At 43.4% G+C, this 72089-nt stretch overlaps 2 protein-coding genes across 5 annotated transcripts in view; one reads left to right on the top strand and one right to left on the bottom strand.

Annotated features, from left to right (window-relative positions):
* Positions 1-6129: 6129 nt before the first annotated feature.
* Positions 6130-44021, top strand: dnal1 (dynein, axonemal, light chain 1). Its single transcript, XM_060828284.1, has 8 exons — positions 6130-6178; positions 7078-7116; positions 12303-12412; positions 16041-16096; positions 17142-17197; positions 22866-22992; positions 42893-43033; positions 43381-44021. Exons 1-8 carry the CDS (start codon positions 6176-6178, stop codon positions 43422-43424), a joined length of 576 nt encoding a protein of 191 aa, XP_060684267.1. The 5' UTR covers positions 6130-6175; the 3' UTR covers positions 43425-44021.
* Positions 44022-70828: 26807 nt separating this feature from the next.
* mideasb (mitotic deacetylase associated SANT domain protein b) overlaps positions 70829-72089 on the bottom strand; it is an 86383-nt gene continuing 85122 nt past the window's right edge. For all 4 annotated transcript variants that reach the window (XM_060828666.1, XM_060828663.1, XM_060828661.1 and 1 more), the window contains one exon: positions 70829-72089. This exon is cut by the window's right edge and continues 978 nt beyond it. The gene's annotated coding sequence lies outside the window, so the exon portion shown is untranslated.

Genomic DNA, 72089 nt, shown 5'->3' on the forward strand with positions numbered 1-72089 from the left:
TATATTTTGGGGGTAAAGAGTACTTTTGGGGTAAAGGGTGTATTGTGTGGGTGTACAGCATGTATTTTGGGTTAAAGGGTGTATTCTGGATGTGTACATGTATACTTTGGGGGGTAAATGGTGTATTTTGGGGGTAAAAGATGTATTTTGTATGTGTACAGGGCGTATTGGGGGTAAAGGGTGTATATTGGGGATGTACGGGTTGTATTTTGGGGTAAAGTATGTATTTTGAGGGTGTACAGGGTATATTTTGGGGGTAAATGGTTTATTTTGGGAGTGTACAGGTTGTATTTTGGGTGTAAAGAATGTGTTTTGGGGATAAATTGTATATTTTATGTGTGCAGAGTGTATGCGTTGGGGTAAAGGGTGAATTTGGGAGGTAAAAGGTGTATTTTGGAGATGTACAGGGTATATTTTGCGGGGTAAGGTGTGTATTTTGATGGTAAAGGGTGTATTTTGCGAATGTACGGCATATATTTTCGGTGTGTACAGGGTGTGGTTTTGGGGTAAAGGGTTTATTTTGGGGATATGCAGGGTAGATTTTGGGGTTAAAGGTGCATTTTGGGGTGTAAAGAGTGTTTTTTGGGGAAGTGCAGGGTGTATTTTGGGGTTAAAGTGTGTATTCTGGGGGTGTACAGGGTATATTATGGGTAAATGGTATATTTTCGGATTGTACACGGTGTATTTTGTGGGTAAAGGGTGTATTTTGGGGTAAAATGTGTAATTTGGGCATGTACAGGGTGTATTTTGGAGATACAGGGTGTATTTTGGGGTGTGCATAGTGTATTTTGAGAGTGTACTGGGTGTATTATGGGGATTAAGAGTGTATTTGGAGGGTGTACAAGGTGTATTTTGGGAGGTACTGGGTAAATTGTGGAGGGTAAAGGGTGTGTTTCAGTGGGTAAAGGGTGTATTTTGAGGTGACAGGGTGTATTTTAGGGGGAAAAGAGTTTATTTTAGGGTGTCAGGGTTATTTTGGGGGTAAATGGTGTTTTGGGGGTAAAGGGTGTATTTTCGGGGGTAAATGGTGTATTTTGGGGAATAAATGGTATATTTTGGTGGTATAGTATGTATTTTGTGGTAAATGGTGTATTTTGTGTAGTAAAGATATATTTTGGGGTGTAAAGGGTGTATTGGGGGTAAATGATATATTTTGGGGAAAGTTGTATTTTGGGGAGTGAAATGTATATATTGGGGGTACAGGGTATATTTTTGGAGGTAAAGAGTGTATGTTGGGGTGTACAGGGTGTATTTTGTGGGGTACAGGGTGTATGTCGGGGGTAAAGAGTGTATTTTGGGGTGTATAGGGTGTGGATGTACTTTGGAGTGTACAGGGTGTATTTTGGGGGGTAAAGGGAATTTTTTGTGGTGTACAGGGTATATTTTGGGGTGGGGTGAAGGAAATATTTTGTGGTGTACAGGGTATATGTTGAGGGGTAAAGGAAATATTTTGTGGTGTACAGGGTATATTTTGGGGTGGGGTGAAGGAAATATTTTGTGGTGTACAGGGTATATGTTGAGGGGTAAAGGAAATATTTTGTGATGTACAGGGTGTATGTTGGGGGGTAAAGGAAATATTTTGTGGTGTACAGGGTATATTTTGGGGTGGGGTGAAGGAAATATTTTGTGGTGTACAGGGTATATGTTGAGGGGTAAAGGAAATATTTTGTGATGTACAGGGTGTATGTTGGGGGGTAAAGGGAATATTTTGTGGTGTACAGGGTATATTTTGGGGGGGTATAGGATCTACTTTGTGGTGTACAGGGTGTATTTTGGGGGGTTAAAGGGTGTATTTTGGGAGGGTATAGAAAATATTTTGTTGTGTACAGGGTGTATTTTGGGATGTACAAGGTGTATTTGGGGGTGTACAGGGTATATTTTGTGGTGTACAGGGTGTATTTGGGATGTACACTGTATACGTTGTGGTGTACAGGGTGTATATTGGGAGGTAAAGAGAATATTTTGTGGTGTACAGGGTGTATTTTGAGGGGTAAAGGGAATGTTTTGTGGTGTACAGGATGTATTTTTGGGGGTAAAGAGAATATTTTGTGGTGTACAGGATATATTTGGGGGGTAAAAGGTGCATTTTGGGGTGTACAGGGTATATATTGGTGTTTAAAAAGAATATTTTGTGGTGTACAGGGTGTATTTTGGGATGTATAGGGTATATTTTGTGGTGTACAGGGAATATTTTGGGGGGTAAAGGGTATATTTTGTGGTGTACAGTGTATATTTTGTGGTGTACAGGGTGTATTTTAGGATATACAGCGTGTATTTTGGGGTGTCCTGTGTATATTTTGGGGTGTACAGGGTGTATTTTGGGGTGTACAGGGCATTCATCCACAAACTCCATTAACAGACACATGGACCTGGACCCCATATACAAACCACTACAGCTGAAACTGACACCCGGAAGCGGCAAGAACATCCATCAACAGACACATCGACCTGGACCCCACATACAAACTACTACAGCTGAAACTGACACCCGGAAGCAGCAAGAGCAAACCACTATAAATATCGGAAGAAACATCAAAGCAGCGCTTCACAGGAGGCTCCAATAGCACTGATGATGTTCCCTAGCCAGGGAACGAAACGTTTGCAGCAAAAACTTCCAGCTCGGCGAACAGAACCACAACAACGGACACCCGAGCTACAAATCTTCAACCAGACTTTATGTACAGGGTGTATTTTGTGGTGTACAGGGTGTATTTGGGGGGTAAGTAAAGGAAATATTTTATGGTGGACAGGATGTATTTGAGGGGTAAAAGGTGCATTTTGTGACGTACAGGGTATGTTTGTGGCGTACATGGTGTATTTTGTGGTGTACAGGGTGTATTTTGGGAGGGTATAAGTTGTATTTTGTGGTGTACAGGGTATTTTTGTGGTGTAAAGGGTGTATTTTGGGATGTACAGGGTTTATTTTGTGGTGTACAGGGTGTATTTTAGGGGGTAAAAGGTGTATTTTGTGGTGTGCGGGGTGTATTTTGGTGGTAAGTAAAAGGAATATTTTGTGGTGTACAGGATTATTTTGGGCAGTAAAGGGAATATTTTCTGGTGTACAAGTGTATTTTGGGGTGTGCAGGGTATACTTTGGTGGTAAGTAAAGAGTGTATTTTGGGGTGTACGGGGTGTATTTTGGGGTGTACAGGGTGTATTTGTGGTGTAAAGGGTGTATTTTGTGGTGTACAGGGTTTATTTTGTGGTGTTCAGGGTGTATTTTAGGGGGTAAAAGGTGTATTTTGTGGTGTGCGGGGTGTATTTTGGGATGTACAGGGTATATTTTGGGGTGTACAGGGTGTATTTTGGTGGTAAGTAAAAGGAATATTTTGTGGTGTACAGGATTATTTTGGGCAGTAAAGGGAATATTTTCTGGTGTACAAGTGTATTTTGGGGTGTGCAGGGTATACTTTGGTGGTAAGTAAAGAGTGTATTTTGGGGTGTACGGGGTGTATTTTGGGGTGTACAGGGTGTATTTTGTGGTGTACAATGTGTATTTTGGGGGGTAAAGGGAATATTTCGGGGTGTACAGAGTCGACGTTTCCTGCTCCTTGGATGCTGCCTGACCTGCTGCGCTTTTCCAGCGTCACATTTTCAGCTCTGATCTCCAGCACCTGCAGTCCTCATTTTCTCCGAGTATATTTTGGAGGGTACAGGGTGTATTTTGGAATGTACAAGGTATATTTTGGGGTGTACAGGGTGTATTTTGTGGTGTACATGGTATATTTTGTGGTGTACAGGATATATTTTGGGGTGTACACGGTATATTTTGTGGTGTACCGGGTGCATTTTAGGGTGTACAGGGTATATTTTGTGGTGCATGGGGTGTATTTTGAGGTATACATGGTATATTTTGGGGTGTACAGGGTGTAGTTTGGGGTGTACAGGGTATATTTTGGGGTGTACAGGGTGTATTTTGGAATGTACAAGGTATATTTTGGGGTGTACAGGGTGTAATTTTGGGGTATACAGGGTATATTTTGGGGTGTACAGGTTATATTTTGTGGTGTACAAGATGTATTTTGGGGTAAAAGGTGTACTTTGTGGTGTATGGGGTGTAAGTTGGGGGTTAAAGGGTGTATTTTGGGGTGTACAGGGTGTATTTTGGGGTGTACAGGGTATATTTTGTGGTGTATAGGGTGTATTTTGGGATGTACAGGATATATTTTGGGGTGTACACGGTATATTTTGTGGTGTACCGGGTGCATTTCAGGGTGTACAGGGTATATTTTGTGGTGCACGGGGTGTATTTTGGGGTGTACATGGTATATTTTGTGGTGTACAGGATATATTTTGGGGTGTACATGGTATATTTTGTGGTGCACGGGGTGTATTTTGGGGTGTACATGGTATATTTTGTGGTGTACAGGGTGTATTTTGGGGTGTACATGGTATATTTTGGGGTGTACATGGTGTATTTTGGGGGGTAAAGGGTGTATTTTGTGGTGTACATGGTATATTTTGTGGTGTACAGCTTGTATTTTGGAGGGTAAGGGGTGTATTTTGGGGTGTTCAAGATGTATTTTGGGGTGTACAGGATGTATTTTGGGGTGTACAGGATGTATTTTGGAATGTACAAGGTATATTTTGGGGTGTACAGGGTATATTTTGGGGTGTGCAGGGTGTAATTTTGGGGTGTACAGGGTGTATTTTGGGGTGTACAGGGTATATTTTGGGGTGTGCAGGGTGTAATTTTGGGGTGTACAGGGTGTATTTTGGGATGTACAGGGTATATTTTATGGTGTACAAGATGTATTTTGGGGTAAAAGGTGTACTCTGTGGTGTATAGGGTGTATGTTGGGGGTTAAAGGGTGTATTTTGTGGTGTACATTGTATATTTTGTGGTGCGCAGGGTGTATTTTGTGGTGCACAGGGTGTATTTTGTGGTGTACATTGTATATTTTGTGGTGCGCAGGGTGTATTTTGTGGTGCACAGGGTGTATTTTGGGGTGTGCAGTGTATATTTTGGGGTGTACAGGGTATATTTTGTGGTGTACAAGATGTATTTTGGGGGTAAAGGGTAAAGTTTGTGGTGTACAGAGTGTATTTTGGGGGGGTAAAGGGAATATTTCGGGGTGTACAGAGTCGATGTTTCCTGCTCCTTGGATGCTGCCTGACCTGCTGCGCTTTTCCAGCGTCACATTTTCAGCTCTGATCTCCAGCACCTGCAGTCCTCACTTTCTCCGAGTATATTTTGTGGTGTACAGGGTATATTTTGAGGGGTAAAGGGTGTACTTTGGGGGATGCAGAGTATATTTTGGGGTGTACAGAGTGTATTTTGGGATGTACAGGGTGTAATTTTGGGGTGTACAGGTGTATATTGAGGTGTACAGGGTGTATTTTTGGGGTGTACAGGATATATTTTGGGATGTACCAGGTATATTTTGGGGTGTACAGGATATATCTTGGCGTGTACAGGGTGTATTTTGGGGTTTGCATGGTGTATTTTGGGATGTACAGGGTGTATTTTGGGGTGTACAGGGTATATTTTGGGGGTAAAGGGTGTATTTTGGGGTGTACAGGGTGTATTTTGGGGGTAAAGGGTATATTTTGGGGTGTACAGGGTGTATTTTGGGATGTACAGGGTGTATTTTGGGTATATTTTGGGGTGTACAGGGTGTATTTTGGGGGTAAAGGGTATATTTTGGGGTGTACAGGGTGTATTTTGGGGGTAAAGGGTATATTTTGGGGTGTACAGGGTGTATTTTGGGGTGTACAGGGTGTATTTTGGGTATATTTTGGGATGTACAGGGTGTATTTTGGGGGTAAAGGGTATATTTTGGGGTGTACAGGGTGTATTTTGGGGTGTACAGGGTGTATTTTGGGGGTAAAGGGTATATTTTGGGGTGTACAGGGTGTATTTTGGGTATATTTTGGGGTGTACAGGGTGTATTTTGGGGTGTACAGGGTATATTTTGGGGTGTACAGGGTGTATTTTGGGGTGTACAGGGTGTATTTTGGGGGTAAAGGGTATATTTTGGGGTGTACAGGGTGTATTTTGGGTATATTTTGGGGTGTACAGGGTGTATTTTGGGGTGTACAGGGTATATTTTGGGGTGTACAGGGTGTATTTTGCGTCATCACGTTGTCAAGCCCCGCCCCGAACAGCGACGCGCATGCGTGTAGCTCCCTGTTTGCCTAGCAACCGCCGCTCGAGCTGAGACGGACCCGAGAAATGGTCAGTATCCCCCCCCCCCCGGTCAGAGACAGAGTGACCCCCCCCCCCCCGGGGTCAGTGAGAGAGTGACCCCCCCGGGGTCAGTGAGAGAGTGACCCACCCCCGGAGTCAGTGAGAGAGTGACCCCCCCTCCCCGGGGTCAATGAGAGAGTGACCCCCTTCCCCGGGGTCAGTGAGAGAGTGACCCCCCCCGGGGTCAGAGACAGAGTGACCCCCCCCCCGGGGTCAGTGAGAGAGTGACCCCCCCCCCGGGGTCAGTGAGAGAGTGACCCCCCCCGCCACCCGGGTCAATGAGAGAGTGACCCCCCCCCCGGGGTCAGTGAGAGAGTGACCCCCCCCGGGGTCAGTGAGAGAGTGACCCCCCTCCCCTGGGGTCAGTGAGAGAGTGACCCCCCTCCCCTGGGGTCAGTGAGAGAGTGACCCCCCTCCCCGGGGTCAGTGAGAGAGTGACCCCCTTCCCCGGAGTCAGTGAGAGAGTGACCCCCCCCCTGGGGTCAGTGAGAGAGTGACCCCCCCGGGGTCAGTGAGAGAGTGACCCCCTTCCCCGGAGTCAGTGAGAGAGTGACCCCCCCCCTGGGGTCAGTGAGAGAGTGACCCCCCCCGGGGTCAGTGAGAGAGTGACCCCCCCCCCCGGAGTCAGTGAGAGAGTGACCCCCTTCCCTGGGGTCAGTGAGAGAGTGACCCCCCCCCCTGGGGTCAGTGAGAGAGTGACCCCCCCGGGGTCAGTGAGAGAGTGACCCCCTTCCCTGGGGTCAGTGAGAGAGTGACCCCCCCCGGGGTCAGTGAGAGAGTGACCCCCTTCCCCGGGGTCAGTGAGAGAGTGACCATCAACAATGGTGTCTGACCTTCGCAACTCTCACAGTAACCATTGATTTCTCTCTCTCTTTCTCTCTGTTTAGGCCAAAGCGACCACCATCAAAGAGGCTTTAGCCAAATGGGTAAGTCTGTGCTGGAATGGGGTGGGGACGGTGACCCCTTGCACCATCTGGAGGAGAGGAGGAGGTTTGGGGAGGATAGAGGTCAGGCTTGGGGGAAAAGGGGTTGAAGGTGCAGAGGGTGGGGAGAAAAGGACACGGGAGTACTATATAGGGAAAAGGATGGGAAAGTGCAAGGAAGAGGGGATGGTAGCAGTGGGAAGGGATTGGATTGAGGTGGTGGTGGGAGGATGTTTGGGGAATTATTTGGGAGTAGATAGTAGAGATAGTTGGTGGGGGTAAGAAGATGTTGGATGTGGGGGGGAAGGGGTGGCGGTGAGAGGACTTGGGAAGGGGGCAGGCATATGTGAGGCAGGGGAGACAGTTCTGGACAGGTATATCCTGTCCTGAATTACCTTTATTTATTTCAAAAACATGCTTCATTCATAAAGATATCTTTATGTACACAGTCACTAAAGCAGTTCTGTTCTGCACAGTAGCATATGGAGAAACAAACATTGGAGTTTGATTCTATCCAAAAAAACAAACCAAAGGCATTCCTTACTTAGACAAGAGTGTACTTAGAAATATTTGAGACACTAGGGGGTCTGATAGCTGAATGGGCCCCCATTTAACTTAAGCAGAAATTCATTAGATGGTGGTCTCTGCCCACTGTGCCTTGGTGGCAGCAACTCCAAGCTTCAGTGTGTCCCTTAGCAGACTGTCCTGGACCTAGGAATGTGCCAGTCTGCAATACTCCGTCAGGGTCAACTCCTTGGTCTGGAAGGAGACCAAAAGGCTGTTTTCACCAAGCTGATGGTCCTCCAGGCGCAGTCAGTGTTTGTCTCTGGGGAACAGACTGTAGAACACAGAATCACGGAACTGCTTGGGACAAACCTCCACCCAAACCACTACATCTTTTTCCAGACTTCCTTTGCAAAAGCACTGTCCACCATGTGATGTGTGACAGTCACTACCCCGCCACAACCGCTTTGAGGGCGACATGTAGTGTACAGAGTCAGGGCGTACATGAAGGATTTCACTGGTAATGCCCTTCTCGCCACCAGCCAAGTGATATCTTGGTGCATATTGTAAAGTTCTGGCGATGAGGCATTCTGCCAAAAGACTTTGACAGTCTGCTCAGGGAACAACCTGACAGGATCTCCCCTCTCCTTTTCCCGCAGGGTCTCAAGGATTCTATGTGCTGACCACTTCCTGATGAACTTATGATCAAAGGTATTTTTCTTTGCGAATTTCTCCATCAAGGATAAGTGATATGGAACACTCTAATTATTTGGAGTGTTCCACGGGAAGAAGGCCAGTCCCATCCATTGCAACATCAGGGACAAGTAGAACAGTAGGGTCAGTAAATAATGACACTTAATGTTTGTGTACTGATGATGCAGCCACACACAAAGGTGGCCAGCAGGATGAGGGTTACGTTGGGTACCTTCTTGACTCTCTTACGTTGAGTTTTGTAAATATTGTCCCTCTGGTCATGGTCCATCTTAGACCTCCAGATGAAGCAGAACGTGGCTCAGGTCACTGCGATAATGCAGGTTCTGGGAATGGGCCAGACCTGCACCACTTACAGTGACAGAAAGAGTGCCTCACACCTGATGCTGGATTAGTGATGCTGGAAGAGCACAGCAGTTCAGGCAGCATCCAACGAGCAGCGAAATCGACGTTTCGGGCAAAAGCCCTTCATCAGGAATAAAGGCAGTGAGCCGGAAGCATGGAGAGATAAGCTAGAGGAGGGTGGGAGTGGGGAGAGAGTAGCATAGAGTACAGTGGGTGAGTGGGGGAGGAGATGAAGGTGATAGGTCAGGGAGGAGAGGGTGGAGTGGATAGGTGGGAAAGGAGCTAGGCAGGTTGGACACGTCCGGACAGGTCATGGGGACAGTGCTGAGCTGGAAGTTTGAAACTAGGACGAGGTGGGTGAAGGGGAAATGAGGAAGCTGTTGAAGTCTACATTGATGCCCTGGGGTTGAAGTGTTCCGAGGTGGAAGATGAGGCGTCCTTCCTCCAGGCGTCTGGTGGTGAGGGAGCGATGGTGAAGGAGGCCCAGGACCTCCATGTCCTCGGCAGAATGGGAGGGGGAGTTGAAATGTTGGGCCACGGGGCGGTGTGGTTGATTGGTGCGGGTGTCTCGGAGATGTTCCCTAAAGCGCTCTGCTAGGAGGCACCCAGTCTCCCCAATGTAGTGGAGACCACATCGGGAGCAATGAATACAATAAATGATATTAGTGGATGTGCAGGTAAAACTTTGATGGATGTGGAAGGCTCCTTTAGGGCCTTGGATAGAGGTGAGGGAGGAGGTGTGGGCACAGGTCCTAGCTTATCTCTCCATGCTTCCGGCTCACTGCCTTTATTCCTGATGAAGGGTTTTGCCTGAAACGTCGATTTCGCTGCTTGTTGGATGCTGCCTGACCTGCTGTGCTCTTCCAGCACCACTGATCCAGTATCTGGTTTCCAGCATCTGCAGTCATTGTTGTTACCTCACACCTGATGACCAGGTTTTTAACAGGAAGTGGAGAGGGAGCGGTGCTCCCTAGAGCCCTGTTTCTGCCTACCTTTGGCGATATAATCCTCCCAAGTTTCTGTGCAGACCCCAGTCCCTCCGAATCATTTTCCCAGCATTTTTACGTAATCTGTCCTGATGAAGGAGCAGTGCTCCGAAAGCTAGTGCTTCCAATTAAACCTGTTGGACTATAACCTGGTGTTGTGTGATTTTTTAAACTTTGTTCACCCCAGTCCAATATCGGCTTCTCCAAATCATGTCCTGATGATGAAAGGGATAAAGGATTGGTTGGCCCAGTTCCCAAAGAATATGGCCTCACTCTTGCCTCGATTTACCTTCCCTGCTGAGGCTAGCTGAAACTAGTCGGAGATGCTCGTGAGTCTGCATACTGACAGCTGATTTGAGCAGAAAACGGCAACATCATCCATATACAGGGAAGCTTTGGCCTGCAGGATTCTGCTGCCTGTCATGCTTTACAGGCCCGCGTTCTTCCTGATGGATTCAGCAAAAGGCTCTCTGCAACACACAAACAAGGCAGGAGAGAGTGGGCAGCCCTACCTGACTCCTGATCTGACTGGGAAGCATTCTGATTCCCACCTTTCGATTGAAACTGCACTGCTGATGTTGGTGTAGAGCAATCGGATTCGATTGTGAATTCCCTCCCCAAAACCCAGTTTAAAGAGCATGTCCCACATTTCGGTTTGCAATATCCTATCAAAGGCCTTCGCCTGGTCCAGGCTGATGAAGCAGGTCTACCCCCCTGTCCTGCATGTAGGCGATCGTATTCCTGAGGAGTGCGAAGCTCTAAGTGATTGCCCTGCCCGGTACATCACAGGTTTGGTTGGGGTGAATCACCAAGCGCAGATGATTTGAGACTGGATTTATTATCCGCATTCAGGAGTGAAATTGGTCACCAATTTCAAAGTTCCTCCTTCCAACCCTTTCTGCTGGTCGATGAAGGTGACAGTACCTTTCCTTAAGGATTTGCACATTACCTGCCAGAAACATACTGTTGTGGGCGGCACAGTGGCGCCACTGCTGCCTCACAGTGCTAGAGACCCGGGTTCAATTCCCACCTCAGGCAACTGACTGTGTGGAGTTTGCACATTCTCCCCGTGTCTGCGTGGGTTTCCTTCGGGTGCTCCGGTTTCCTCCCACAGTCCAAAAATGTGCAGGTTAGGTGAATTGGTCATGCTAAATTGCCTGTAGTATTAGGTGTAGGCGTAAATGTAGGGGAATGGGCTTCATTGGGTCGGTGTGGACTTGTGGGCCGAAGGGCCTGTTTCCACATTGTAAGTAATCTAATCTAAGTAATCTTTGGCAGATCCTGGCCAAACTAGTTCCACAGAGTTCAATACAACTCAGCCAGTAGTTTTATTCTTTTCTAGGGGTTTGAGGGCCTTGGTCTGCTCATCCAGCGATCGCGGCTGGTCCACCCTGTCATGGTGTGCTGTTGCCTAAGACCTCTTGTGATAGAGAACAGTAATGACTAGAAGGCCACGCTGTCTTTGGGCTTTGTGTCATATAATCAAGCATAAAAGGATGCTCAGGATGTCGGACGGGGATGATGTTACTGAGCTATCATCTTCCTCAGGCTGCTGAGTACAGAGCTCTCCTTGTGCACCTTCTGGAAGAAGAAACAGAAGCATGTCTCAACCTGCTCCATGCTGCAGACCCTGGACCGGAAGATTCTCTTGGAATCCTCCAAGGCAAAGAGTGAAGCTTGCTGACTCTTCACCTCTGTGTCATCGTCTGCTGCTGGAGTAGGATCTGCATGTTTTTACGGATTTGGACAGTTTTGTCTGCCTCTCTCTTGCCTTCTGAACGCCTTTTGAGGGTAAAGAATCTCTTGACATTTCCCACCAGCCTGCTGGAGATTGAAAGAGGGGCTTCATGGTTCTTCAACCTGTGGAATACCTTTTCTGGGGTCAACAGTTTCAAATTCAGCATCCATGTTCCCCTGCCAGCATGCTGGCGGTTCTTTAGGTGACAGTGGGCCAGCAGGAGGCAGTGGTCAGAGAAGAACACTGGCTATACATCAGTGGATCTGGCCAAGAACATGCTGGGCACAAACAGGAAATCCGTTCTTGAGTGGATAGACCTGCCCTGCTGTGACCAGATGTATCTATGTTGTGCTGCATTTGCAAGGGTACTGAAGACGTCGTGCATCTTGGTGACTTTAATTGTTTCCCCCAGGAATCTAGATGTCGCGTCTGGTGTGCTCGCAGCCCCTCTGGATTATCCGTCTGCGTCATTGATACAGTTGAAATCTCTGGCCAGTACCGACCCTTTACCCAGAAGGGTATATTTAAAATCATTGACCTCCAGTCCTGAAGGGGATGAGAGACACCTGGTCTTTTGGTCCACTTGGGTTGGGAAGGAGATACCTGGGCCTCAGGCAGTAGTGAGAAGAGATGAAGAGAGAGTGAAGTTAAAGGAAGAAATGAAAGTTGAAAGGTACAAAAGTTTAGGATGTCAAGGCACAGAAATTGTAGCCTCGTAATAGGCCAGTTAGTGAGGCAGAGTAAGCAAGAGACCAGGAGTTGGGAGAGTGCAGAACTCAGAGGATTGTAGGGTATTGAACATGACAGATTGAAAAGGATGAAGGCACAGAAGTGTTCGAAAGAAGGTAAGAAAGTAGCACAAACCTCAAACTGAAATGACGGATTGGATGATTTATGACTTTCAGGAAGAAAGGTCAGGTGAGAAGGCAGCTGAAGCTGTGGAGGTGAAGTTATATGGCCAGATACCGCCGATTGAAAAGATGGATGCGTCCCTCTCTACGCTGAGTAATTGCGAGTAAGTTTTACAAGGCTGACTCTCGAGTGTTCTCTGGTCCCTTACTTCTACCCAGTGATTTCTTCTATTCTATTTTGATGATAAAAGCCATAAAGTCTCCAGGGTATCCCTCCTTTCTCTTGTAGCTTCTGACTTGTTTGGGTCTGTTTCCACCGTTTTGTGCATCTTAATTAATTAGGCATTCTTTTTCGCTGAATCGAAGAGTACTTCAGCTCAGTTGTGCCTGCCCATCCTTCCCCTTTCTTTCCCCCCCGACCCTTTGTTCCCTTTCTTCATCCTCCACTCCCTCCCCCCACCCCCCAGCCTCACTCCCCAGAAGTACTGAGGCTAATTGTTCACTATTCTGCTTGAGATCAGTAACCAGAATTTTGTGAACGTTCCTGATTTAAAAATATTTGTCAATATACTGTAATGCCTATTGTAAACCTTGAGTGATAATTTGCCCCCAATACTAGCTGTGTATTGATTTTGATTTAACAATTTCCTTTTGATTTAAAAAAAATTACATCTCTCTACTTCTGCTTCAATTCCCCATATTCTTGGGCAGATAACTGTCACGACCCAAACTCTCTTCACCACCTACAAGATGAGGGTGAAATGAAATGTCATCCATTTACCTAGGTGCTTGCGACTGCAAAAACACTGGCATCTCGGAGTAAGCAATCATCCGCCACCTTAGGCACTCATCCCTACCCTTCCCCATTCCCCATCAAAGCCATCACTGATGCACAGTAACCACAGTACTGCGACAACTTGCCAACTTGTCTTTGACAGCACCTTCCAAACCTGCAGCATTGGAAGCAAGTTAAGCCATAGAGATGTACAACATGGAAACAGACCCTTCAGTCCAACCTGTCCATGCCAACCAGATATCCCAACCCCATCTAGTCCCACCTGCCAGCACCCGGCCCATATCCCTCCAAACCCTTCCTATTCATATATCCATCCAGATCCCTTTTAAATGTTGCAATTGTACCAGCCTTCACCACTTCCTTGGGCAGCTCGTTCCATACACGTACTGTGTCTGTGTGAAAAAGTTGCCTTTTAAGTCTCTTTTATATCTTACCCCTCTCACCCTAAACCTATGCCCTCTAGTTCTGGACTCCCCGACCCCAGGGAAAAGACTTTGTCTATTTATCCTAACCATGCCCCTTATGATTTTATAAACCTCTATAAGATCACCCCTCAGCCTCCGACGCTCCAGGGAAAGCAGCCCTAGCCTATTCAACCTCTCCTTATAGCTCAAATCCTCCAACATCCTTATAAATCTTTTCTGGACCCTTTCAAGTTTCACAACATCTTTCCGATAGGAAGGAGATCAGAATTGCACGCAATATTCTACCAGTGGCCTAACCAATGTCCTGTACAGCCATAACATGACCTCCCAACTCCTGTACCCAATACTTTGACCAATAAAGGAAAGCATACCAAACGCCGCCTTCTCTATCCTATCTGCCTACGACTTCACTTTCACGGAGCTATTAACCTGCATTCCAAGGTCTCTTTGTTCAGCTACACTCCCTAGGACCTTACCATTAAGTGAATAAGTCCTGCTAAGATTTGCTTTCCCAAAATGCAGCACCTCGCAAATCAAACTCCATCTGCCACTTCTCAGCCCATTGGCCCAAACGATCAAGATCCTGTTGTAATCTGAGCTAACCTTCTTCACTGTCCACTACATCTCCAATTTTGGCATCATCTGCAAACTTACTAACTATACCTCTTATGCTCGCATCCAAATCATTTATGTAAATCATGAAAAGCTGTAGATCCAGCACCGATCCTTGTGGCATTCCACTGGTCACAGGCCTCCAGTCTGATAAACAACCCTCCACCACGACCCTCTGTCTTCTACCTTTGAGCCAGTTCTGTATCCAAATGGCTAGTTCTCCCATGAGATCTAACCTTGCTAACCAGTCTTCCATGGGGAACCTTGTTGAACGCCTTACTGAAGTCCATATAGGTCACATCTCCTGCTCTGCCCTCATCAATCTTCTTTGTTACTTCTTCAAAAAACTCAATCAAGTTTGTGAGACATGATTTCCAATGCACAAAGCCATGTTGACTATCCCTAATCAGTCCTTGCTTTTCCAAATACATGTCCAAATCCTGTCCCTCAGGATTCCCTCCAACAACTTGCCCACCACCGACATCAGGCTCACTGGTCCATAGTTCCCTGACTTGTCCTTACCGCCTTTCTTAAACAGTGGCACCACGTTAGCCAATCTCCAGTCTTCCAGCACCTCATCTGTGATTATCAATGATACAAATATCTCAGTAAGAGGCCCAGCAATCGTTTCTCAAGCTTCCCATAGAGTTCTGGAATACACCTGATCAGGTCCTGGGAATTTATCGACTTTTATGCATTTCAAGACATCCAGAGCTTCCTCCTCTGTAATGTGGACAATTTTCAAGATGTCACCATCTATTTCCCTACATTCTATATCTTCCATGTCCTTTTTCACGTAAACACTGGTGCAAAATACTCATTTAGTATCCCCTCCATCTCCTGTGGTTCCATCCAAAGGCCACCTTGCTATCTTTGAGGGGCCCTACTCTCTCCCTAGTTACCCTTTTGTCCTTAATGTATTTATAAAAACCCTTTGGATTCTCCTTAACTCTATTTGCCAAAGCTATCTCATGTCCCCTTTTTGCCCCCCTGATTTCCCTCTCAAGTATACTCCTACTACCTTTATACTCTTCTAAGGATTCACTCGATCTATCCTGTCTATACCTAACATATGCTTCCTACTTTTGCTTAACCAAACCCTCAATTTCTTTAGTCAATCCAGCATTCCATACACCTACCAGCCTTTCCTTTCACCCTAACTGGAATATACTGTCTCTGGATCTCGTTGTCTCATTCTGAAGGCTTCCCATTTTCCAGCCGTCCCTTTACCTGCGAACATCTGCCCCCAATCAGCTTTTGAAAGTTCTTGCCTAATACTGTCAAAATTGGCCTTTCTCCAATTTAGAACTTCAACTTTTAGATCTGGTTTATCCTTCTCCATTACTATTTTAAAACTAATAGAATAATAGTCGCTGGCCCCAAAGTGCTCCCATTCTGACGCCTGCTCTGCCTTATTTCCCAAGAGTAGGTCAAGGTTTACACCTTCTCTCGTAGGTAAATCCACATACTGAATCAGAAATTTTCTTGTACATACTTAACAAATTCCTTTCCATCTAAACCCTCAACTCTAGGCAGTCCTAGTCTATGTTTGGAAAGTTAAAATCCCTACCATAACCACTCTATTATTCTTACAAATAACTGAGATCTCCTTACAATTTTTTTCAATTTCCCTCTGACTATTTGAGGGTCAATAATACAATCCCAATAAGGTGATCATTCATTTCTTATCTTTCAGTTCCACCCAAATAACTTCCCTGGATATATTTCTGGGAATATCCTCGCTCAGTACAGCTGTAATGTTATCCCTTATCAAAAACACCGCCCACCCTCCTCTCTTGCTTCCCTTTCTATCCTCCTCCTGTATTTTTAACTGTCTTAGTTTATCCACAGTTTGTCTGCTATTTAGCTGCTTTGAATAAATGGAAAATCCGTTAAAGCTGAAAATGAGAAATGTCCAGGATGTCTCAAAAGTAAAGCACTCCGTTCAACCTTTTTCAGGAAATTGTCTCTTTCGACAAACTGCATCGAAAAGATAGCAAACTTGAATGGACTAAGTAAGTATGTGTCTCTCTTAATAAAAGGCGATTTTAAAAAAATTTCAGTTTTCTGATTGCTTTGAGTTTTCTGATTTTCATTAATCGCTCTCCCGACCTAGTTATGTGGAGATTGACAAGAAGCAAAAATGTAATACTAACTCCTTTTATGTCAATAAACCTCGCTGGCTAATGCTGCGAGCGGAATCACAGACACATGTTTTTTGGCTTTCTGTTATACTATCTACTGCCTTAAACATTCAGCTGACGTGTACTGTTCAGCACCATGTGCACTACTCAGAATTGGGTATGGTAGGGCAGAGGTTCTTTAACCTGGCTAGCAATCCAGTGAACTGGAACTACAATCTCACCACAGCGAATTCAGAATTGCAATTCGGTTTTTAAAAAGTCTGAAAACTGAAAAGTTTACATCAGTAGTCATAATCATGAAACTATTGAAGTTTTTAAAATCCAAACTGGTTCATTAGTGTCCTTTAGGGAAGCGGGCATATTGATCTTTCTCAGTTTACTGATCTGTAATTCAAGTCCACACTGATATGGCTAATTCTTCAATGCTATGTGAAGTGGCCTAGCAAACTACTAACTGGTAGGGGAGAGGTGTGTGTCACGTGAGGCAATTGATTGCCAAGTAAGTGAAGTTCCAGTATCTGTAGGAGATTACTTGGGCCAGAAGTCCTGCAGGCTGTGTTCAAAGTATCGCTGGGCTGAACTTAATTTTGTACCCTTATCTGGTCTTTAGCCCAATAACCATTTTTAACCCTAAATTCGAAAGTGATAACTCTCTTCAGAATTGTCTGGTTGTATTGAAATCTCACTTCAAGCACTTGAGGGGATGGAATTTTCTGCAGTAATTTGCCCTTACTGGCCCAGGAATTCCCTGATTTTAGACTCTTGCAAGGGATTACCTTGCCGCAAGATGGGGCAAGGGAAATTTAGTTAGAAAATGTCGAGGCTAGCTGATCTATCTTTTACGTAAATTTTCTGCATGTCAATCTCAGGTGTTACTTCAAAACTGAAATGTTGTTCATTTACTTGTGTTTTCCAGAGAAATTAACAATTCTGTCACTGGGAAGGAACAATATAAAGAATTTAAATGGCCTGGTATGTTAATATAGTTTCACCATCTAGCTCTAAACCTTGCTGCTGAAAACTGTAGTGAATGATTTGGAGATATTCTCCATACAGAAAAGCAAGTTGAGAGGAGATTCAATAGTGGTATTCAAATCATAGGTGTCTAGACAGGGTAGCTAGGGAGAAACTGTTCCCATTGATGCAAGGAGCAAAACCAGAAGGAACCAATTTTAAGTTGATTGAAGAAAAAGATGCAGTGACTTGACGAAGAACTTCTTTTAAACAACAGGTAGTCAGGAATTCAAATGTCGAGAGTGTGATGCTGGAAAAACACAGCGGGTCAGGCAGCATCCAAGAAGCAAGAAAATAGGTATTTCTTGCAAAAGCCCTTCACCAGGAAGTCCTGATGAAGGGCTTTGGCCCGAAACGTCGATTCTCCTGCTTCTCGGATGCTACCTGGCCCGCTATGCTTTTCCAACACCACATTCTTGACAATAATCTCCAGCATCTGCAGGCCTCGTTTTCGCCTAGGAATTCAAATGTGTTTAATAGACCAGTATTTATATGTTGTTTTAGGCACCTAAAGGCTTTCAAGATTCACAAGGATTTGTAAAAGTACAGTAAATCTGTAATTTAGCACAAACACCAGTTTCCATATTTCCCTATCCCAAAGTCAACTTCACTCTACAGAACTAACCACCTTTTTAAATTTAATTCACCAGTAAATCACCTGCATCATTATTTATGAAAAAAATTAACACCCTGTCCACCAAGGCAGTGCAACAATAACATGGGGAAGGAAACTGAGGAGAACTAAATCAAAATGTTGGAGAGGAGAGGCGGGAGTGCACCCCAGCCCTTGCCATGCCCACCAATCTCTCACGGCTTCAAGGATACTGGAAAGAACCATTTTTAAGCAATCTGTTCAAATACGTTATGACACACACCTCTGGGACAGGAAGGACTTCTGACCATAGGTTGAAGAGTCCAGCTCTTTATTATCAAAAACCCATGTTAAAATCACCTAAATAATCAACGAAACAAGCAAATTGTAAGAACTGCCCAGCAGGGCAGTGCGACAGCAGCAAAAAAACAACAAGGTGGGAAACACAAGGGAAGGAGCTAAGCCAACATGCTGTACAGCAGGGGAGATACTGAAGAAGATCCAAGCTGTTGTATTTATTTTAGTCGACCTGTTCAGATATATTGTCACTTATGTCTAGGACAGTAGAACTTGAACCCAAGCCTCCTGGAAAATTCATTGAGCATCACCTGCTCTCGATCACCCCTAGAGCTGTTCTAATTTATCCTTGAGGGCTGTTATGGTGCAGTGGTGGTATCCCTACCTCTGGGCCAGGAGGCCTGGGTTCAAGTCTCAGCTGTTTCTAAAGTGTGTAATAACATTTCTGAACAGGTTGATTAGAAGATATTTTTAAGGAGACCTGCATTTATAATAATGACAGAACACAGTTCCTAAAATTATAGTGGAGGCAGATTCATAATAATATTAGATTCATAGAGATGTAGAGCATGGAAACAGACCCTTCTGTCCAACCCCTCCATACTGACCAGATAACCTAAGTTAATCTAGTCCCATTTTCCAGCATTTGGCCCACATCCCTCTAACCCTTTCCTATACATATAACTATCCAGATGCCTTTTAAGTGTTGTAATTGTACCAGCCTCCACCACTTCCTCTGACAGCTCAGTCCATACACACATCAACCTCTGCATGGAAAGGTTGCCCCTTAGGTCACTTCTAAATCTTTCTGCTCTCATCTAAACCTAAGCCCTCTGGTTCTGGTTCTGGACTCCCCCATACCAGGGAAAAGACCTTGTCTATTTACACCATGATTTTGTAAACCTCTATCAGGTCACTCCTCAGCCTCCCACATTCCAGGGAAAACAACCTCAGCCAATTCAGCCTCTCCGTATAGCTCAAACCCTCCAACCCTAGCAACGTCCTTGGAAGTAGACTATTTAGCCATTCGAGTCTGCTCTGCCATTCAACAAAATCTTGCCTGACCTGGCTGGGATTTCCGTTCCACTTCCCTGTCTGTCTAACTCAGCATTGAATAATTTCAGTGAATCAGCTGTCACTGTTTTCCTGGAAAAAGAATTTCACATACAAACAGCCATTGGACAGAAAACCCCTTTTCTCATTCTTAAAAGGGGAATGTCTTTTACATCCTGTAGTCTCCCTGAAGAGGAAGCAGCCACTTGACATTCATCTTGTCCAGTTTTCTTTAGGTGTTTGTATTTTTCAATTAGGTCATCTCTTGTTCTTCTAAACTCCATTGGGTATATGCCCAATGTGTTCAGACTTTCTTTATAAAATAAGCCCTTCGTCCCAGGAATTAGTCTGCTTCTAACACAATGATCTGTTTTCAAATACAGAAATCAAAACCCCCGTACACAGTATTTCAGATGTAATCTCACCAAGGCTTTTTACAGGTGGAGTGAACCTTCCCACTTTTACGTTCTATTCCCCTGACTATAAATGCCAACATTCCCTTTGCCTACTTAATTACTTGCTGTGCCTGCATACTAACTTTCTGCTATTAATTTCTGCTACTTTGGGCAGCACGGTGGCTCAGTGGTTAGCACTGCTGCCTCACAGCACCAGGGTCCCAGGTTCGATTCCAGCCTCGGGTGACTGTCTGTGTGGAGTTTGCACATTCTCCCTGTGTCTGTGTGGGTTTCCTCCGGGTGCTCCGGTTTCCTCCCATAGTCCAAAGATGTGCAGGTGAGGTGATTTGGCCATGGTAAATTGCCCACAGTGCTAGGTGCGTTAGTCAGAGGGAAATGGGTCTGGGTGGGTTACTCTTCGGAGGGTTGGTGTGGACTTTTAGGGTCTAAGGGCCTGTTTCCACACTGTAGGGAATCTAATGTAGGGAGTCTAATATTCCTGGACTAGATCCCTCTGCACCTCAGAGCTCTGTAATCTCTCACCATTAAAACAGCAAAGTACTTTTCTATTCTTTCAGTCAAAATTGACAAGTTTACACTTTCCTACATTATGTTCCAAATAGCAATCTTTTTGACTACTTAATCAGTCTTTATCTCTCGGGACTATCTCTTGATAACCTGACAATTCATTTGGATAAATGGGAACTAAATAGTTATCTGAAAAGAAAAAACATCTCAGCATTGGGGAAAAAGTGGGGAATTGGAATCAATTAAGTTGCTCTTTAAGAGAGCCAGCATGATGTGACTGATTGGGCTCTCTCTGTGCTGCAGCCATTTAATAAATTACACGTGGGCTCTGAGTTTAGCTAATGAAAGGCTAAGCCATACAGATTGACAAAAGGTTCTGAGTTCAGCTATGTGGGGCAACAAAGGGCCTGGTGAATTTACAGCAAAGTAGGTAAGGTTAGACTGTTCATGTACGTTACTCTGGGAGAAGCCGTCACTCAATTGACTTACAACTTCTCTTATAAAAACCCACCATCCAAACTTTGGTCATATGTTCATCAAAGGATAATTCCAAAGTTTTCTGTACATGCATCAATAGTAAAAGAGAATCGACACACTGAGGCATGGCTGAGGTACTGAATACATACTTTACTCTGTCTTTACCAAGGAGGTAGATGATAAAAGACTGTCACTAGTGGGGTCAGAGGGGTGTCATTAGAAAAGTTTGACCAGGAGTAAGTGTTGGTTACTTAAAGTTGACAAGACACCAGGAATGGATGAGATGCATGCATGATTATTGAAGGAAGTGAGAGTGGAAATTGCAGGGCCACAGGCAGTAATCCTTAAGTTCCCTGGAGTCGGGAAATGCCAGAGAACTGTCAAATTACAGGTACTATGCCTTTGTGTAATGTGTTTTTAAGGCTGAACCTAGCAATTCCAGACCATTAGTTTAACTTATGTAGTGGGGAAGCTTCGAGAGTCAATTTTTTTATGATAGAATTAATAGAAAGATGGATAAAGTTGGGTTGTTTAGAAATTGCCAGCAATGATTTTTAAAGGGCAGTTCTGTTTAACTTGCTGGAGATTTTCGGAGCGGTAACAGAAATGGTTGATGAGGGTAAAGCTGTTGAGGTGTACGTGGACTTTCGAAAGGCATTTGATGCAGTGCTGCACAACAGATTTGAGAATAGTGGTATAAGAGGGACAGTAGCAGTGTTGTTGTGCATTAGCTAAGTGTTAACTGGGTGGCACGGTGGCACAGTGGTTAGCACTGCTGCCTCACAGCGCCAGGGACCTGGGTTCAATTCCTGCCTCAGGCGACTGACTGTGTGGAGTTTGCACGTTCTCCCCGTGTCTGCGTGGGTTTCCTCCGGGTGCTCCGGTTTCCTCCCACAGTCCAAAGATGTGCGGGTCAGGTGAATTGGCCATGCTAAATTGCCCATAGTGTTAGGTAAGGGGTATATGTAGGGGTATGGGTGGGTTGCGCTTCGGCGGGTCGGTGTGGACTTGTTGGGCCGAAGGGCCTGTTTCCACACTGTAAGTAATCTAATCTAAGAATAGTGGTCAGTAGATATGTTTCGGGCTGGAGGAAGGTTTGTAGTGCAATTCCCCAGGGTCAGTGTTGAGGCTATTGCATTTCCTGATACATATTACTTACACAGATCTTGATGTGCACAGGGTAATTTCAAAGTTTACAAATGATACAAAACTAAAATCTTTATTGATTGTTGTTAAAAACCCATCTGGTTCACCAGTGTCCTTTAGGGAAGGAAATCTGCTGTCCTTTACCTAGACTGACCGACATGTCACTCCATGCTCATAGAAGTTTGGCACAGTGGCTCTGTGATTAGCACTGCTGCCTCATAGCGCCAGGAACCCAGATTCGATTCCATTCTCGGGCGACTGTCTATGTCGAGTTTGCACCTTCTGCCCATGTCTGCGTGCGTTTCCTCCAGGTGGTCTGGTTTCCTTGTTTCAAAGATGCGCAGATTAGGTGGATTGGAAATGCTAAGCTGCCCATAGTGTCAGGGATGCGTAGGTTAGTTGAGTTAGACATGGGAAAGGAGAAAGTGAGGACTGCAGATGCTGGCGATCAGGATAGATGCCTGAAGAAGGGCTCATGCCCGAAACATCGATTCTCCTGCTCTTTGGATGCTGCCTGACCTACTGCGCTTTTCCAGCAACACATTTTCAGCTTAGACATGGGAAATGCAAGGTTATAGGGATAGGGAAGGGGGAGGTGGGTCTGCATGAGATGCGCTTTGTAGGGATGGTGTAGACTTGGGCCAAGTAGCCTGCTGCCACACTATGACTCTTTTTAACTGCCCTGTGAAATGGTGTGGAAAGTCTTGACCAACAAATTCTGGCCTTGTCAGCAAGGTTCACATCCTTTGAAAATATAAAATAAAATCTTCACTGCCTCCCCTTCAGTGCTTTTCCTGAGGTCTAATGCCCAAAACTGAACACTCTTACTACAGATGCAGTCTGACCACAGCTCTGTTCAGCTGTACCATCAGTTCAATCAATTTTCTAGTCATCTTGAAGTGGACTAACGTTCCAAAAGTATATTGAATTATGGTTTATACCTGTTTAACTTTTTAAAAATATTTTGGCTTGCTAATTGTCTCCAACAAGGCAACGTTTATTGCTGAATTTGACTTTATCAAATCCTTTTGTGTTTGATACAGCACAGGATTTGTGAGTTAAATTACAAGGAAGCAGACAAAATGCCTGAAACTCTGAAAACCTGGTGTGTTAATCTGTTTTACTTTACTTTCTACAGGAAGCAGTGGGGGAAACACTGGAAGAGTTGTGGATTTCATATAACTTGATTGAGAAGCTCAAAGGAATTCATGCAATGAGGAAGCTGCAAGTTCTGTACATGTCGAACAATCTGGTAAAGGATTGGGGTATGCTTCATTTTGTTTCACAATGGATGTCTTGCACTTGGAGAGTGTTTCATGATCTCACAATGTTTTTTAAACAAATGAAGCATTGTTCTATTATAGTCTAACAACTGAGGCTGAAGAAGTGCACCATCACACTGCTCCAGGGGTCACAACATAAAAAACATTTTTCAGTGACAAAGATGACCAATTAAATATCGCATTAACATCTGGTTTTTAACAACAAGATCTATCCGCATTGTTTATTAATCAACGTAATTATTCATTTATATCAAATCAAATCAAATCTTATTCAATAACAATTGGTTAAAATATAGTCTGAAATATAGAAGTACAAATGCCATCTTTCTAAATATCCCCAAAAAATACATACACGCTCTCTTCAAGAATAGAGAAGGGAGATAAAAACCTGATTTTTGTAGCAATTGGCTTTCAGAAAAAAAAAACACTTTAGCCAATGCTTTCCAAACTTTTTCCCTTTGTGGTCCCTTTTCAAAGCTTGGAAATTGTCATCACCATCTCTGTGAGAACTGTTAGAATGAGAGAACCAGCTGTTATAAGTTGATCAGCAGTCCACAGAAACATTGTTGCCTCAGAGCTTGCAAACTCAAAATTTCAGTTCATGTCTCCACTTGGGTTCCTGGCCCCCACTTTTGGAATTCTTAATTTGGTTGATGGCTTATCCATAAAGGCAAAAGAATTAAGTGTGGAACGTTCTGGAGTCTGTTGCTCTGATGTTCTGGCATGTGTGGTCTCAGTTACTAATCATGCACTTCTTTCAAATACATCTTAATAGAACGTTACAGCACAGTACAGGCCTTTCGGCCCTCGATATTGCGCCGATCTGCTAATTTAATCTGATGCCCATCTAACCTACACTGTTCCATTATTATCCATATGTATGTCCAATGCCCATTTGATGTCCTTTCAATCACTTTAACCTGAACACAACCATTTTCAGAGATGGGAAGAGATGAGCTGGGCAGCTTGTCCTTAATATACTTGCCTCCAACTGAAACAGATAAGAACCGAGCCAATCACTGTTCAAAACAATTCCAGCATAGGGTTCTGAAAAAGGGTCACTGGACCTCTGATTTCTGTCCACAGATGCTGTCAGACCTGTTGAGATTTTCCAGCAATTTCTGCTTCATATTTTCAGCATCTGCAGTTCTTTCAGCTTTTTGTCCAATGTAGGTGTACTATAAGCAAGCATTTGTTTTAGTGAAAACATCATTAAAAATAGTCTCCAATGCCCACTGTACCATTCAACAGTCTCTTTTCTAAAAAAAACCTCCAGAACTTGATGTAAGCCCATGTTTCCACTATCCTTCAAATCCGATATCCTCCAAGTAATATTTAATATGAAACATCTTTGTAAGCCCAGGCACTGTTGTGATGACTGAGAGCTTGTATACAACAAGCTCTCAAAGCGACAGTGGCCAGATAATCAATTTTTAGGCGTGGTTTAGGGATAAATATTTTGTGCGACACTTGTGAAAACTGCCCCCTCCTCTTCAAACTAATGTGGTGAGGATCTTTATGCCCATATGAGAGGCTGCCATCTAAAGCATCAGTTATAAGGTAGCACCTCAGCAGTGCAGCACTCCCTCAGTACTGCAGTGAAATGCCAGTCTCGAGGGTGGATTCAAGTCTCTGAGCTGGGATTTGAATCCACAATGCTCTGACACCATGGCAAAACCAAAATCATCAAATGTCTGTCAACGTCTTTGTGATTATTTGAAATGAATATAAATGACTGAAGTCATCAGTATGCCTCTTCTGGTGTTGTGTTGAGTGCTGGAATGTTCAATATACTGGAAATCTCCACTCAGTGAGTTCATAATCTTAAAGCAAGGTAGCAGATGGATGTCAGTCTGCTTGCTCATAGGCTGTATTTATAACCTTCTGTGGTCCCCTCAACTTCAGAACAGTTTCTTCAGCTTGAAAATTGCTAAATTAATAGCTATTTAAGGAAGGTGAAAGCAGAAATTGTGAATTACAGACTACTTAATCGAACATTTGTCAGAGCGAAAATGCCAGAGTCTATAATTAAAGATCAAGGATTGAACAGCTTGAAAGATGTTTTCAGTTTGGGGAGAACCAGCATGGATTTACAAAGAGTAGGTCATCGCAAAAAAGCCTGGTTGAATTTTCGACAGAGATTGCAAAACTATTGAGCAAGGGAATGTTAATGGTTATTGATAATATAAACTTGGAATGTATGTGCTGCACAAGGGAGAAGCAATAAGTGTGGAAGTGCAGTAGTCATAGGGGAATCAATTGTAAGAGCATTAGCTGGATGTTTCTGTGACTACAAATGCAATTCAGAATAATATGTTGCTTCCCTAGTGCTGGATCAAGGATGTCTCAGAGCAGCTACAGGACATCCTGGAGGGGGAAAGTGCACCGTCAGTACTTGTGGTACATATGGTACCAATGACAAAGGTAGAAGAAGGGATGAAGTCCTAAAAGCAGAATCTAGAGAGTTAGGAAGCAAGCTGAAAAGTGGGACTTCAAAGGTAGTGATCTCAGGACTGCTACTAGTGCCATGTGCTCGTCAGAGTAGAAACAGGGTAGATCAGATGAGCATACGGCTAAAGAGAGAATGTGAGTAGGAGGAATTCAGATTCCTGGGGCATTGGGACCAGTTCTGGGGGTGAAGTGGGACGAGTCCAAACTGGATAGGTTATACCTGGGCAGGACCACGACTGATGTTCGAGGTGGACTATTTACTAGAGTGATCGGGGAGGGTTTCAACTAAATTAGCAGGGGTTTGAGAACCTATACAAGGACGGCATTGGTTTAAAGTGAAAGAGAAAGACTTAAAAGGGACCTGAGGGGCAACTTTTTCCCCAAAGAGGGTGGCGAGTATGAGGCAGGTATAATCTGTACATGGATAGGAAAGGTTTGGAAGGATATGGGCCAAATGCAGGCAAATGGGACTAGTTCAGTTTAAGAAACCTGGTCAGTGTGGATGAGGTGGGCCAAAAATGTCTGCTTCTGTGTTGTATAATTCTGTAACTCAGCAGGTTTGGCAACATCTGTGCAAAGAAAGCAGAGATAATGTTCCAGGTCCGATAATCCTTAGAACTAAATTGATAGTTTTTCTGTCTTCACAAATGATGACACAAAAATGTGTCAGAAATGATGGGGAACACAGGTTAGTGAGAGAGAGGAACTGAAGCATATCTGTAATAGTAGATAAATGATATTGCAGAAATTGACGACATTGAATGCTGATATATCACCAGGGTCTGAATCTACATTCCAAATACTAAAGGAAATGGCCCTACAAATAGTGGATGCATTGGTGGTCATCTTCCAAGATTCTTTAGACTCTGGAACAGGCACATTCCCTGGTGCTATGAGACACCTCAGTGGCTAGTATTGCTGCCTTACAGTGCCAGGAACCCAGGTTCAATTTCAGCCTCGGGCGACAGTCATTGTGGAGTTTACTTGTTCTCTCTCTGTCTGTGTGGTTTCCTCCCACATTGAAGGATGTGCAGATGAGAACGATTAACTATTGTAATTGGAGTGTTACAGGGAAAACATTGGGATCTGCATGGGATGCTCTTCAGAGGGTTGATGAGGACTCCATGGGTCAAATGGCCTCTTTCTGTCTGCACTGTAGGGAGTCTATGAATGTTCATTGAGATCTGGTGCCCTGTACACCATGACTGAAAGTAAGTGGCAGTAAAGAAGGCAAATAGTATGTTGGCCTTCATAGCGAAAGGATTCAAGTATATAACTATAAAGATGTTTTGCTGCAAATTAACATGACATTGGTGAGGCCACACTGGAATATTGTGTGTAGTTTTGGTCATCTTAGAGAGTGCAGTGAAGATTTCCCAAATTGATTCCTGGGACGGCAGGACTGATGTAAGAGGAGAAATTGAGTCAGCTAGGATTGTATTCAGTGGAGTTTAGAAAAATACAGGGAATCTCATAGAAACCTATCAAATTCTAACAGGACCAGGCCAGTTAGATACAGGAAAAATGTCCCCGATGGTGGGGGAGCCTAGAATCAGGGGTCATAGGAGGTAAAACCTTTAGGATGGAGATGAGGAGAAATGTTTTCACCCAGAGAGTGGTGAGCCTGTGGAATATCACAGAAAGTGGTTCAGGCCGAAACATTGTATTTTCAAGAAGACAATAGATATGGCTCTTGTGGCTAAAGGTGTCAGGAGTATGGGGCGAGTACTGGATAAGGGTTTTGAGCCAATAAAGAGCCGTGATCATCATGAATACTGGAGCAGGTTTGCGGGTTCAAATGATTTATTCCTGCTCCTGTCTTCTGTGTTTCTAGGACAGAGTCCCCAGTAGAGGCTGTTGGAACACAATACAAGAAATAGGAACGGAACTAGGCCATACTACTGCTTGAGCCTCCTCTGCCATGCAATAAGATTATGGCTCAGCTGGTTATGGCCTTAACTCCACTTTTCTGACTGCCTTCTGTAACACTTGTCGAAAAAAACTCACGCAAATACATATTCAATGATTCTGATTCCACTGCTTTCTGGAGAAGAGAATTCCAAAGATTAATGTCCCTCAGAGAATTTCCTCCTTCATTCTATCTTAAATCTTTTAATCTGAAACTGTGATCCCTATTTCTGGACTCTCATATGAGAGGAAACATCCTCTCAGCATCTACCTGGTCAGACCTTTCAGAATTTTTGTCTTGATAAAACCACTCCTTCTTCAAAGCTCTGAAGAATAAAGGTCCAGCTGTACTGAACCTTTTCTCCTTTGTCAGTCCTTTCATCGCAGGAATCAGCCTCGTGGGTGCAGTCTCACTAATGTCTTGAAAAGCTGTACCAAAACTTTCCTACTTTTATGTTGCATCTCCCTTGCAACAGGGCCAGTGTTCAATATGCCTTCCCAATTTTTTCTTCCATACTGACTTTTTATGACTTGTACAGTAGGATGGAGAAAGTGAGGACTGCAGATGCTGGAGATCAGAGCTGGAAAAGTGCAGCAGGTCAGGCAGCATCCAAAGAGCAGGAGAATCGACGTTTCGGGCATGAGCCCTTCTTCAGGAAGGGCTTGTACAGTAGGATACCCAGTGTACTGTAATCTCTAACCATTTCAGTAATACTGTGTTTTCTATTATTCACACTAAGTGGACAGTCTTGCATTTGTTCATTTTGTAGTCCTTGTGACATTTTTTCCCCCACTCATTTACCCTATCTTTATGTTTCTTTGCAGGCACTTTGTGACCTCCTCACACCTTGATTTCCTACCACTCTTTGTATTGTTAACAAATTTTGGCTACAATACAGTTAATCCTTTCATCTAAGTCATTAACATAAGTTTTAAATCCTTGAGGCCTCAACAGGTTGTGTCTTAAAAGGAAGTTTTCCCATTGGTGGAGGGATCAATACCCGGGGGCATAGATTTAAGGGAAGGGGCAGGAGATTGAGGGGATGAAGAAAAGTTTTTTTTTCCCCACTCAGGATGGTAACAATCTAAAACTCAGTCTGTAAGGATAGTAGAGGCAGAAACCCTCATCACATTTGAAATATGTAGATGTACACTTGTAAATGCCAAGACATACAAAGCTATGGGTCAAGTGCTAGAAAAGTGGGATTAGAATAGTTCGGTGGTTGGCTTTTGACCAGTGTCGGCTCGATGAGTCAAAGGGCCTTTTCCTACACTGGAGACCTCAAAGACTACATGACTGAATAGCTAGAAACAGTGGCAGTCCAAAGCAACTATGGGGTTCAATACAGAACCACTAAAACGTTACAAACTGACATATACATAATCAAAATGCTTGCTGTAATGCCAGCTTTGTGTCTAGAGGATTGGATTACAAAGTCACACTTCAGCTGTCTAAAACCCTAGTTAGATAACACCTGGAGCACTGGGCACCACATCTCCGGAGCATTAAGTTAGCTTTGCAGGGAGTGCAATGTTAATTTACCAGAATGACAGCTGGACTCCCACGGGTTAAATTACAAAAAAAAATTGCACAGTCTAGCATGGTACTTCCTGCCAGTTGGTGGTTGGAGAGTTGATTGAAATTTTCAAAATATTGAGATGAGCAAATCGGGTAAGATGGTGAGGAACTATGTCTTCTGATTGCAGACTGTCAGTCTGTGGGATACAATCTGAAACTTCAAGGCAAACCTTTCAGGAGTGGAGTGAGGACTCAGTTTAAAACTCTGTTCTGCAAAGGACGCATGATGCCAGATCAATTGTTAATTTTAAATCTGAGATCAGTGAATGGAAATCTCCGAATGGACTGAAAGGATGTAAGGCTAGTTTAAGTAAAGTAGATGCGGATCACTGTGAACTTACTAAATGCCAGAACAGAATGCATTCTATTCCTGTATCTTTGAAATGACACCGCTACCTGATGAAGGACCTGCGCTCTGAAAGCTAGTGCTTCCAAATAAGCCTGCTGGACTATAACCTGGTGTTGTGTGATTTTTAACTTTGTCCACCCCAGTCCAACACCAGTCCACATCATTAAAGCTAAAAATCACAACACCAGGTTATAGTCCAATAGGTTTATTTGGAAGTACTAGCTTTCAGATCACTGCTCCTTCATCAGGTAGGTGTGCACCCCAGTCCAACACCGGCACATCCAAGTTGTGGCTTTGAAATGACTGCAAGCAGTCTGAGCTGCTCTCCTGCCATCTAGTGACCATTTGCTGAACAGCATTAGGATTATGACTTTCAATCCTGCCTGCAATGGGTATGTGAGAGGAGTGGGATTAATTGACTGTTTGTTCAAAGGGTTATCACAGGTTCATTGAGTCAAAATGGCAACCCTGTGTGCTTTAGGTGTTTGAGACTTTTAGAAGTGTGAAGCATTGACTCAGTGAGAATTTACAATCTTGCTTCTTGTCTAAGAAGCACCAAGGTAGAATGAACACTGGGAAATCTTACAAGAAAGGGAGGACCTTCATTTGCACAACACCCTTCTCAACTGTTGTAAATGAGGTGATCTTGAATATAGTCAACCATAGAAATATACAAAATATGGCAGACAACTTGAGCTAACAGCAATCTATTAATACTAGGTAATCTGTTTTTGTGATGTTGGTTGAGGATTAAATATTGGCTGAGGCACCAGAACAATTGCCCTGCAGTTCTTTGAATGCTGCAAAGGGGACTTTTACATGAATTTACAATGGTATCTGGAGCCTTATCTCATTCAAAGGGTAGCAGCTCCAACAGTATCGCGCTCTCTCAACACTTCTGATTAAGGTGAGAATGGGGTCACATGTTGGAGGAACTGAGTAGATCTGTCAGCTATCTGTGGAGAGAGAAACAGAGTTAACTTTCATATCGATTTGGTATGCATTCCTTTACAGGTCAGAGTATTGAGTATCCTCTTGAGTTGGGAGGTCATGTTGCAGTTGTACAGGACATTGGTTAGGCGACTTTTGGAATTTTGTGTGCAATTCTGGTCTCCTTCCTATCGGAAGGATATTGTGAAACTTGAAAAGGTTCAGAAAAGATTTACAAGGATGTTGCCAGGGTTGGAGAATTTGAAGCTATAGGGAGAGGCTGAATAGGCTGGGACTGTTTTCCCTGGAGCGTCGGAGGCTGAGGAGTGACCTTATAGAGGTTTATAAAATCATGAGGTAAATAGATAAGGTCTTTTCCCAGGGGTGAGTCAGTCCAGAACTAGAGGGCATAGGTTTAGGGTGAGGGGGGAAAAATTTAAAAGGACCTGGGGCAACTTTTCATGCTGAGGTTGTGGAATGAGCTGCCAGAGGGAGTGGTGGAGGCTGGTAAATTACAGCATTTAAAAGGCATCTGGATGGGTAAATGAATAGGAAACGTTTAGAGGGCTATGGACTAAGTGCTGGCAAATGGGACTAGATTAGGTTAGGATATCTGGTCAGCGTGGACAGGTTGGACCGAAGGGTCTGTTTCCATGCTGTACATCTGTATGACTCCGTGATGCCCTCTAGTCCTTGATTCCCCAACAGTGGGAAAATGACTGGGTGCATTCACCCTATCCATACCTCTCATGATTGAATATACCTAGATAAGATCCTCCCTCATCTCCTCCGCCATAAATAAAAAAAGTCCTAGTTTGTCCAACCTCTCCCTACACATCAGTCTCTTGAACCCTGACAATATCTTTGTACATTTCTTCTGCACTCTTTCCAGTTTAGTAACATCCATCCCACAACAAAGTGACCTAAACTGAACACAATACTCCAAGTGTGGTCTCATCAACATTCTGTACAACTGCAACATAACTTCTCAACTCCTATACTCAGTGCTCTGACTGATGAAGGCCAGTGTGCCAAAAACCTTCTTCACTGTCCTGTCTACTTGTTTTCTATCTTGATTTGATTTTCCAAAATGAAAGACTTCACACTTATCTATATTAAACTCCATTTGCCATTTCTTGGCGAACTTCCCCAGCTGATCAAGGTCCTGTTCCAATTTCTGATAACGTTCTTCACTGTCCATGATACCTCCTATTTTAGTGTCATCTGCACACTTACTAATCAGGCCTTGTACATTGTCATCCAAATCATTGATATAGGTAACAAACAATAATGGGCTCAGCACCAACCCCTGAGACACTCCTGTAGTCACAGGCCTCCAGTCTGACAAGCATCCTTCCACTATTACTCTCTGTTTCCTATCATCAAGCCAATTTTGTATCCAATTTGTCAGCTCTCTCTGGATTCCATGCTTTATAACCTTTCAGAGCAGCCTATCACATGGAACCTTATCAAAGGCCTTATTGAAATCCATATAGAGTACGTCAACTACCCTTCCCTTGTCTACCTTCTTGGTCACTTCATCAAAGAACTCCCATGTGCAAAGCCATGCTGATTACTTGTAATCAAATGCATGTATATCTTTCCTCTCAGAGTCTTCTCAAGTAACTTACCCACCACAGATGTTAAACTTACTAGTTTATAGTTCCCAGGTTTTTCTTTGCAGCCCTTTTTGAATGACAGCACAACATTTGCTACCCTACAGCTCTCCAGGATCTCACCCATGGCTAACGATGATGCAAATATATCAGCCAGGGCCCCCATAATTTCTTCTCTAGCCTCTTGCAGTGGTCTTGGATAAATCTGGTCAGGACCAGGAGAGTTCTCCACCGTCATACATTCTAATACATTCAACACTACTTCAACTGTGATACGGTCTGTCTCCGAGATATGACCACTAACTCTCCGAAGTTCCCAAGTCTTCATGTGTTTCTCCGTGGTAAACACAGAGGAGAAATATTTATTGAGGACCTCACCCTTCTCCTGTGGTTCTAAACTTACACGTCCACTTTGGTCCTTGAGGGATCCTATTCTCTCTCTGGTTATTATTTTTCCTTTAACATACTTAAAGAACGTCTTTGGATTCACCCTAATCTTCTCAGCCAAGGCTATCTCGAGCCCCCTTTTCATCATCCTGATTTCCTCCTTCAGTAAATTCTTGAATTTCTGTATACCTTCAGAGATTACTTTGACCCCAGCTGCCGGTACTTGAGCCATACCTCCTTTTTTCTGGTCAAAACCTCAATGTCTCTTATCATCCAGGGTTTCCTTTTGCTGTCAACCTTGCCTTTCACCCTCACAGGAACATATAGACCTTGAACTCTAGCTATCTCAGTTTTAAAGGCCTCCCACTTGCCGGAGGTCTCTTTGCCTGCAAACAAATTACTTCAATCAACTTCGGCCAGCTGCTGTCTTAATTCCATCAAAGTTCACCTTGCCCCAGTTTAGAACATGAACCTGTGGACCAGTTTTGTCCCGCTCCATAACTATTTTAAAATTAATAGAACTATCATCACTGGTGTCAAAGTGCTCCCCCGCTGTTACCTCCTGCCCTATTTCTCAAGAGTAGGTCGAGATTTGCCCCTAGGAGAAAGTGAGGACTGCAGATGCTGGAGATCAGAGCTGAAAATGTGTTGCTGGAAAAGCGCAGCAGGTCAGGCAGCATCCAAGGAGCAGGAAATTCGACGTTTCGGGCATAAGCCCTTCATCAGGAATGAGGAAAGGGTGTCCAGCAGGCTAAGATAAAAGGTAGGGAGGAGGGACTTGGAGAAGGGGCGATGGAGATGTGATAGGTGGAAGGAGGTCAAGGTGATGGTGATAGGCCAGAGTGGGGTGGGGGCAGAGAGGTCAGGAAGAAGATTGCAGGTTAGGAAGGCGGTGCTGAGTTCGAGGGATTCGACTGAGACAAGGTGGGGGGAGGGGAAATGAGGAAACTCGAGAAATCTGAGTTCATCCCTTGTGGTTGGAGGGTTCCCAGGCGGAAGATGAGGCGCTCTTCTCCAACCGTCGTGTTGTTATGGTCTGGCGATGAAGGAGTCCAAGGACCTGTATGTCCTTGGTGGAGTGGGAGGGGGAGTTAAAGTGTTGAGCCACGGGGTGATTGGGTTGGTTGGTCCGGGTGTCCCAGAGGTGTTCCCTGAAGCGTTCCGCAAGTAGGCGGCCCGTCTCCCCAATATAGAGGAGGCCACATCGGGTGCAGCGGATGCAATAGATGATGTGTGTGGAGGTACAGGTGAATTTGTGGCGGATATGGAAGGATCCCTTGGGGCCTTGGAGAGAAGTAAGGGAGGAGGTGTGGGCGCAAGTTTTGCATTTTTTGCGGTTGCAGGGGAAGGTGCCGGGAGTGGAGGTTGGGTTGGTGGGGGGTGTGGACCTGATGAGGGAGTGGTCTTTTCGGAACGCTGATAGGAAAGGGGAGGGAAATATATCCCTGGTGGTGGGGTCCGTTTGGAGGTGGTGGAAATGACGGCGGATGATACGTTGTATATGGAGGTTGATGGGGTGGTAGGTGAGAACCAGTGTGGTTCTGTCCTGGTGGTGGTTGGAGGGGCGGTGCTCAAGGGCGGAGGAGCGGGAAGTGGAGGAGATGCGGTGGAGGGCATCGTTGATGACGTCTGGGGGGAATCTGCGGTCCTTGAAGAAGGAGGCCATCTGGGTTGTTCGGTATTGGAACTGGTCCTCCTGGGAGCAGATGCGGCGGAGATGAAGGAATTGGGAATATGGGATGACGTTTTTACAGGGGGCAGGGTGGGAGGAGGTGTAGAGTAGGTAGCTGTGGGAGTCAGTCGGTTTATAGTAGATGTCCGTGTTGATTTGGTCGCCTGAGATAGATTTGCCCCTACCCGAGTAGGACCCTCTGTATATTGCTTGTGGAAATTTCCTGAATGCACTTAATAAATTCCACCCCATCTCAGCCCTTAACACTCTGGCAGTCCCAGTCTATGTTAGGAAAATTAAAATCCCCTACTATGACAACCCTTTTGCTCCTACAGGTCTCCCCAGTTTCCCTGCGTATCTGTTTCTCTAATTCCTGTTGACTGCTTGGGGGCCTGTGGTACAACCCCAGTAATGTCACCATCTCCTCCTTATTTCTTAGTTCCATAAACAAAGTCTCACTGGATGATTCTTCAGTTATTTCATCTCTGATTACTGCTGTGATACTCGCCTTAATCAAAAATGCAACTCTCCCTTCGTTCTTTCTACCACCTCCCTCCCACCTAAAGCACCTGTACCCTGGTACGTTAAACTGCCAATTCTGTCCCTCCCTTAGTCATGTTTCTGTAATGGCTATGATATCCCTGTCCCACGTGTCTATCCATTTCCTGAGTTCATCGGCTTTACCTGTCAGCTCTTTTGCATTGAAATAGATACAATTTAATCCAACAGGCATTCCTTGCTCCCTATCATGTTCTAGCTTGTCTCTTCATGTTACTATTTCTGATTACTCTGTCTTCTTCCAGCCTTGTAATTGCCTCTCTGTTCTTGAGCTTCTCAGTCCCCCTCCCAATCTAGTTTAAACCCTCCCTTATAGCATTAGCAAATCTAGCCGCCAGATATGGTTGGTGACGATTCGCCACGGCACATTCGCCGCCGATGATTAGCCACTGCCGGTTCTCCACCAGCGTTTCTCCACTGGGGTCATTTGACTTCTGGTGACTATTCACCACCGGGAATATATACATGTACCGATTGTTTTCCCTCCCGCCTGTTCGTTCATACTTCTCAGTCCCCTTTATTTATACAACTACATACTACATATTGATAAAAAAAGAGGTAAAATAAATATCATTGAGTTGCAAACTTTAACCAGAAGAAGGAAATATATTTTGAAAATCTTTATAATGGCAGTAAAATCTCACATTAATATTAAACAATGAAATTTCAGTTCATTTGATAGTTATGTGCTATTTATTTATAAAGATTAAAGCCAAAGTAATTATCATTTTAAAGCATAATCAGGATCGGTGTTGTATTGACGAGTTGCTCCAACTGCAGCAATATGTCTGTACATACTTTGTGCCAAATGAAAGAAACAGCCCCTAATTCTAACTACAGGAAAACATTCTCTCATAGCAATGATAGCTGCCTGCTCAAAGTCACAATGGATATACTGTGGTCTGGGATTAGGTATCAAACATGCACACATACGTTGAACACTGCTTATTTGGTAGAAGTATGTACACTATTGGATGGTCAAGGAAGTAGTCGTATAATCATATTTGGTAGGGAATCTTGGATATATCATTTAGCAGAATCGATGTGGTTTGTGGATGGAACCTTCAACACATCCCCTATTTTATTCTGTCAGGTATATTGTATTTTAGCAAAAAGACTTGATAGGGTTCATCCAATATTGCGGTATTTGCGGTGGCGAATCATCTTCAGTGGCCAATGGCCAGTGGCTAAGCGTCCGCGGTGGTCAAAGGGCAATGGCTAATCGTTGCCGGCAAATCTGCTGTGGCAAATGGTCCCCCTCCAGTTCAGTTATAACCTGTCTCTCTTGAACAGGTCACCTCTGTCCCAGAAAAGGTCTGAATCCCTGCTCCCTGCACCAATTCTTTAGCCACACACTCATCTGCAAAATCCTCCCATTCTTAACCTCAATAGCACTTGGCAGTGGAAGTAATCCAGAGGTTACTACCAACGGAGTCCTGGTTTTTTACTTTTTTCCTAGCTCTCTATACTCACTCCACACAACCTCATCCCTATTTCTACCTATGTCGTTTGTGCCACCATGCATAATGACTTCAGGCTGCTCACCCTCCCCTTGAGAACGTTCTGCAGCCGATCTGAGACATCCTGGACCCTGGCAGCCGGGAGGTTACACATCATTCTGGATTCCCATTTGCAGTCACAGAATCTCCTGTTTGATCCCTTAACTATCGAGTTCCTATCTCCTAAGGTCGTGGTTACCTTCACCCTTTCCTGCTGTGCCTGTCACAGTGCCACCAACCTGACTACTGCTGCTTTCCCCTGAACAGTCAGACTGCCCCCCCCCCCCCCCCCCCCCCCCACAAGAGTATCCAAAATCGTTTACTTGTTTTCGAGTGAAATGCCAGACTATTTTTAATGTTGAAGTTCCCTACAAACTCCAGATCAGATGACGAAACAAAGTAAATTACTTTTGTGGAGAGAAACTGAGTTCATGTTTCAGTCCACAACCACTCCTCAGGATTGAAGAAATGAAAGAATTCTTAATCCATGGAAGGGGACAAGAGGGCAGGGAGACCAGAAATGAAAGCCTGTGATAAGGCAGAGACCAGGAGAGATTAAATAACAAAGGATTTCATAATTTGGCAGTTAAAAAGAGTGGTAATGGAGATAATGAAGAAACAAATCTTTTGTCCAAATGAGGCATGACTTGCTACATAAAAACCATCTAATAACATGTGAAGGAATAAAGAGAAACAACAAAGACCAACCTGCAAAACAGGGAAGAAAAGACGTGCAGAACTAGATGAAGGCAGAAGTTGTGGTCAGAAGCAGTCAAATTCGTTGTTGAGTCCAGAAGGCTGTAGAGTGTCAAATTAAGAAATGAGGTGCTGCTCTTTGAGCTTGTGTTAGGCTTCTTTGGAAAACTAATGGGCTGAGGACAGAGAGGTCAGGCTGGGAGACAGTTGGGGAATCAAACTGGTAAGCAGTGGAAAGTTGAGATCATGCAGTGGCCTGCATCCTGGTCTGTGTTTGATCTTGTCACTGTAGAGAAGAACACATTTTGAGCAATGGGCAGTATACTAGATTGAAAGGTGTAAATTACTGTTTCATTTGGAAGGAGAGTACAGGATCTTGGACAGTAGGCGGGAAGGAGACGAAAGGGCGCAAGTGTTTGCATTTCCTGTGCTTGCACATCAACGTTCCATGGGAAAGGGTGTTACCGAGGTCTGCTGGCCTGAGGTGGGAGTATACGCAGGGGAAGATATTTGGAATTGGGAAAGGATGAAAGCTGAGGTGAGAGAAATAGAACGAACATGTTAGAGGATGGAGGTTAGGGTGACCCTTCAGAAGGTGATGATTCTGGTCTGGATGAAGGGTCGCTGGACCCAAAATGTTAACTCTGTTTTCTCTCCACAGATGCTGCCTGACATGCTGAGTTTTCACAGCAATTTCTGTCTTCGTTTCTGATTTCCAGCATCCAGAGCTCTTTTGTTATATATTTTAAAGTTATGGATATAAGTTGGACGAGACTGTACATGGGAAGAACCGATGAAGTTGAGATAGCAAGAAATATGCTCAGAGAGGCAAGGACGGACTGAAAAGGTGGGGATGACTAGGGCAATCATATTTATCAATCTTGAGGAGATAAAAGTAGACAGCTCTAGTGAGTATAATCTTATGGTCTGGCATGAACCTTGCAAAAACTTTCAAGTGCCTCTGCATTCTTTTCATGACATGGTAGTCGGGACTGTAATCAGTACCTCGATATGTATTCTAACCACGTTTTGCAGAATCTCACTTCAATTCTATTCCCTAGAAATAAACTCTAACCTTGTATTGTTTTAAATGGCCTTATTAACATGTGTTGCTACTTTTAGAGATTTGTATATTTGTTTTCCCAGATTCCTTTTATCTTTTCAGTTTTATTTAAATTATTTTCTCCCCAAAAAAACAGAGAAACTTAACAGAGTGTCTCACAATTACCTATGATGGAATGTATTTGACAATTATGTGTCCTTTTTTTTGTAATTTATTGTAGTCATAGAGTCATACAGACCCTTCAATCCAACCAGTCCAAACATAATCCCAAACTAAACTGATCCCACCTGACTGCTCCTGGCCCATATTCCTCCATCCCTTTCCTATTCATGTACTTATCCAAATGTCTTCTAAACAATGTAATCGTACCCACATTCACCACTTCCTCAGGAAGTTCATTCCATATGTGAACAAATTTGCCCTTCATGCCTTGTTTAAATCTCTCTCCTCTCACTTTAAAAATATGCCCCCTAGTCTTGAAATCCCCATCCCAGGGAAAGGACAACTCCCATTAACTCTGTTTATACCCCTCATTATTTTGTAAACTTCTATAAGCCTGCCTCTCAATCTCCTATACTCCAGTGAGAAAAGTCCCACCCAGCCAGCCTTTCTTTCTAACTCAAACCTTCCAGTAATATTCTAGCAAATCTTTTCTCAACACTCTCCAGCACGGTGGGTAAATGGGTCTGGGTGGGTTACTCTTCGGAGGGTTGGTGTGGACTGGCTGGGCCGAAGGGCCTGTTCCCACACTGCAGGGAATCTAATTTAATCTAATCTTAATAATACCCTTCCTATAATTGGGCAACCACAACTAGACACAGTACTCCAGGAGAGGCCTCACCAATGTCCGGTACAACCTACTAAGGATAGGGTCGATTCCCTTTCGGAAGAAAATGGGCTTATCAGTGATAGGCAACATGGTTTTGTGTAGGAAGGTCATGTCTTACCAATTTAATAGAATTCTTTGAGCAAGTGACAAAGTTGATTGATGGGGTAAGGGCTGTAGGGCTGTAATGCAGAGAAATAAATGTTGATGTTTACATCCTGGACCCCATTTGACTTCATCTTTTCCATCAGCCTCCCATGGAGAACCTTATCAAAAACCTTATTAATGTCACATCCGTGGACATTAGTAAGGTGTTCAATAAGGTTCTCCATGGGAGGCTGATGGAAAAGATGAAGTCAAATGGGGTCCAGGATGTAAACATCAACATTTATTTCTCTGCATTCTCTAGTCTCCTTTTCTTTCTCGACAGTAAAAGCTGGTGCAAGCTACTCATTTAATATCTGACATTGCTGCAAATTTAAACATTATATTTTTGATTTGTGAATCTAAATATTTAAAACAAAACTTTGAAAACTGTTGACCTGAGATCTTCTCTTCTGTACTGCTAGGTGCCCATCTTTCTCGTCCCCTGACTTAACAAGTTCCAGTCATATTTAGGAGAGATAAGGCTGCATTTACTCCCTCCCAATGCGGACACGTGTCTAATCTCCACAGTATCATAGTCTAATGACCTGTTGGAAGGGTTTGTATCGGTACTGAGTAACAGGATTGGATCATAGTACTGTAAAGCTTCCTCTGCACCATCTTTCCAACGACCCAGTCACTTCATGCCCCATTTGAATTGCTATCTAATGCTTTCATTTTATGACTACTTGATTCCCCTCATTTCATTTCCCCAATGTTATTCCAGTCACGACCATCCATTCTGAGAAAGGATCACTCTGGTTTCTCTCCACAGGTGCTGCCTGACGTGCTGAGCTTTTCCAGCAATTTCTGAATTTGTTTTTAATTTCCAGCAACTGCTGTTATTTCATTTTTTATTATTCCAAAAAGTCTCTTTATGCCTTTCATTTATTGACTGTTGATTTCAATAGTCTCTTTTCCCATGCCATTAGAGGAGGGATGTTAAATTTCTGTCTCTTATTCCACTGTCTACTTGAAGTAATATTAGTGAACAGTGTACAGTGCTGTTTAATCTAGCATAATTTTGGATCCTTCTCTGGTCAGGCACTAGTACTCATCTCATAGGTGCGTTCCTATGTTGTAATCTCTATTTTAATTTGCAATCTGATTACCTATGTCTCTGTCTGCACATGTGATGGATTCAATGGTATGTTATCACACTTATGGGATAGAATGGGATGTTGACTACTTTATCTCCGAGTCCTCGTGGAATTTAGATGAGCATTATTTAGGTGGGCATTATTTCCACTGTTTCATTGATGTAAGTTGTCTATCACTTGGAGTTTAAATGGGCCCTCTGTCTCTAGCTATCAGAAGTTTTTAACTTCCAAGAGTAAGTGGGATTAGGAGTGGAGTTTAAATCATTGTAATTTACAACACTTCTGGAAGCCAGCTTCAGTCTGCCTACTTCCACGTGTAACTGCAAGGCAGCGAGAGGTAGGGGAATTCATTTCAGTGCCTTGATATCTTTTTTTTAAAACAGTGCTTTATACCCCAGGTGCACAATCCTTTATCTGAAATGCTCAGGACCAGCTGGTTTTCGGAATTCAGAATTTTCGACTTTCAGAATAAATGACAGTTTGATGGTGAAGTTTTTAAAAATCTTACCGGAGGAGCAGACTCACTCAGTAAAGCAAGCCTTGAGAGAAAATTGGGGCCTACCAGTGCTGGGCCATGCACCCTCCCCCCACCGACCATGTCACATCTGAGTAACACGCGTGGAGTGGATGTCGACTTGGGTTCTCTGCTTGCACGCCAGTCAACCTTGTTAATGAGAAAAAAACTTGACAGGAAAAGCCTTCGGACTTTGGAGCTTTTTGGATTTTGGAATTCTGGATAAAGGATTGCCTGTAATTGCTGTTCCATGGGTTTACTGGATTTGCTGGAACTTGCAAGTGAAAGCAAGACTGATATTACAGCAACAACTGAGGGGGCTGAAGCAGTGACTGTCAAAAATTCCCTCAAGTACTAAAACATTTCAGCCTGTGAGAAAGATCTTTGCTTGATGCTTATTCTTGAGTCACTGACTTTACAGCCGCCTTTGGATGTTTGTACATCTGATCTCCAGCTGTGGTCGATCAGGTTGTTTGTGTGTTGTTTGTGGTGCTTTCACCTGGATGGACAGTATGAGCAGAAACAGCACCAAGCTTCACTTGGATCTGTTGTTCCTCAGGTGGACGAGCAGGAGGTAAATCCCACGACACTAGATGTGCAGGCAGAAGATCAGCTTGCTCGACATTAATCTCTCAAAGGCTCTGGTTATTGTGTTTTTAGGGCAGTGAATGGTGTTCAGTTCCCCACTGATGTTGCCAGCTTGTGATTTTCTACAAGCACAGGGTATCTTTAGCTGGATGCACTAAGCCTTCCAAGCACCCTACCACCATCCCCCTCTTCTCCGGCCTGTTGCCATGGTGAGAAGCACAAATACTTTCAGCAAAACCCTTACTTCCATCATGTGTCCATTCATCTCCATCTTCTCATGACCCATTTGCACTTGCTGTTTGCACTGTTGCACTAATATTTCATCACTCCATCTAATGTGGTACTCACAGTGTGTAACCCATTGGTGAGGGCCTGTGGCTGCCTGGACAGTCGGTTCTGCTATACCACGTGTTTCTTCAACATGAATTGGCTTTAATGTGGTTGAAGAATCTAGACCGTTATTTGTAGATTTGTAGAACATGAACTTTCCTCACCTATATTGGCTATAATGCGATTCTGGTCCCATTAGTTTAAATGGCATTATATTCGAACCGACTGTACTCAATGTACACACTTTATTGCGGTGTTTGATACTTTGTAGTTTGATACTCTGCTCTAGAAATAACCCCCTCATCAGTGAATCCTAGATTCAGTATCTTTGTCCAACTGAGCCAAAGTCCCATTCTCCTGCAACCTCCATGTGGGATCTCCCATTATTGTCCCTGTTGCTACCATTCACTCACTCTTGTTCGCAAGATAACTGAGATGTTAGATGAAAACCCTATCTTTCTTACTGGAATGTATCACTGAAATGAACATCCACTGAAATGTATGTCTGATTTGGTGCATGTAACATTGCACCTTCCAGAGCGTGTAAACTCCTCTAAGAAGTTCCCATCGGTCTCCCACCCCATTTCATGCAATACATTTCTCAGTCTCTGGGGGATTGAAGCCATGGATTAAAGTCGGTATGAATGTTCTACTTGATCATTATGTACATGGTAATATTTCACTGACATTAAGTCTTTCAGTGAGTGTTGTATTCCCTATTGCTCTATGCTATCTCCTTTCTGTGCTCTCCTTTCCCTGCACAGAGGGAAAGAATACTCTACTGAGTGAGAGTAATTGTGTGTATTGAACAGATGGATGAGGGTTGCTATGGGAGATTAAGATAAGGGTGATTGTCAGTGTGGATGTGAGGAAATATGCAGTCAATGGATGTGTGCAGCTGCAAATTATGTTGGTGTGAGCAATGAAGTGTGGAGGAGGGCTTGAGAAGGCACACTGAGGAGATCAGGTAATATAGTCAGATTTATAATTAAATGTACCATTAAACCTGTCTTTTTTTGCACTGATGAGGTCATTAAATCATTCTTTATCACTGGATTGAGTGTCACTTCACACCCTCCAGCCACCCTACCCCAATTTCAGTAAATGTTTCCTCTGATTATTAATAAACTGTATCTATCTGTGGGGTCTTAGTCCCCAAACATTAATGACATTAAAAGGTTTCAGAAGCAGAAAACTCTTTCTATATGTGGCTACGTAATTGAAGGTGAAAGGATAGATTGACTGAGTGTTTGGGATTCTTCAGGAATCCTGAAGAAGGGCTTATGACCGAAACGTTGATTTCGGGAGGTACCACTAAAGTGAGTGACAGAGCTCCAACATTTAACCTTTCTGACAGTCCAGTCTCCAGCTCCAGAATTCATCAACTTCCATCTTTTTGGGTTATCATCATGCCCACTCTGTCTAATTTATGAAGAAATCTGGAAGTCTGATGTAAATGATTGGGTAAAAAGCCCTTGGTAGTAGTGCAGCACTTTACTTCTGGGTTTCCCATGTACAAGACCCTTAAGATCCCAGCATGAAATCAAGCTAAAACTCTCTTCTGACTCTGTCTTCATTTCTGCCCTCCCTACAATCACATATGCTGATCTGCCCCACCTCTCTGTCTGTTGTAAGCGCGCAACTTTGATTATATCCTTCTTTTAACATTTAGCTGAATTTGGAAAATTGGCTGATCTTCCCAATCTGGTCGACCTAGTCTTCGTAGGAAACCCTATTGAAGAGAAGTGCTCAGCTGAGGGCACCTGGGTGGATGAAGCAACAAAGAGGCTCACTAGGCTGAAGAAGCTGGATGGTATGTTTAGTTTATCTGCTAACCCTGTTGTAAAGATAAATAATTCATCCACATGAAAGCACAAGGGAAATGTGTGGTGTATCAATATCATTTAATCTGAATCCTTTCACAAAACAGTATGAGTGACATTATAAGGCTGCTATAAATGAAAGGGTTGAATCAGCAATGTGCATTTGTAAATCACCGTCACTGCACTAAAACATCCCAGGGCCTTTCACAGGAGTATACTCTGGCAAAGTTTGGTCTGTGTACATGTGCTTTCCTTCTTCAGAATAGTCAGCATCACCTCAGGTTGTTGGAAAGCCAACCAGCAATTTTACTGATGATGTAATCTCTTGTAAATTTAGGGGTGCCTGTCATTAAACAAGTGGAAGAAGAGGCTGAAGACTAATGCCCACATCATAATGACTGATGTGGGAAAGACCTCCCAATGTTCTCCATCACCATTGCACTTTCTCCATCCTTCATCGTGGCTGGACAAACACCCAGGCTGCTCACTAGCTGTAGTATTCGCAAACATTCCTAGCATGTTTTTTTGTGTTAAATTATGACTTGTGTTGTTTGTTGAAGCAGTGAATTCACCTGAATCTAGTGACCAGCTCCTAATGATTTGAGTTTCTAATGGCAAAAGAATTACTTCAGCGAGAGGACGTAATTATTTTTAAAAATAGTTTTGCAGTGTGTTAGTTTATTACTACTTTTTGACTATAGGGATGAACATTTGCTTGTATTTGGATTTTGATCTTTAATTTAGCTTTAATTTATTTGTAATTATAAATTAAGTGTAGAATGTTGTTATAATGCAGTTAAGTAGCTTGGAAGTGTAATATTACTCTTGCACTAGGACCTTCCCCTGTTCTTGCTTCTCGTACAAAACCTCTGCATCTCCTGTTAAGACCAGTCCAGCTTTTTAAGTAATTGCCTTGTTTTTGTAAAATGCTTTTTATCTGTTTTATACAGAATTATTTATCAGAACTTGTTGTAAAAATGTGCTATCTTGTGAAAAATGATTTATTCTGGTAACTAATAAAGCTGAATAACTTTCCCATGTCGTCTTTTCCTACTAATGATTGCAAAGCCCTGACACTAAAGTCTCTCATCTCCTTCTCTCTTGAAGACAAAGGATAGATGTGTTACTTGTGCCTGTTTCGGATCTGAATTGGTTGTAATGCTGATGGTTTTAGCCATGAGATGGTTTGTACATTTTGCACTTTGAAAATTTGTCTTGTTTCATAGCAACTGCCTAAAGCAGCTTTCTGGCCCCTTGCCTGTGCTACATCTACATTGCAACTAACTGCAGGTACGTTTTTATTTCAAATTTATATAAATTCATAGAGTCATTCAGATTAAATGGAAACAGCCTCTTCGATCCAACCAGTCCAAGCTGACCATGGTCCCAAACAAACTATTCCCACCTATCTGTGCTTGGCTGGCTTCCCTCCAAACCTTTCCTGTTCATGAACCTGTCCAAATTTCTTGTTGCAGTCCATACACACACGAATTACTCTCTGTAAAAAAAAAGTTGCCCTCATTTCCTTTTTAGATCTTTTACCTGTCACCGTAAAAATATGCCCCTAGTTTTTAAACTCCCCCACTCTAGGGAAAAGACTCTTGTCTTTCACCTTATCTATGCCCCTCATGATTTTAATAAACCTCAATAAGGTCACCCCCAAGCTCCTACACTCCAGTGGAAAAAGTCTCAGCCTTTCCCGTTTATTTTTAATATCTGAAACCCTACATTCCCAGCAATATTCTGGTAGCCTTTTATGAACCTTCCCCAGTTTAAAAATATCCTTCCTGTGACAGGGCGACCGGAACTGCGTACACAGCACCCCAGAATAGGTCTCACCAATGCCCTGTACAACCTCAAGATGACGCCCCAACTGCTAAAATCTAAGGTCTGAGCAATGAAGGCAAGCGTGCTAAACTCCTTCCTAACCACTTGAAACGCAAATTTCAAAGAATTATCTACCTGAACTCCTAGGTGCCTCTGTTTTATAACACAACTCAGGGCCCTTCCATTAATTGTATAAGTCCTGTCCTTGTTTGTATTACCAAGATGCAACACCTCACATTTATCCAAATTAAACTCCATCTGCCACTCCTCGGCTGTGTAGGTAAAGAGCAAAATAGCTCCCCTCGCCCACCAGGAGTGGGAATTTGGTTTGTCAAATTTGGCTGCGTATGTTTCTGGAGCTTTCCTCACGTGGTCTGTTGCCTCAAGCTGTCCTGCTCAAACCATCCCAACATCAGTCTACCCTCTGGGCATTCTGCCTCCCAGAGCTGATGAAAAATAGAATTTGTTACCAAATCTCTCTCACTGTTGGTGAAGTGGCATTCGTGTTCTCATCTCCCAATATTACAGAAAATAATAAATGGAACTATCCAAAACTCCCTAATTTAGTTTGATATTTTCTAGCAATTTTCTCCTGCGGTTATGTTCACATGATTAATCTTCAGTTCTTCAGGACTCCTTGGGAATATTGGCAATCCTCTTGTATTTGGGTACTGGCCACACCAGTGGCACACATGATCTGATAATGGCATTGTGCAAGCTAACTGAACTCCAACAGTATGTCAATAAAGCCTGAGGCCTACATCAAGACTCTAGGTTATGTGTGGGGAGTGGAGTACAATCCCTGTACACCTCTATGTCTGGTTAAGGTTGGGTCACGAACAACCATTGAAGCTCAGAGATTTTGATTACTCTATTTTTACTCTATCCTCCCTTCCTAGGTCAGGTTTACTGAGGGCCAGTGTCACACTGCCACCAGTGAGCTGTCAGGATCAGCCTACTCAGCCCAACGATTAAACAGAGCCTCCCTGGTCTATATAATCAGTGCAGAGTCGAATAGTTGATCAGTACATAGATTACAGTGACACAATTAAAAACATTCCTTTATGTTTTGTGGGCCCTTAGACACTGTTTAGAGCTAAAAACAATGACTGCAGATGCTGGAAACCAGATTCTGGATCAGTGGTGCTGGAAGAGCACAGCAGTTCAGGCAGCATCCAAAGAGCAGCAAAATCGACATATCGGGCAAAAGCCCTTCATCAGGAATAAAGGCAGTGAGCCTGAAGCTTGGAGAGATAAGCTAGAGGCGGGTGGGGGTGGGGAGAGAGTAGCATAGAGTACAATGGGTGAGTGGGGGAGGGGATGAAGGTGATAGGTCAGGGAGGTGAGGGTGGAGTGGATAGGTGGAAAAGGGGATAGGCAGGTTGGACAAGTCCGGACAAGTCATGGTGACAGTGCTGAGCTGGAAGTTTGGAACTAGGGTGAGGTGGGGGAAGGGGAAGTGAGGAAACTGTTGAAGTCCACATTGATGCCCTGGGGTTGAAGTGTTCTGAGGCGGAAGATGAAGCGTTCTTCCTCCAGGCGTCTGGTGGTGAGGGAGCGGCGGTGAAGGAGGCCCAGGACCTCCATGTCCTCGGCAGAGTGGGAGGGGCGCTGGCAATTATTTCTTCTTGTAATGCGATTTCTTATTATAAATTTAACAATGTGAAGGACATCTGTCAAGCATTGGTGCTTGCTTCTTGCATGTGATCTGAACTGGATATTAGATACTTGAGTGTAGAAGATTGAAAGGTAAACTGATTATGGATTTTACAGTGGTTAAAGAATTTGATGAAGTAAATAGAGAGAAACTATTTCCTCCATTTGACGGTTGTAAACAAAGGAGCATCATTGTAAAATTAAAGTTGCGTCATTCAAGGGTGATGTCAGAAAGCCCTTCTTTACACCAAAAGATGTAGAAATCTGGGAGTTCTCTCACCCAAAAAGACTGGGGCACTTGTGGTTTTTTTTGCATTCCATGGGACCATTTGTCCATGTCCAATAACATGGCCCAGGAAGGTGACTTGGGCTATTGCAGATTCGCTTTTAGCCAGGTTTTTCACCAAGCCTGCCTCTGGAAGTCAGTCATCAGGTCATCAATATGAACTATCCAATTGTGTAATCCGGAAATGACCTTATTGGATAGTCTCTGAAATGTGGCTGGTTCATTTTTCATACCAAGCAGCATGACTTTAAATTGATATATCCATTCTGTTTTACGAAAGTTGAAATTGTCTTCGCTCTTTCGGACAAAGGTACCTGCCAGTATCCTCTGAGCAAGTCCAACTTAGAAATATAAGTTAGTTGTTCCACCTTTTCAACAAAGCCTTCTAAATGCAGAATCGAATATGTATCAGTCTTTGTAACTGCATTGACCTTGCAATCGTCCACAGAAAACTATTGGGTACCATCTGGTTTTGGCACCATTTCTATGGGTGAGCTCCAGTCATAACCACTTTGGTTATGTCATCTTGGAGTATGCGTTCAATCTCCTTGTGAACCTGTGCCAACTTCAGAGGGTTATGCCTGGAAGGATGTTGCTTAATAGGAATAGCATCTCCTATATCTACATCATGCACAATTAGGTTAGTACTCCCCAGCTTATTTCCACATATTTCCCCATGTGATTGTAATAACACTTTCAGGTTATTTCAATTTACGTCTGAAAGGTAACTCAATAATTTATTCCAATTTTTGACAATTTCCTCATTGTCCAATTTAACTTGAGGAATGTCTAATTCAGAATGCTCTGAACTTGGTTTTTCACTTGCGTTGTAATCAATAATACAGTCTTCTTTGGCTTACCTTCCCTGTCAAAATACCTTTTGAGCATATTCACATGATACTTCTTTCTATCTGGAGTCCTTATGAAATAGTTCACCTCATTCAATTTCCTTTCACCTTTATAAGGTCCACTAAACCTTGCTTTGAAAGGTTCACCTATCACAGAAAGTAACACTAACACTTTATCCTCGATAGCAAAATTGCAAGTTTTTGATTCCTTGCCTGCTTCCTGTTTCACTGTATGCTGTAATGTTTTTAAATGCTGTCTAACCACTACCTCGCTCTATTTAATCATTCCCAAATATGTGATCTCTGAATTTTAACTTGCCAATTTTTCCTTAATCAATTTTAGTGGACTCCTCACATCATGTCCAAAAACTAATTCAAATGGACTGAATTTGATATATTCATTTGGTGCACCTCTGATTGCAAAAACTACAAACGGAATTCCCTTATCGCAATCATCTGTAAAATCTTGACTATAGGCCCTCAACATGGACTTTAATGTTTGATGCCATCTTGCTAGTGCTCCCTGAAACTCTGGTTGGTACACAGTAGAATTGAATTGTTTTATTTCTAAGCTGTCCATAACATGCTTGAATAATTTTGATGTGGAGTTTGACCCATGATCTGATTGTATCTCTGTGGGTAGTCCGTATCTAGTGAAAGATTTGAATAACTCCTCTATAATCCTTTTAGCAGTGATATTGCATAATGGAATGGCCTCATGTAAATGTGGTGGACACCTCCATTATTGTTAACAAATACTGATTCCCACTTTTTGTTTTAATAGGAGTCGTATGCAATCAATTAAGATTCTTGTTAAAGGTTTCTCAAATGTAGGAATAGGTATTAAAGGTGCAGGTTTTATTCCTGCCTGTGGATTTCCAATTACCTGACATATATGACATTTCTGGCAAAATTCAACTACACCCTTTTGCAGTCCAGACCAGGTTTTGTACTTTAGCTTGGGATTTTCTCACCCTTAACTGACCCTCTATTGATAGTTCATGTGCCCCACACACGCAATACCACTGTTCTATCACCCACTAGCAAAACGACTTGGTAAACTTCTGTCCATTTCTCATCTGCCTGAATATGTGATGGTCTCCACCTCCTCATTAAGACATCATCTTTAAGATAGTAGCATTCAGGAATACATTCAGATTCTTCTTCTGTGTATGCCTTTTGATACAATTGCTTTACATTTTCATCTTTCTGCTATAATTCAGTGAATTTATCTGAGCTGAAGATGTCTGCTTCATCATCTATCTGCTCCTGGTTTGTCTCAATCATTTGATCAACAGGTTCTCTGCTGATTCCAATTCAACTTTCTTATCTGTACCCTTTGATCTCTCCTCTTTCAACTGGTGACTTAATGCTCTAGTTACAACGCAGTCGGGAAAAGTCCTGTAGTAATTCAGTTACCTGAGTTTCCACTGGCCTTTCAACCACAGTGGGCAGCACTCCAACCTGTGAACCAGCTACAACGTTAACAAGGACAAACTGTATTCCTGGAGCTGAGAGTTTGTTCAGTACTTCTCCACTGTTCACTGGATACTCTAACCTCACACTACGTAATTGAGTGCTTCTTGTCTCACCATGAATTCCTGTTACTAGTACCTTTTCTGGCAATAGTCCTTCAGTGGTACATATCTCCTCATCTTTCAACATCAAAGATTCAGAGGATCCTGTATCTCTTAATATTGTAACCTCTTTACTTGCTACTCCTGACCTATGTGCGTAAACTTCATCCTCGCAGATATGTGGTTTAAGAAGATCTGGCACTTCCTCCTTAACCAACCTCCAACCAGGTTGTACATTCTGGAGCAGCTTTGTAGTCTGCACTGGGCTTTCCTTTTCCACTCCAACGAAATTCACTGGCTTTCCTACATTCATCTTACCACTGTTTTTCCGAACTCACCAACACTGTGATTTCATCTGACCTACTTTATTGCAGTGAAAACATCGGAGCTTTTTAACTTCCCTTTCCCCTTCAAGGGCTTCCTTTTTCCCCGTTGGTAAGTTATCCTTATGATCTTCGCCAAGATCTACCTTTCCCTTTCAGTGTGAGGATTTCTCTTTTCCTCAATTTCTATCCCTCACGTATTAAAATTGATTTTTGAAACTTTGAATTTTTGGACCAAATCATAGTCATCAGCCATTTCCGCTGTTAATTTTGCCGTTTTAACTCTCTTGCTCTTCCGCATGAGTTCGCACTACATCAGGAAATGAATTTTTGAACTCCTCCAAAATAATCGTCTCTCCAAGATTTATTTTTAATGCCCTCATCCACCTTATCAAAATTACTTGGTTTGATCCTTTCAAACTCAATGTAGGTTTGACCAGGGTCTCTGCTTAGATTCCTGAACCTGGAGGCTTCTGCTGCAAGCTCATGTGCACTTTAAGATGGCTTTCTTCACCCCCTCATACCCCCCCCTTCTCTGATAGTGATGTGAATACCTCACTAGCTCTATCTACATGTTTTGTTTAGATCAAATGTGGCGGTCACTAGCCACCTGATTTGTTTAGCCATCTTTTCAAATGAGATGAAAAAGGCTTCCACATCTTTCTCATCAAATCTAGGCAATGCTTAAAAATATTATAACAGTTTCTCATCAGGCCTTTGGCTACCATGGAATTACTCATCCTCACTCTCTTTCTCACTAAGCTTACCTTCAGTGTTCATCTCCATCCTTTTAAGCTGACTTTCCTGTTTAAGTGTCAATTTCTGAAGTTCAAACTCTCTCTCTTTCTTCCTTCCCTTTCTCTCCTCTCTTTCTCTCTCTCCTTCGCTCTTTTCTCTCTTCTTGCTGTTCTGCTAAAGCAATTCATTCTTTTTCTCTTTCCACTGCTTTTAATTGTGATTCAAACCATTTCATTTCTGTTGCCATTTCCTTGTCTTTTGCCTCTAACTGAAGCTGCTTAATTTTCAATTGAATTTTAGCCATCTCCAAAGATTCTGATGGTGTTTCCAGCAAATTTAAATGCTGAGCTATTGCTGTAATTTATCTCTCCTTCCAGCTCCAGGTTGCCTGCTAATTAGATTAGATTACTTACAGTGTAGAAACAGGCCCTTCAGCCCAACAAGTTCACACCGACCCGCCGAAGCGCAACCCACCCAGACCCATTCCCCTACATTTACCCATTCACCTAACACTACGGGCAATTTAGCGTGGCCAATTCACCTACCCTGCACATTTTTGGATTGCGGGAGGAAACCGGAGCACCCGGAGGAAACCCACACAGACAAGGGGAGAATGTGCAAACTCCACACAGACAGTCGCCTGAGATGGGAATTGAACCCAGGTCTCTGCTAACCACTGTGCCACCATGCCGCACACTGGAATAATTCCAGAAGCCTGGCCTTATTCACTTTCTGTAAAATCCCCAAAGTTGCTTTTTCCACCCCCAGAAAACTCTTAGTGACTAAAAGAGCCATTGCTATTCCAAGCACTGTTTAAGCACAGCCAGTCAGGGCAGCATCCGAGGAGCTGGGGAATCGATATTTCGAGCGTAAGCCCTTCATCAGGAACAAGGCTTGTGGCCCGAGGGGGCTGAGTGATAAATGGGAGGGGGCTAGAGTTGGGCGGTGGGGGAGGTAGCTTGGAAGGCGATAGGGAGATGAAGATGGGGGTGAAGGTGATAGGTTGGAGAGGAGGATGGAGCAGATAGGTGGGAAGGAAGATGGACAGGTAGAACAGGTCATGAGGGCGGTGCGGAGTTGGAAGGTTGTATCTGGGATGGCGGGGGAAGGGGAAATGAGGAAACTGGTGAAATCCACATTGATCCCGTGTGGTTGGAGGGTCCCAAGGTGGAAGATGAGGCGTTCTTCCTCCAGGTGACTGGTGGTTAGGGTTTGGCGGTGGAGGAGGCCCAGGACTTGCATGTCCTTGGCAGAGTGGGAGGGGGAGTTAAAGTGTTCAGCCACCGGGCAGTGGGGTTGTTAGTGTATGTGTCCTGACCTTCCAACCCGGCACTGCCCTGTTGAATTGTCCTACCTGTCCATCTTCCTTCCCACCCATCCGCTCCACCCTACTCTCATACCTATCACCTTCACCTACCTTTCACATTCCCAGCTACCTTACCCCCAGCCCCCGCCCATTTATCTTTCAACACAGGGTCTTACAGGAGAGATGTCAGAGAGAGGGAGGATCAGCATGGGCTTGCTTCTTTGGGTTCCAGCAACTGACTGCATGCTAAAGCCAAACCAAACCCAAAGGAAAGCTGAGCTAGGAGACCTGGCACACCCCTTTCATTGTGCAAGTTTTTTTAAAACTTGAAAGCCTTTTCAAGTAGAACAATCCCAGACATTTCAGAACCTGTGTCTTTAGACTTGGGGGAAAAACTGAGGACAACATAAGCTTGTTAAAGGAGCAGCAGCATCACACCGAGGGGTAGACATTGGACAGAACATTAGGTATAACTTCCATGTTCCTTTTCAAAATAGTGCCATAATTTCTTTTACATCAACTACCAAAAGGAAGACAAGGCCTCATTTTAAAATGTCACCTGAGAAATAATACCTCCAACAGTGCATCTGTATTGCGTCCAGTATTGCGAGTTTGGTATATGACTATGGTTCGGCAGGGGTTTCCCGTATCGGCTACAATATATATTAAAAGGAGAGGGAAGTTATGGGCTGGATAATAAAGAAGGTAGACTAAAGGGACGTGTCACTGAAAGTTGGAAAGTAACCTAGTTCAGATGGGATACATCCTAGATTGCTGTAAGAAGCAAATACAGAAATCGCAGAGACATTCTGTATCTTAATCTTAAAATCTACTTTGGATTCAGGAGTAGCAAAGAACAAGACAGTTAGAAAGGGGAGGCGGTAAACTAGGAAACTATAGGCTGGTATGTCTACCTTTTGTGGTGAATAAATGATTGGAAACCATATTTCTTTCCCAGGTACTATTCTTAATTATTCAAGTCTTACTGAACCATAGCTTATACCGTGATTTTACTCTGGGACTGAATGAGGAAGCAGGCCTCAAGACTGCCTCAGCCAGAGTAGGAATTGAAGCCTGTGCAGTTGCCATTATTCTAAACGATACTCAAGCCAACTGAAGTAACTGGCACCCCCATTATCACTTCCCTTTGGAAAGGCTTGGGTTAATAAGTGACAGCCAGCATGGATTTACTAAAGCATATGATGTCTAATAAATTTGATTAAACTCTTTGAGAGGCAAAGGGAGAATTGATCAAGGTATATGTTGTTTATATAGACTTTTGGAAGGCATTCAACAAAGGAGAAAATGGCATAAATTGGGCTCAGTGACAGGAAACAGGAGATTGATGTGTGTCTGGTGCTTTTCAGACTGGGAAGTGAGTTGAGGTGGTGTTCCCCAGGGATGAGTTTTGGATCCGTTGCTTATTTCAGTTAATTTATAAATGATCTAGACTTGGGTGTAGAGAGCAGTTTTTTAAACGATAGGGAACTTTGTAAAGTAGTTGTTCATGACATGGATTGTGAGTGACAGGATGGTGAATTGGACAGAAGCGTGACAGATGAGCTAAATGCAGGGAATTGTGACAGTAGTACAGTTTTGAAAGATCATACGGCTAGACAATAGATGTCATAATTTTGAGAAGTTTAGATGAGCAGAGGCACAATCCTTTATGATGGGATAAGCAAATTGATAACATTCTTGAAAATACCTTTGGACCACTTGGGTTTATCGGTGGAGGACTGGATTATAAAAATTCCAGGCACCATCCAGCAGGAATGTTGTAAAGAAGGAATATGGAAAAGGTTCATGAGAGGTGACCAGAAACTCGAGACTTATGAGGAGAGGTTGAAAACATTAGCACTCCTTTCCTTGGCTCAGCACTGATTTAATAGAAACTTTTAATACAAGGAAAAGTGTTAATTGCGTAAACATGGAAACAAAGTATTCCTTATAGAATCACAGAATTGTAACAAGAGTGGAAGGAGGCCATTCAACCCATCATGTGTGCACTGGACAAGTGGATCAACAAACTGAGATTATAGATTTACAATATCAGGAGGAGGAAACTGTACCTGGAAGCTCATTCCAGAAAGAGTTTTAACAACATGTTGGACAGGTAATTGGGAATGGGCAACTCAGTGTTGCAGAAAGTAAAAGGAACTGTGGGACTAAATACAATCTCTCTTTCGAAGAGCCAGGGCAGACATGATGGGCTGAAAGGCCTCATCTTTGCTGTAAGACTCTATGACTTTTCTAATTCTACATGATTGGGAAGGTAAAGAAATAAAAGAACAATCCCAAGCCAGTTGAAACGAGAATTGACAGCATATGGACTTGCAATGGAACTCAGAACGTTAGGGGGAAATACAATCTGAGTTTCACATATCAGGGAGGTGAGAGTAATTTACCTTTTTCCTTGCCTCTTATTTGTCCTTTGTAGAGTCCTAGGAAAAGGTAGTAAGAATAAGTATAACCAGGGCAGAGATAAAGGAAATATACTTCCAGTCATTTGTTTCAGAAGAAGGAATGATCGTCCAGTGAGGCTTTGTGGGTAGAGCTAAGAAACATGAAGGGGATGGTGACATTACTGGGATTGTACTATAGGCCCCCAAATAGTCAACAGGAATTAGAGGAACAAATCTGCAGGGAGGCTGGGGAGACCTGCAGGAGCAAGAGGGTTGTCATAGAGGATTTTAATTTTCCAAACATAGACTGGAACTGCCAGAGTGTTAAGGGTTTAGATGGGGTGGAATTTGTTCAGTGCATTCAGGAAAGTTTCCTCAAGCAATGTACAGAGGGTCCTACTCGGGAATGGGCAAATCTCGACCTACTCTTGGGAAATAGGACAGGACAGGTGCCTGAGGCACTTTGACAACACTGACCAGAGTTCTGTTAATTTTAAAATAGTTATGGGGAGGAACAAAACTCCACAGGTTCACGTTCTAAACTGGGGCAAGGTGAATTTTGATGGAATTAGACAGGAGCTTGCAGGAGTTGATTGGAGTAGTCTGTTTGCAGGCAAAGAGACCTCTGGCAAGTGGGAGGTCTATAACAGTGAGATAGCTGGATTCAAGGTCTATATGTTCCTGTGAGGGTGAAGGGCAAGGTTAACAGGAATAAGGAACCCTGGATGATAAGAGATATTGAAGTTTTGACCAGAAAAAAGGAGGCTTGGCTCAGGTACAGGCAGCAGGAATTAAGGGAATTCCTGTAGGTATACAGGGAATACAGGAGTTTACTGAAGAAGGAAATCAGGAGGGCAAAAAGGGGGCACGGATAGCCTTGTCTAAGACCATTAGGGTGAATCCAAAGAGGTTCGGGCCCCTGAAGGACCAAAGTAGGCATGAATGTCAGAATCGCATGAGATGGGCGAGGTTCTCAATGAAGGTTTCTCCTCTGTGTTTACCATAGAGAAAGACATGAAGACTTGGGAAGTTAGTGGTGATATCTTGGGGACAGTCCATTTGACAGTAGAGGCGGTGTTGGATGATTTAGAATGTATGAAGGTGGATAAATCTCCTGGTCCAGTCCAAGACTACTGCAAGAGGCTAGAGATGGAATTGCGGGGGCCCTGGCTGATATTTTTGCATCATCGTTAGCCATGGGTGAGCTCCCAGAAGACTAGAGAGTAGTGAATGTTGTGTAATTATTCAAGAAGGGTTGCAAAGAAAATCCTGGGAACTATAGACCAGTAAGCTTAACATCTCTGTGTCGGTAAGTTACTTGAGATGATTCTGAGGGGTAAGATATGCATGCATTTGGAAAGGCAGGGTTTGATTAATAGTCAGCATGGCTTTGTGCGTGGGAGATGATGCCTCACAAATGTTTAGAGTTCTTTGATGAAGTGACCAGGAAGGTTGACAAGAACCGGGCGGTAGATGTAGTTTATATGGATTTCAGTAAGGCCTTTGATAAGGTTCCACACGGTAGTCTGTTCTGGGAGGTTAGATTGCATGGAATCCAGGGGGGAGCTAGCAAATTGGATACACAATTGGCTTGATGGTAGGAAGCAGAGGCCTATGATTAGTGGAGTGTCTCAGGGGTTGGTGCTAATCCCTTTACTGTTTGTAATCTATATGAATGCTTCGGATGAGGATGTACAAGGCATTACAAATACATGGATAGGAAAAGATTAGAAGGATATGGGCCAAGTGCAGGGAAATGGGGTTGGTGTGGATGGATACTTTGGTATGGACCAGTTTGGACCCAAGGGCCTGTCTCAGTGCTGTAGGACTCTATGACTCTATGAATGATCTTGCATTTAAACAGAATGTGAAGTGCTTTGTTACTATATATTGTCATTAGCATAATGTGGTGAAATATGAAAACCAATTTATGTATAGCAATAAGTCAAAATCTAAGTCGATCTGTTTTCGATGTCAATTGGCAATTAAATGTTGACCAGACAGCAGGGGATACTCCATTTTAAATTGTGCCATGATTCTTCAGATCCAGATCAATAGGCAGACAGGACCTCAATGTGACATTTCATCAATAAAACTCCCTCAATACAGCACAGCATTGCAATTTGTACTGCCAATGGTCTATGGCTGCTCAGTGCATTTATATGACAGGGTTGATCCATAAGTTCACCGATGATACAGAAATTGGTGGGTATACCAAAAGTATAGATGGGCTGATCAATGGCACATGGAATTCAATTCAGGAAAGTGGGAGGTGATGCGCTTGTGCAGGAGAAACAAGGCAAGGGAATACATGGTGAATGGTAGGACCTTGGGAAATACTGAGGATCACAGGGACCCTGATGTGTATGTTAAGAGTTAGGAATGCATTTGGGATACCTTTATTGGTTGAGGCATGAGTTGAGCAGGGAGGTTATGCTAGAACCACATAAAACGTTAATGAGATCACAACTAGAGTATTGTTTCTGGTTCTAGTATCCACATTCTAGGAGGGATGTGGGAGCAGGAGAGAGATGTAGAGGAGATTTACTAGGTTTTTGCCTGGGCTGGAAAGTTTCAGTTATGAAGAGAGATTGAATAAACTATTGTTGTTTTCCTTAAAGCAGAGGAAATTGAGAATGGCCGTGATTGAGATGTATAACATGAGGGGCAAAGATGCAGAAGAAAGGAAGAAACTTTCTCCCTTAATGGAGAGATCAGTGACTGGGGGCATATACTTAAGGAAAGGGCAGAAAGTTTTACAGGATGTGAGGGAAGTGTTTTTCACCCAGAGAGTAGTCGGAATCTGGAAATCATTGGTTTAAGCTTACAGTCACTGGTATAAGCATAAACCCATATTATATTTAAGAAGTATTTAATTGTGTACTTGCAATCCCAAGGCAATGGGCCACATGCTAGAAAATGGAATTAGAATAGCTAGATGATTGTTTCTGGACACGATGGTCCAAAGGGCCTTTTTTTGAGCTGTGCATTTCTATGACTCTGACTGTATGACAATTTGCTTCCTCTCCACACTTTTGACAAAGGATGTTAACCTGTCTTGCATGAGTGCACAGTTGTGTAGCAGCCCATGAGGTACTCCATAAGACTTCCTCTGATAAAAAAAACACGTGTATAAAATAATGTAAAGAAAATAGAATAGTACAGCATAGGAACAGGCCCTTTGCCTCAAAAGGCCTATGCCAACACACAACAACTTTCTAAAAGATAAACCTTTTGCCTCTACGTGGGACATAGCTGTGTATTCCCTGCATATTATGTATCTGTCAAGATGCCTCTTAAACATTGCCATGATATCTGTTTTTCCCACCTCCTCCCCTGTGCATTCCACCACCCTCTGTATAAAACACCACCCTCTGTATAAAACACCGCCCTCTGTGTAAAACACCACCCTCTGTATAAAACACCACCCTCTGTGTAAAACACCACCCTCTGTGTAAAACATCACCCTCTGTGTAAAACACCACCCTCTGTATAAAACACCGCCCTCTGTGTAAAACACCACCCTCTGTGTAAAACATCACCCTCTGTGTAAAACACCACCCTCTGTATAAAACACCACCCTCTGTGTAAAACACCACTCTCTGTATAAAACACCACCCTCTGTGTAAAACATCACCCTCTGTGTAAAACATCACCCTCTGTGTAAAACACCACCCTCTGTGTAAAACACCACTCTCTGTATAAAACACCACCCTCTGTGTAAAACACCACCCTCTGTATAAAACACACTTGCCTCTCACATGTCCTTTACATTTACCCACTTTTACCATAAACCTATAGTCATCCCTTAGTAACTGACGTTTCTACCTTCTACCTATGCATTCTATTTATGCCTCTCATAATTTCGTAAACTTCTAACAGGTCGACCCTCAGACTCCAACATTCAGGTGAAAACAAACCAAATTTGTCAGATTTCTCCTCATAACTAATATCCTCCAAACCCAGGAACACCCTGATAAATCTTTTCTGTCCCCTCTCCAAAGCCTCCATATCCTTCTGTCAGTGTAACAACTAGAACTGCATGCAATATTCCAAATCTGGCCGAACTAAAGTTCTGTACAGCTGCAACATGACTTGCTAATTTTTATAGTTTATAGTCTGATGGATGAATGCAATCATGCCAAATGCCTTCTTGACCATCTGATCCACATGCACTGCCACTTACATGAAACTGTGGTCTTATACGCCTGGATCTCTCCATATGTTAATACTTCTAAGGTTCCTGCCTTTACTGCAATCAGTCCTCCTACATTAAACCTTCCAAAATGCATCACCTTGCATTTGTCCCGATTGAATTCCATTTGCCATTTCTCTACTCAGGTCTCCAGCCTATCGATATCATGCTGTCTCTGCTGACAATTCTCCTTACAGTCTGTAGCTCCCCCAGTCTTTGTGTGATCTGCTAATCAAACTACCTACATTCTCCTGAGTTACGGGTCAGATGATGGAGTAGGTAGTGAACAACCAGATACAGCATGCAGAGAGTCTGTGAGGAGGATAGGCACTTGATAGAGCAAAATGCAGTCAGTGTGATGGGTTGAAGTGTGTCTATTTGAATGTAAGAACTATCAGGAATAAGGGTGACGAACTCAGAGCATGGGTCAGTACTTGGAACTATGGTGTTGTGGTCATTCTGGAGAGTTGAATATCACAGGAGCAGGAATGGGAGGGGAGGTGTAAGAGGTGGGGGAGTGGCATTGCTAATCACGGATCGCATTACAGCTGCAGAAAGGGATGTTGGCGAGGAGGGTTTGTCAACAGAGTCAGTATGGGTAGAAGTCAGAAACCGGAAAGGAGCAGTCACTTTACTGTGGGTTTTCTACAGATCCCCCAACAGCAACAGAGAGACAGAGGAGCAGATTAGGAGGCAGATTTGGAAATGTGCATAAGTAACAGGTTTGTTGCCATTGGTGACTTTAACTTCCCTAATATTGATTGGAACCTACTTAGTTCAAACAGTTTGGATAGAGCAGTTTTTGTCAGGTGCATCCAGGAAGGATTCCTGCCTCAGTATGTAGATAGGCCAACTAGAAGGGAGGCCATATTGGATTTGGTGCTTGGCAACAAACCATGCCAAGTGTCAGGTCTCGTGGTGGGACAGCATTTTGGTGATCACAACTCCATGACAATTGCCATACTCATAGAGAGGGATAGGAGCAGATCGTATGGGAAAGTATTTAACTGGGGGAGGGTGAATTACATTGCTATTAGTCAGGAACTGGGACACCTAAATTGGGAATAGATGTTCTCAGGGAAATGAACAACAGAAATATGGAGGTTGTTTAGGAAGCACCTGCTAATAGTGCTGGACAGGTTTGTCCCACACAGGTAAGGATAGATTGGTAGGGTGAAGGGACCTTGGTGACAAGGGATGTGGAACATCTAGTCAAGAGGAAGAAGGAAGCTTACTTAAGGTTGGGGAGGCAAGGATCGGACAGGGCTGTAGAGGGTTACAAGATAGCCAGGAAGGAACTGAAGAATGGACTTAGGAGAGCTAGAGGGGGCCATGGAAAGGCTTTAGCGGGTAAGATCAAGGAAAACCCTAAGGAATTCTACACTTATATGAGGAACAAGAGGATGACCCGGGTGAGGGTAGGGCCGAACAAGGATAGTGGAAGGAACTTGCACCTGGGGTCTGAGGAGGTAGCGGAGGTTCCTAGTTAAATACTTTGCTTCTACTGAGAGGGACCTTAATGTTTGTGAGGACAGCGTGAAACAGGCTGATACACTTGAACAGGTTGATGTTAAGAAGGAGGATGTGCTGAAAATTTTGAAAACATAAGGATAGATAAATTCCCTGGGCCAGATGGGACATACCTGAGGTTACTACAGGAAGTGAGGAAGAGATTGCACCTTTGCACCTGTGTCCTCTCTGTCCACTGGAGTAGTGCCAGATGATTGGAGGGTGGCAAATGTTATTCCTTTGTTCAAGGGAGGGTTTAGGGGTAATCGTGTGAATTACAGATCAGTAAGTCTCATGTCAGTGGTGGGCAAAATATTGGAGAGGATTCTGAGAGACAGGATTTATGATTATTTGGAAAATCATAGTTTGATGTCAGCATGGCTTTGTGAGGGGCAGGTCATGCCTCACAAACCTTACTGAATTCTATGAGGATGTGATAAAACATATTGATGAAGGTAGAGTAGTGGATGTGGTGCACATGGATTTTAGCAAGGCATTTGATAAGGTCTCCCATGGTAGGCTCATTCAGAAAGTAAAGAGGCATGGAATACAGGGAAATCTGTCTGTGTGGATACAGAATTGGCTGGCCCATAGAAGACAGAGGGTGGCATTAGATGGAAAGTAATCGGCTTGAAATTCAGTGCCTAGTGGTGTTCCATCGGGATCAGTTCTGGGTCCTCTGCTCTTTGTGATTTTTATAAATGACTTGGATGAGGAAGTGGAAGGGTGGGTTAAGTAGGTTTGCTGATGACACGAAGGTTGGTGGAGTGGTGGATAGTGTGGAGGGTTGTTGTAGGTTGCTACTAGACATTGGATGCAGAGCTGGGCTGATGAGTGGCAGATGGATTTCGACCTGGAAGAGTGTGGGGTCATTCACTTTGGAAGGTTGAATTTGAATACAGAATATAGTGTTAAAGGCAGGATTCCTGGCAGTGTGGAGGAGCAGCGGGATATTGAGGTCCATGTCCATAGATCCCTCTAAGTTGTTGCTCAAATTGATTGGGCTGTTAAGAAGGTGTATGGTGTGTTGGCTTTCACTAACAGGGGGATTTGAGTTTAAGAGCCGTAAGGTTATGCTGCAGCTCTATAGAATTCGGGTTGGACCACACTTGGAATATTGTGTTCAGTCCTGGTCTCCTCATTATAGGAAAGATGTGGAAGCTTTAGAGAGAGTGCAGAGGAGATGCAGTCTGGACCGGAGGGCATGTCTTATGAAGAAAAGTTGAAGAAGGTATGGCTTTTCTCATTGGAGCGAAAAAGGATGCGAGGTGACTTGGTAGAGGTGTACACGATGATGAGAGGCATAGACAGAGTGGATAGCCAGAGACTTTTTCCCAGGGTGGAAGTGGCTATCATGAGGGGGCATAATTTTAACATAATTGGAGAAAGGTTTAGGGGAGATGTCAGAGGTAGGTTCTTTACTCAGAGAGTGGTGAGTGTGTGGAATGCATTGCCATTTGTGGCAGTGGAGTCAGATACATTAGGGACATTTAAGCGACTCCTGGATAGGCACATAGAAGTTAGTACAGCGAAGGGTATGTTGGTTAGTCTGATCTTAGGGTAGGATAAAAGGCTGGCACAACATTGAGGGCCTGTACTGTGCTGTACTGTTCTATGTTCTCTGTTCCTCCAAAACACTTATTATAAATAACAGGAGTCTCAGCACTGATCCCTGCAAAACACCATTGGTGGTCATAGATCTCCAATCAGAAAAACACGTTGGACCACTTCTCCGCAGTTTCTGTGACCAAGCCAGTTCTGTATCTATCTTACCAACTCACTGTAAGTCACATGTGACTTCACCTACTGTATCAACCTGCCATGATGAACCTTGTCAAAGACTTTGCTATAGTCCATGTAAACAACACGATACAATTTGCAAGGCATGACCTTCCCCTCACAAGTCGTGCTGCCCATCGCCAGTACGCCCATAATTTTCTGAATGTGAGTAAATCTTATCCCTAAGAACTTCTCCAATAATCTTCCTACCATTGACATAAAGCTCATCAACCTGTAATTTCCTGAATTATCTCTGTTACCCTTCGACAAAGGAACAGCATTCAAGTGATGAGAAAAAGGACATGCACAACTAAGCTTTCAAGGGCACACTAGAATTAATCCTTTTACTTTAAATATCCTGTAAAAATATTTGAGGTTCTTAAATCTATATTTAATTGTTTATTTACATTGTTAAACTACTTATGTTTATTCCAAGGGAATTTTTTTTATTACTCTGAAAGACTCAGTTGCAAACTTATGGAAAGTGTACCAAATAAACAGCTCAAAATTGGAACTCTTTATGGAACTGGGCAAGCTTTCAGATCGTGATAGGAATTGAACTTCCTGCCTTCAAGAGTCACATTCCCCCCTGAACAGTTTCCATATCATAATTGTTGCAAGCTGCACTTTTATGTTTAGGGGTTTTTTTTCCCTTATCAGAGTATTGAATATGAGCTGTTCCACAGCTGAAGGAACAAGTATTTCATGGTAATCTCAGTGCACCATGTTTCCATATTCACGGCTGCTTTGGGGACTGGTGGATAGATTTATTAGTTGGATACAGAAAGGCTGCATAAGCTCACGTTGTTTTCTTCAGAGCAGAAAAGACTGAGAATGGACTAGAATGAGCTGTGGACAGGCTTTGGCTAGCAAGTGGCAAATAACATTTGTGCCATCCAAATACCATCTCAATTTAGCAGTCAGCACGGAGATGATGCCTCACAAATTTGTTAGAGTTCTTTGATGAAGTGACCAGGAAGGTTGACAAGGGCAGGATGGTAGATGTAGTCTACATAGATTTCAGTAAGGCCTTTGGTAAAATTGCACATGGTAGGCTGCTCTGGAAAGTTAGATTAAAAGGGAGCTGGCAAATTGGATACAGAATTGGCTTGATGGTAGGAAGCAGAGGGTGATAGTGGAAGGATGCTTGTCGGACTGGAGGCCTGTGACTGGTGGAGTGCCCCAGGGGTTAGTGCTGGGCCCATTACTGTTTGTTACCTATCGCAACGATTTGGATGAGATTGTACAAGGCATGATGAGTAAGTTTGCAGCAGACACTAAAACAGGCGGGATTGTGGACAGTGAGGAAGGTGATCAGAAATTGCAACAGGACCTTGATCAGCTGGGAAAGCGGACTGAGAAACGACAGATGGAGTTTAATACAGAGATGTGTGAGGTCTTGCATTTTGGAAAGTCAAATCAATGTCAGAATTTCCTGGTGAATGACAAGGAGTGTAGTGGAACAGAGGGACCCTGGAGGTCAGGTGCACGGTTCTCTGAAAGTGAAGTCCCAGGTAGACAGGGCAGTGAAGAAGGCTTTTGGCACACTGGTCTTCATCAATCAGGGCACTGAGTATGGAAGTTGGGAAGTTATGTTGCAGTTGCACAGGATGTTGGTGAGGCCGCACTTGGAGTATTGTGTTCAGTTTAGGTCACCTTGCTATAGGAAAGGTGTTATTGAACTGGAAAGAATACAGAAGAAACTTACAAGGATGTTGCCTGGATTCAAGGGTCTGAGTTATAGAGAGAGGTTGGACAAACGTAGGAGGCTGAGGGAAGATCTTATAGAAGTGTATAAGATCATGACAGGGTTGGAAAATCAAGGACTAGAGTACATCAGTTTAAGATTAGAGGGGAAACAATAAAAGGCAACCTGAGGGGTAACTTTTTACACAGACAGTGGAATGCATATGGTAAAAGCTGCCAGTCGAAGTTGAGGTGGGTTCATTAACAACATTTGAAAGGCATTTGGACAAATACGTGATTCAGAATTGGCTGGCTGACAGAGAGTGGTTGTAGATGGAAAGTATTCTGTCTTGAGGACAGTGATGGGTGGGGTCCCGCAGGGCTCTGTTCTTGGGCCTCTGCTCTTTGTAGTTTTTATAAATGACTTGGATGAGGAAGTTGAGGGGTGGGTTAGTAAATTTGCAGATGACACAAAGGTTGGAGGTGTCGTCAATAGTATTGAGGGCTACTGCAGGCTGCAGCGCGACATAGACAGGATATAGAGCTGGGCTGAGAAATGGCAGATGGAGTTCAACCTGGATAAATGCGAAGTGATGCATTTTGGAAGGTCTAACTCGAATGCTGAATATAGGATTAAAGACAGGATTCTTGGCAGTGTGGAGGAACAGAGGGAGCTGGGTGTACAAGTACATAGATCCCTCAAAGTTGCCACCAAGTGAATAGGTTTGTTAAGAAAGCATATCGTGTTTTGGTTTTCATCAACAGGAGGATAGAGTTTAAGAGCCGTGAGGTTTTGCTGCAGCTCTACAAGTCCCTGGTGAGAACACACTTGGAATATTGTGTCCAGTTCTGGTCGCCCTACTATAGGTAATATATAGAGGCTTTGGAGAGGGTGCAAAGGTTTATCAGGATGCTGCCTGGACTGGAGGGCTTGCCTTATTAAGAGAGGTTGAATAAGCTCGGACTTTTCTCTCTGGAGAGAAGGAGGAAGAAAGGAGACCTGACCGAGGTATGCAAAATAATGAGTGGGATAGATAGAGTCAATAGCCAGAGACTTTTCCCCAGGGCAGGATTGACTGGTACGAGAAGTTATAGTTTGAAGATATTAGGAGGAAGGTATAAAGGAGACTTCAGAGGTAGGTTCTTTACACAGAGAGTTGTGAATGCATGGAGTGCGTTGCCAGCGGTGGTGGTGGAAGCAGAGTCATTGGGGACATTTAAGTGACTGCTGGACATGCACATGGATAGCAGTGAGCTGAGGGGTGTGTAGGTTAAGTTATTATATTTTACATTAGGATTAAATCTCGGCACAACATCGTGGGTCTAAGGGCCTGTTCTGTGCTGTACTTTTCTATGTTCTATGTACATGGATAGGAAAGGATTAGAAGGATATGGTCCAAGTGCAGGGAAATGGGGTTAATGTTGATGGATATTTTGTTTGGCATGGACCAATTTGGGTGAAGATCCTGTCTCCGCGCTGTGGGACTCTATAGAGACAATCGAACCTTGACATTCAATGGTGCTGCCATCACTGAATTCTCCATTATCAATATCCTTGGGGTTGCCATTTAGGCAGAAACTGGACTTGCCACATAAACACAGTGGTTACAAGAACAGGTCATAGACTAGGAATAATGCAGCAAGTAACTCACCTCCTGATTCCCAAAGCCTGTACATCATCTACAAGGCACAAGTCAGGAGTGTGATAGAACACTTCCCACTTGCCTGAATTGGTGTAGCTGTAAGAACACTCGAGAAACCTGACACACCATCCAGGACAAAGCAACCCGTTAGATTTGCATAGTATTGACAGTGCACTGCAGAAATTCTCCAAAGATCTTCAGACAGCACTTTCCAAACCTCCGACCACTTCCACCTGGAAAGACAAGGGCAGCAGCTGCACAGGAACACAACCACCTGCAAATTTCCCTCTAAGCCACTCACCATCCTGACTTGGAAATATATCACCGTTCCTTCACTGGGTCAAAATCCTGTAATTCTCATCCTAAGGAACTGTGGGTTGACCCAAGCACATGGACTGCAGCGATCCACGAAGCCAACACACCACCACCACCTTCTGAAGGGCAATTAGGGATGGGCAATAAACACTGACTAGCCAGTGACAACCACATCCCACAAGGGCATAAAAGAGAATCGCATTTGGAAAGCAAAAGTCTATTTATCTCATTTTAAAATTAATAATTGATCTAATGTAAATTTTTGTTTATGAATGTCAGTTGAAACTTTGCACTCTTTGTGTGAAATCTATCTCCTAATTTCACCCCTGAAAGGTCCTGATGACCTTTGACCTATTGACCCTGCAGCCAGAGGAAACTTTCTCTTCATGTCACCGATCTAATCTGCTTCATGTCTTGAAAAAGTCAACCACATTACTCCCTGTCCTTCTAACTTCCAAGTTAGACAACCCAGTTTATGTAATCTGGTGAATTGGCCGTGCTAAATTGGCCATAGTGCTAGGTGCATTAGTCAGAGGGAAGTGGGGTTTGGGTGGGTTACTCTCCGGAGGGTTGGTGTGGACTGGTTGGGCCGAATGGCCTGTTTCCACACTGTCGGAAATCTAATCTAATCTGTCCTCCTAGTTTAACCCTTGGAGTCTAGGTAGTATTTGAGTAAATCTACACTGCACTCTGTCCAAATGCCAATGTATTCTTCCCAAGGTGTGGTGCCCAGAACCGCTTTCAGTAGGTTATTACCAGGATTCTGCAAAACTGAAGCATGATTACTATCCCTTTTTATTCCTCTAGATATGAAAGTCAGCATTTTTGATTGTTTTCTGGACCTCTTGAATTTTGATAAACTGTATCTCCGCCCCCAGGTGCCTAAGGACTGCCACTGTTTCTTCCTAGATGATGTGGACAAGTCACATGACACCAGGTTATAGTCCTACAGATTTATTTGAAATACAAGCTTTCAGAGCGCTGCTCGTTCATCAGGTGACTTCTCCTTCACCTGACAAAGAAGCAGTACTCCAAAAGCTTATGATTTCAAATGAAACTGTTGGCCTATAACCAGGGGTCATGTGAGTAGTGACTTCCTAAATGAGCATGGTTTGGTTTATAGATTCTGAGCTAGGTTCTCCAAGATGGACTCTTCCCTTCTTAAAGTATTCCCTGCACTCCAGCAGAATCTCCATGAACAGATATCTACCAGATGTGATGTTGTAGCACAAAGATTTCTCTCAGGAAGGACTGCCTCATTGTACAGCCCTAACACCAGTCTCCCTTACTGACTTAAATCAAAGTTAAAAATCACACAACACCAGATTACAGTCCAACAGGTTTAATTGGAAGCACACTAGCTTTCGGAGCGACACTCCTTCATCACGAAAGCTAGTGTGCTTCCAATTAAACCTGTTGGACTATAACCTGGTGTTGTGTGATTTTTTAGCTTTGTACACCCCAGTCCAACACCGGCATCTCCAAATCATGCCCGAGAACACCGAATCTGATTTTGTATTTCACTGGTTGTCATCACATGTCTTGATTTTTCCTACACATAAGATCAAAATTTAGAGACTCCTGATACAAACCTCCATTCTGTTTGGTAGATGTTTTACATCTGTCTCTTACCTGTTCATCAAATCCCGGCGGATCTAGATTTACTTTTTAAAGTGCAATTAGTTATTTTGTTATTGCTTTAAAACAACTGACAGCAAATAACTGGACTAAAGACAACTGTCCTCAGTGTGTTGATGATATAGCACACTGCTCCAGGATGTGGTGGCTGTCTCCAGTTAAGCTGAGGTAGATTCAAGTTTTGCCATTGGACAGACTATTTGGTGGAAAGGACGGCATTAGGTCAAAGTTGAGTTTGTACCTATATGGATATGTGTTTGAGAAAGAAACACCCCCCACAGGTCACTGGCAGAAAATTTGGAGGCTTCCTTTCAGTGGAGAATGAACTCAATCACCTTCAAAAGAAAAATGAAAAAGAAACCTTAAGTGGAAAATAGTGAGGCTTGCTCAATGAATATATAAATGTTATATTTCTAAAATAAATGATAGTTATTCAAATGAATTGCACATTCAAAAGTAATTCCTTCAGAAGTGACATTGCAGCTTGATTAATTAGTGATGTTTATGATAAAGTCATGCACCAGAGATAGGCAGCACACAGATTTCACCAACAGCCGAGCTGACATCTTTTGATGAGGTTTGTTCCTTTGGCCATTTTCAACATTAGAGTTCCTCTCTTCCAGGCAGATGTAACACAAAGAAACCTCATTGCACAGTAGGCTAGATGCTGTCTCACTTTGGGTATTTCTGTGCTGAGACTTTGCCTGTAATCTGATGAGCAAATCAGTAAGCTCAGCACAAATGTAACCTCCACGGTGCAATCTGTGATGATCGGCTAGTTTAGTTTGATGTGTGAGATCAGAGCTGTGCATAAGTGTAAAGTTTAATCAGTCAGGGAATCAAGGGTATTGGCAAAAAAAACAGGAAATCAGCATTGAAGATTATTACTGAATGGTCTAGTTGTGATTTATGAGATTAGATCAGATTCTCTGCAGTGTGGAAACAGGCCCTTCAGCCCAACAAGTCCACACCGACCCTCTGAAGAGTAACCCACCCAGACCCATTTCCCTCTGACTAATGCACCTAACACTATGGGCAATCTAGCATGGCTGATTCACCCTGACCTGCACATCTTTGGACTGTGGGAGGAAACCGGAGCACCTGGAGGAAACCCACACAGATACAGGGAGAATGTGCAAACTCCACACATTCGGCCACTTGAGGCTGGAATTGAACCTGGGACTCTGGTGATGTGAGGCAGCAGTGCTAACCACTGAGCCATCATGCCGCCCCTTATTTTACATTCTTACCTCAGCTTATCCAGTCTTAAAAACAGAGAGGGCTGGAGAAACTCAGCAGGCCTGGTATCATCTGTGCAGAGAACAGAATTAACAATTCAAGTCCAATGTGATTCTGCAGAACTCAAAAGATCTCCAGAATCTCAATATTTTGCTTTCGGCCCAGTTCCTCTGATCTCTCCATGTAACTGCAGCCCTCATCCTTATTGAGATTCTAGTCTCCTCTGCAGCTTCTCTGAGGCCCTGATGTTTTTCCAAAGTGTGGCATTCAGAATCATATAAAAGATTCAACATCTTTGTGTGTGAAATCTTTATTCGTGACAACTTGTCACCGCGACCTTCACAGGTTGTAGATGCATCCCCAGCTTTTTGTTCATGAAATCCCTTTAAAATTGCACCTTTTTTGTTTTTTTTTTGCAAGGTTTGTAGCTCAGGTTGAGGTTTAGGGTGTAGGTTTGCTCACTGAGCTGTAGATTTGATATCCAGACGTTTCGTTACCTGGCTAGGTAACATCATCAGTGGCGACCTCCAAGTGAAGCGAAGCTGTTGTCTCCTGGAGATATCTGGATATCAAACCTACACCCTAAACCTTTTTTGTTATATTGTCTCTTCTCATTTTTCCATTTCTCTGCATTAAATTTCTTCTGCCGTGTTTATATCTATTTCTTTCGCATCAGACTGCCTGTCAGAAGTCTGTCATAAACCTCACTGGTTTGTGTTTCTTCATGGAATGTGGGTGTTGCTGGCTGGGAATGTGTTCATTTTTAAAATTTTAACCCCACCCCCACGCTTCCACCTAACTGCGGTAGTGCTTATATGTTATGTGTGTGCAGGTGTGAGACACAGTGAAGGACACAAGGTGCACAAATCTTTATTCAGTTTCCACCACCAGGAAGAAAGGAAACACCCAAGTGGCCAGTGACAAGCAGTGCCCTTCACATCAAAGGGCAATGCTGTGTGATCAAACAGTGATGGGGAGGGCAGGGACTAAATCAAAATAGAGTTGGAGGGGGAAATAATGCACCCCAGTCCCTGCGGCACCCACCTCTCCCTGAACAATTCCAGGGTGTTGGTGAATACCGGGTGCTCCTTCTCCAGAGAGACCCAGGGGACTGTGTTTATTATCCGTCCCTAAATGCCCCTGATGTGACAGTGAGCTGATTTTTGGAATTGCTGCAGACCATGGAGTGTAGTGACACCCACAATGGACTTAGGAAGGGAGTGTCGGGAGTTTGACCTCGTGACACTGAAGGGACGGCAATATATTTTCAAGTCAGGACAGTGAGTGACTGGAAGGGGAATTTGTCGTTAGCGGTGTTCCTGTATACCCACTGCCCTTGGTCCTTCCAGATGACAGTGATTGTGGGGGTTTGAAAGGTGCTGTTGCATTTTGTACATGTTATATGCTGCTGCTACTGAGAGAATCTTGAAGGTTGGGCATTTAGTGACAATCAAGCAGACTGCTTTGGCTTGGATAATGTCAAGCTTCTTGAGTGTTGTTGGAGTTGCCCTCACCCAGACAAGTGAGGAATATCCCATCGCACTGTTGATGGTGGACAGACTTTGGGGAGTCACAAGATGAACAGAAGGGTGTGTTTCCATGCTGTACATCTCTATGATTCTAGGAGTTACTTGCTGCAGGACTCCTAGCTTCTGACCTAGTTTTGACACAGTATTTATATGAAGAGTCCAGTTTCAGGTTCAGTTCAAGGGAAATCCTTAGGATGCTGAAAGTGAGGAATTCAATGACGATAGTACAATTGAATGTTAAAGTCAGTGTGTTTGATTATGTCATGTTGGGAGATGGTCATTGCCTTGTGACATTTGTGTGACCCACATGTTACTCGACACTTTGATCCAACCAACCATAGTCCCAAACTAAACTAGTCCCACTTGCCTGCGCTTGGCCCACATCCCTCCAATAGTTTCGGAATTATATACTGACCTAAAGGTCTTTTAAATGTTGTAACTGTACCCACATCCACCACCACCTCTAGAAGTTCTTTTCAAACATGAAGCACTCTATCAAAAAAAATGCTGCTCATGTCTTTATAAAATCTTTCTCTTCTCAAAATATGCCCTCTAATCCTGAAACTCCCCCACCATAGTGAAAAGACACCTGCCATTCACATGATCTATACCTCTTATGATTTTGTAAATCGTTATGGAGGTCATTGCTCAACTTCCTACCCTCCAGTGAAAAACAGTCTCCGTCTGTCCAACCTCTCCCCAGCAACATCTTGGTAAATCTTTTCTGAACTTGATATGGAGGAATATGGACCAAATGCAGGCAAATGGGACTAGTATAATTGTGAAAACTGGACAGCATGGACAAGTTGGGCTGAAGGGCCAATTTCCACACTGGAGACGTCTATGAACCCTCTCTCCAGCTTAATAATATCCGTCTGAGTGCAGGACAACCAGAACTGGACACAGTACTCCAGAGCAGGCCTCACCAACATGATAGTCCAACTCCTATATTCAAAAGGTCTGAGCAATGAAGGTGCCTTCTTCATCTTGCTGTCTGCATGTGATACAAACTTCAAAGAATTTAGTACCTGAACCCTCCATTTCAGTTCCATTACATTACCTAAGGCCTTACTTGTACAAGTCCTACCCTTGTTCGTTCTACCGAAATGCATTTATCCAAATGAAATGTTTATCCTTCAATCAATATCAGATTATGCGCTCATTACCACATTGCTGTTCGTTAATCCTGACATTTGCATATCATCTGTAAAGCACCCAGTGACGTGTTATCACAGACTTTGAATGTTCTTTACTTTGATCCACAGAAAAACAACTTAGTTGAAAAATTGAACTGCAGTTACATTTAATAATGGTTTATTTACAACCTCTTTCTTTTGTAAAACAAAGCTTCAAATCATTGATACAAAATAAAATACAAATATTACATTGCAGAAAGACTGTATTCTGTAGGTGATGAGGGGGTCCCAACCTGCTGTTATAAGCCGGTGTAAATAAGGTTTAGAGGGGAGGGGTGGAGGGGACAAAAAAAAACAAAATGTACAAAATCATTCACAAAAAAAATTATACAGGCCAGCCTTACTAAAAGTCTTTATAAATCTTTATAAAGTTTATACAGAAATCAAATAAGCCATAGTAAGAATAAATAACATCATCTTTTGTGGTGTATTTACAAAGCCCATAGTAAAACAGGCTGCTAAATTCAATGCTGACAGCCACAGCTGTAATCTGGATAATACAGATACTCTGTGTGCTCTACATACAGTGGCAATACAAGCGAGAGCAGCTTTTAACGGGTGAAGTAGTCGCTGAGCTAAGAGGACCACACATTTCCCAGCTTAAGGGTTACCTACCCAGAAATCTCGAAAGGCGATGTGATAATCCAACTAATTTTTTAAATATCAAATAAAGATTGCCACAAGTGCGCAATATTTTTTCAAATACATGGCCCAAGGGAAGGGAACGTCAAACTCTCCAGAAATCCAGCTGCCTGCAACTCTGGGAGAAAAACCTTCCCAAAAACCAATGAAGGGGACATCTGCTTTTTGTTTTACTTAGTCTGTCCCTATTTAAAGATGGTTAATCCATTATAAAAATGTGGATATTTGACACGTGCCTCCGGGAACACATCCAACCACAGCTGGCAATGGTACCAAAGCATAGCTCCCATCATTCATTAAAGTTCACTTCAAATAAATGCCAGAGGAAATGTAATTTAAAAATAGGAGAAGTGGTAGCAAAGGAAATTATGAATCTCCCATGGTATAGATCTGGTAGAATGGATAGCTTGCCAGTCATTATTTTTGAAAAGGCCTGTGCCAGCCTGGAAGATTGCCAACTTGCAGCAAGTTGAAGGGCAGCATGGTTTCATATGACAGTGGCACACTGCAGGTGAGGGCCAGGACATGTGGTTGATGACACCGGTGGAACCAGTCTCAAGGCAACAGTCTTAGAAGGACCAGGACTAAACAAATGACACCCATTGAAAGTGAGACCCAGTCGCTAGCTCGGCAAATTTCACAAACTTGCTTGCAGAGAAAGAACGTAACAGATTGCAAGTCCCCAGCATACAACCTCAATACAACAGCA

This window comes from Hemiscyllium ocellatum, chromosome 8 (genome assembly GCF_020745735.1).
Source record: "Hemiscyllium ocellatum isolate sHemOce1 chromosome 8, sHemOce1.pat.X.cur, whole genome shotgun sequence".
In the NCBI taxonomy this organism is placed as follows: Eukaryota; Metazoa; Chordata; class Chondrichthyes; order Orectolobiformes; family Hemiscylliidae; genus Hemiscyllium; species Hemiscyllium ocellatum.

Coding starts and splice junctions, on each gene's coding strand:
- dnal1 (XM_060828284.1), top strand. Junction 7,117..12,302: donor AAGAGGCTTTAGCCAAATGG/GTAAGTCTGTGC, acceptor TATGACTTTCAG/GAAGAAAGGTCAGGTGAGAA. Junction 17,198..22,865: donor TAAAGAATTTAAATGGCCTG/GTATGTTAATAT, acceptor TACTTTCTACAG/GAAGCAGTGGGGGAAACACT.